Here is a 69,496-nt window from a genome sequence, read left to right as displayed (position 1 = left end):
GATAGTTCCCTTCTGCCTGAGACCAGCTTCTCTCCAAAGGGAGCTGCTAGAATTCCTGGATTATCCTTGTCTGAATTCCTATTCTCGTTTTCCCCTAGGTCAGTAGCAGTGGTAGTGGAGGAGTTATAGAGAAGATAGAAAGGAAAGGAAAAAGGGAGGGGGAGGGCAAGTCCAAACAAGGAAACTCAGAGAGCAAATACAGTAGAGGAGATGTAGAAGGGGGAGGAATGAGGAGTCAGCATTTATTAGCTTTAGACGCCTTCTGTAGGTCAAAGACAATCTTTAATACTTATTTTTTTAAAAGACTATCTGTGCTCTTCCTAGAGGCTTTTAGTTTCCAAGTCAATATATACTTCCCATTCATTCAGTTTAGTTTTAGAGCCAGCATTTTCTAATTTTGCATGCAAAAAATTAATTTAGGTGCCAAAAAAATCCCCAGCATATTGGCCATTTTAAGTGGTATCATTTCTGTTTACATCTTCCCATTTCTGTAAAGCACTTGCAAGTAAAGCCTTCCTATATCTCCAGGAGTATTAATGGGGGCGGGGAGTTTCTGGCCTTGGAACAACTTCCCGTGTTAATTTTAGTTTTATTTTGGGGTCTGTACAGTCAGCACAAATTACTAGGATTTTGTATAATGGGACAAAGTTGAGGCAGGAGACAGCATAGGAAGAACTCAGAGACTGCACTGCTGCTACTGGCCAGCGTCTAGCGTCCTGGCTGCCAGGAAACGCTTTTTAGCACTTAGGTGGAATGAGTAGTAAACCAACCAGGGAGGAGGAGGAAGTCATGTCTCACCCCCTAACTCAGCAGTCCTGAGCCTGGTCCGATAATACTGCCAGGTGTTCCAACATCACAAGAAACACTATGTTAGCAAGGAAGGAGGAAGTCCTTGAAATTCTATGTGGTGTTTCCACTACCTGGGAAAGAAAGCCTGGAAACTGTGCTTTCATCCGAAGGCCTGAAACGCCGGAGAGGGTCCACAGTGCCCAAAGAAGCGGCCCATAAAAAACTTGGGGTAACTGCCCCCACTTTAATTAACTGCCTCCTGTCACGTGCCTGTTTTACAACAAAATGAACAAATGGAGTCTGGAGCAAGATAAGACCCCCACACATACCTCAGTTTGGGTAGTCACATCCCCCCAGGAAAGCTGGCACCACAGTTACCCGTTAGTCAATACGTAGCATTTTTACTCCCATCCACCAGCCATATAGGTCCGCAGAACAGAGGACTTGCTTTCTCGGTGCAGGTTTAGTATGTGGCCCCTTTTTGTCCGTAGCTCCACAAACTCATCCTTTCATCCTAACCCCTACCCTGGCAACCAATAATTTTTTAATTGTCTCCACAGTTTTACCTTTTCCAGAATGTCAAAAAGTTGCAGTCATACAGTATGAAGGCTTTTTGGATTGGTTTTTTTCACTTAGTAATATGCACTTAATTTTCCTCCATGTCTTTTCATGGCTTGATAGCTCATTTATTTCTCTCTTTCTAAAAAATACGGAACACTTCATGAATTACAAATTATCCTTGCGAGGGGGCCATGCTAATCTCTGTATCCTTCCAATTTTAGTTTATATACTATGGAAGCAAGCACACTCTTTTTTTTTAGTGCTGCATCTGGACTCTTTCAGTTAACATTGTCTGAAAGATGAATCCAACATAATGAAAGTAACCAAGTTTGCTCTTTTACTCATATACTGTTCCATTGTATAAACATATCTATAATTATTTACCCTTTGTACTGTTGATGGACCTTTGGATGGTGTCCGTGTTTTTTAAAAACTTTAAAAAAATTTTTATTTATTGACTTTACAGAGAGAGAGGGAGGAAGAGAGAGAGAAAGAGAGAAACATGGATTTGTTGCTCCACTTATTTATGCATTCATTAGTTGTTTCTTTTGTGTGCCGTGACCGGAGATCGAACCCACAACCATGGTGTATCAGGATGATGCTCTAACCAATTGAGCTACCTGGCTAGAACAAGACTCTTTTTTTAAAGAGCATTTTAGGTTCACAATTATTTCTAATTTTTGACTGTAATAAATAATGCTACTATGACCATTCTTTTTATATATAAAGAAAATTTACATATATATAAAGAAAGAAAATATAAAATTTATATTTTTTGCATGCAAAATTAGAAAATGCTGGCTCTAAAACTAAACTGAATGAATGGGAAGTGTATATTGACTTGGAAACTAAAAGCCTCTAGGAGGAGCACAGATAGTCTTTACATATATATGTGTATATATGTGTCCTTTCTTTTTCAGAGAGAGAAAGGGAAAGGTTGAGAGAGAGTGACAGAGAGAGAAACATCAATGTGAGAAGCATCTATAGGTTGCATCCCACACGTGCCCCAATGGGAGATGGATCCTGCAATGTAGATTCATGCCCTGATTAAGAACTGAACCAGCAACCTTGCAGCCCTTATGGGAGGACACCCCAACCAATTGAGCAGTATCAGCCAGGACTAATTGTTGATTTTAGAGAAAGAGAGGTTGGGAAGAAACATTGACCCACCATTCCACTTACCCACGCATTCATCAGTTGATTCTTGTATGTGCCCTGACAGGGGGTCAAACCCACAAACCTAGTGCATAGGGATAAGGCTCCAACCAAGTGAGCTACCCAGACAAGGCCAAAAATTTTTTAATTTTGATGTAATTTCAAACTTACAGAAATGTTGCAAGAGGAGTACAAAGAACTTCTGTATATTCTTTAACCATATTTACTAATTAGCATTTTCTTTCTGTCTCTCTCTACATAAATATAAAACATAATACATAATATATAATATCAAGGGTTAGGGTTATGGTTTTATGTATATGTAGAAATATATATATTTTATATTTGTAAATTATATGTAGTATATATACATTTCTAAAGAATAAGGACATAATCTTAAATAACCAGTATTAATTTTTCAAAATCAGGAAATTTACTGTTATCTAATCTACAGTATATATTCAAATATTTTCAATTTCCAATTGTCCCAGTAATATACATTATAGGAAACATTTCTTTTTTTTGAAGATTCAGTCCAGGAGCATGCATTTATATTTAGTTGTCATGTCTCTTTGGTATTTTTTAATCTAGAAAAATTCTTTAGTCTTAAATCTAAACGACCTTAACATTTTGAACAGGCCAGCAGGATGTTCCTCAATTTGAGTTTGTCTGATTCTTGCCTAAATCATTCTTGCTATGATTTTTGTCAAATGGTGATATTTTTATTGTAGTTTTTAAAAATTATTTTTTACTGTGGTGAAATACATGTAACATAAAAATTGCTGTTTTAAGTATTTTTAAGTGTATAAGTCAGTGTCATTAATTACATTCACAATGCTGTGCAACCATCACCACTATTTCCAAAACTTTAACCACCTCAAATAGAAATTCTATCACTACTAAAAAATAACTCCCCATTTCCACCTCCCTTATTCCCTGGTAACCTCTAATGTACTTTTTGTTTCTATGATTTTGCCTATTCTACATACTTTACATAAGCGGCATTATACAATATTTGTCATTTTGTGTCTGGATTATTTTACTTAGCATATTCCTTTCAAGGTTCATTCATGATGTAATGTATTTTATTTGTATTTCTCTAATTATTAATAATGTTGAGCATGTTATCATGTGCTTATTGACTATTTGTATATTTTCTTTGGAGAAATGTCTCTTGAAATCCTCTGCCCATCTTCTACTTGAGTTTAGTTTTCTGTTTTTTTAAAATTATATTTCATTGATAATGCTATTACAGTTGTCTTGATTTTCCCTCCTCCACCCAGACGACACCCCCAACTCCCTCAGGCAATTCCTCCCACCATTGTTCATGTCCACCCGTCATGCATATGCTACTCCATTTCCTCTGCTGACTTTATATGCCCATGGCTATTCTGTAACTACCTATTTGTATTTATTCATTCCCTCAGCTCTTCACCCATTCCCCTACAAACCCCTCCCATCTGGCAACCATCAAAATGTTCTCTGTATCCATGAGTCTGTCTCTGTTCTTGTTTGCTTGGTTTGTTTTTTAGATTCAGTCGTTGATAGATTTGTATTTTTTTTTTTTTTGCCATTTTATTGTTCATAGTTTTGATTGTCTTCTTTTTCTTAAATAAGACCCTTTAACATTTCATATAATAAGGGTTTGGTCATGATGAACTCCTTTATTTTTTTCTTGTCTGGGAAGCTCTTCATCTGCCCTTCCATTCTAAATGATTGTTTTGCTGGGTAGGGCAATCTTGGCTGTAAGTCCCTGCTTTTTGTGACTTTGAATATTTCTTGCCAATCCCTTCTTGCCTGCAAAATTTCTTTTGAGAAGTCAGCTGATGGTCTTACGGGTACTCCCCTATAGATAACTAACTTCTTTTCTCTTGCTGCTTTTAAGATTTTCTCTTTATCTTTAACTTCTGGCATTTTAATTATGATGTGTCTTGGAGTGGGCATCTTCGCATCCATCTTGTCTGGAGCTCTCTGTGCTTCCTAGACTTGCATGTCTATTTCCTTCACCAAATTTCACCAAAAAACAAAGGGAAGTTTTCTTTCATTTTTTTTTAAAATAGATTTCCAATTTCTTGCTCTTTCTCTTCTCCTCCTGGCACCCCTATGATGCAAATGTTGGACATCTTGAAGTTGTCCCAGAAACCGTTTGCACTGTTCTAATTTCTTTGGATTCTGTTTTTTTCTTGTTGTCCTGATTCGTTACTTTTTTTTACTTCCTTATGTTCCAAATCATTGATTTGATTCTCAGCTTCATCCACTCTTCTCTTGTTTCCCTGTCAATTGTTCTTTTTTTAAAATTTTTATTTATTTATTTTTAGAGAAGGGAAGGGAGGGAGAAAGAGAGGGAGAGAAACATCAATTTGTGGTTGCATCTCGTGTGCCCCCTACTGGGGACCTGGCCTGCAACCCAGGCATGTGCTCTGCACTGGGAATCTAACTGGTGACTCTTCAGTTCGCAGGCCGGTGGTCAATCCACTGAGCCACACCAGCTAGGTCCCCTGTCAATTGTTCTTTATTTCAGTTAGTGTATCCTTCATTTCTGACTGGATCTTTTTATGCTGCTGAGGTCCTCACTTAAGTTCCTTGAGCATCCTTATAACCATTGTTTTGAACTCTGCATCTGAGAGATTGCTTATCTCCTATTTGTTTAGCTCTTTTTCTGGTGTTTTGATCTTTTCTTTCACTTTGGCCATTTTTCTTTGTCTCCTTGTTTTGGCAGCCTCCCTGTGTTTGTTTCTATGTATTATGTAGAGTTCCTTTGACTCTATGTCTTGGTAGCGTGGCCTGCTGTAGTAAGTGTTCTGTAGGGTCAAGTGGCACGGCCTCCCCTTTCACCCAATCTGGATACTCAAGGTGCACTCTTCGTGTGGGCTAAATACACCTTCTTCTTATAGTCGAGTCTTCGTTGCTGTTGGCAGGTCAATGGGAGGGATTTACTCAGGCCAGTCAGCTTCAAGGATTGGCTGTGACCACTTACCTCCAACCTGTACCCTCTGTGGAGGATCAGATGTTCAGGGGCAGTGTGGTGGTGCTCCAATGTGGTCTGTATCTGTCCACTGCGTGTGCTGGCCCTGGGGTTTCCCAGGTGGTACAGGCCTAGGTCAGCTCCCACCTGTGTTTTGCCAAGGGCCACCCTGCCTGAGCTATAACACAATCTGAGGTGGTTGCTACCTGTGCTGGGTTTCAAGATTCCCAGGCAAAGGCAAGCTGTGAATCTAGGCTGGCTGCTACTAGTGCTGGGCCTGAGGCTCAATGAAGCCAGCTGTTGCTTGTTCGAGAGGATTTAGGAAGTTGTGAAGCATGAGCCAAGACCAGCCATTCATGTGGAAAAGTGGCTTGGGTGGACCCATAAGTTGGGTGGTACGGAGTCTCTGGGGGTCGCCAAGGTGGGTTAAACAGTGTTAGCCAGGTTGATGGAGTCTCAGAAACGGCACCTGCTTACTGGCTCTATGCGGGGAGGGTTTAGAAAAGAGACAATGGCTTCTTCTTGCTTTGATGCCAGACACTTCAGTTTCTCCCTGTACACCACTGGTGCCTTTCAAGCAGCTACTCCAGTAGCCAGTCAGAGGGAGTACTGGAGCTCAGAGAGAGTGAGTCTGAGTAGGTGAATCCATGTGTAGGTTCTTTAGGAGGAACTGCTTGGGGTTCCAGAAGTTTCTTCCACTGACTCAGTCCCTGCTGGTTTTTGCAGCTAGAAGTTGTGGGAACTTGTTTTTGAGTTTTAATAGTTCTTTTTGTATTTCAAATATTAAACCCTCATGTGACTTGCAAATATTTTCTTCCATTCTATGGGCGGTATATTAATTTTCTTGATAATGTCATTTCTTGATGTACAAAAGTTTTTAATTTTAATAAAGTCCAGTTTATCTATTTTTTTCTGTTGTTGTTCATGCTTTGTTGTTATAGCTAAGGATTCACTGCCAAATCCAAAGTCATGAAGGCTTACGCCTATATTTTCTTCTAAGAGTTTTATGATTTTATCTCTGATGTTTAGGTTGTTGATCCATTTTGAGGTAGGGGGTCCAGTTTCACACTTTTGCATGTGGAAATCCAGTTGCCTCAGCACCTTTTAAAGAGACTATTCTTTCCACCATTGAGTGAATTAGGTACCCTTGTCAAAAACTGATTGCCATAGATTTATTATTTTATTTCTGGATTCTCAATTCTATTCCTTTGACCTATATGTCTATCTTTGTGCCAGTACAACAATGTTTTTTATTATTGTAGTCAGTTTTGAAATCAGCATGTGAGAGTTCTTAGACTTTGTTCCTTTTCAAGATTATTTTGACTATTCAGAACCCCTTGCAATTTCCATGTGAATTTTTGGATTTCTTTTTATTTCTGCAAAAAAGCTGTTGTAATTTTGATATAGAGTGCATTAAATCTGTAGATTACCTTGGGTAGTACTGACATCTTAACAATATTGTCTTCCTAACCATAAACATTTTTTTCATTTGTTTAGGTCTTCTTTCTTATCTTTTTAAAATTTTTTATTGTTGTTCAGTCACAATTGTTCCCATTTCCCCCCCCATTACCCTCCCCTGTCCTGCCCACTATTTAGGTCTTCTTTAATTCCTTTCAGCATTGTTTGTAGTTTTTAGCGTACAAGTCTGTACTTACATAGATATGGAAAAAACAAATCCATCTCTGTGTCCTGGATTTTCTTTTATCTTTAAGTGTCCATGCTGTGAACTTTGACCAAACTTACTGTCTTTAGGAAGCATTTCAAAGCCTTCTGTTGATGATTATCTGTGTTCCTTAAAATGCAGTCACAGAATTTTTGTTAGTAACAGGAATGGCATGACAATTGAGATAAACATCAAACTGGTGACAGCAAACAATCATCTATCACAAGACTACCAGGAGGTATGGTCCTTGACATGTACTGCACTCCTTGTTCCTTTATCTTGTTAGTCATTGATACCTGAGTTACACTATCCAAAAAGTACTGCAACAGGGGTCTCTTAGTGGAGAGTAGTTTGCACAGAATTGCTAGGTTGTCTGCTCTTTCCAACCCTACATCTTTGTAAGTAAACTACCCGATATTAAATTCTATTATATTCTGTGGATTTGCCTGCACTGTTTTTCAGTCTGAAAATACCTTCTTGTTGTATTGGCAATTATGCCCTTTCCCCAATATCAGACAAAGTCTTTCACCTCCTTGTTTAAATTTATTACCATGTATTTTATTTTTTTAGATAACATTATGAATGAAATTCCCTTCTTAACTTCCTTTTTGGATTGTTCATTGCTGGTATACAGAAACAATTGATTTTGACTGTTGTTCTTGTACTTAGCTGAATTCTTTTACTCATTCTAGGAGCTTTCTTGTTGATTCTTTGGGGTTTTCTATATATGAATAGAATATAGGCTCATGACATTTATGAATAATATTACTTCTTCCTTTACCATTTGAATGCCTTTTACTTCTTTTTCTTTTCTAATTGTTCTGGCTAGAATTTCCAGTATCTCAGTGTAGCTTTAATTAGTACTGCCCTAATGACTGATGATGTTGACAACCTTTTCGTGTTTATTAACCATTTGGATGTCGTCTTTTGTGAAATGCCAGCTTAAACCTTTCATCAATTTTTCAAGTGATTTGTCTATGTTTTATATCTATATTAATCTAGATACCTATGTTAGATATCTGTGTATATAGATATATATTAGATATCTTATATACATATATACTGGTTACAAGTCCTTTGTTAGATATGTGCATTATAAATATTTTCTACCAGTCCATGGCTTGTCTTTTACTCTTTTAAATGGTATCTTTAAATGGATAGTTCTTAATTTTAATGAAGTCCAATTTATCCATCATTCCATTATTATTTATGTATCTATTTAAGAAATCCCACTTCACTAATTTTTAAAAATTAATTTCAGGGACTCATATTTACCTACTGGCTTTGTTTATTTTTTAAATAATTTTTATTTTTCAGTTTCAGTTGACATGCAATATTATATTAATGTCAGGTATACAACATAGTGTTCATTTATATAACTTACTGACATCATGCATAGTTATTACAATATTATTGACTAGCTCTGGCTGCATAGCTCAATTGGTTGGGTGTTGTTACACAAAGCAAAAGGTTGGCAGTTCAATTCCCAACCAGGGCACATGCCTGGGTTGTGGTTTCGGTCCTGGTCGCATAGGAGAGGCAGAAAGGGAACTGATCGATGTTTCTCTCCCACATCAATGTTTCTCTCCCTCTCCATTCCCCTCTCTCTAAAAATAAATAAAATATTTTTTAAAAACACAATATTATTGACTATATTCCCCTATGCTATACTTTATATCCCCACGACTATTTTGTTACTACTAATTTGTATTTCTTAATCCACTCCTCTTTTTCACCCATTACCCCAACCCCTCTCCCATCTGGCAACCATTAAAATGTTTTCTATATCTATGAGTTTGTTTCTGGGGTTTTGGGGGTTTTTTTGGTTCATTTATTTTGATTTTTAGATTCTGCACGTAAGTAGAGTCAGATGGTATTTGTCTTTCTCTATCTTATTTCACTTAGCATAATACCTTCTATGTCCATCCATGTTGTTGCAGATGGCCAGACGATTCAGTTCCTCCCCATATGTCCCTGGTGCCTTTTGAGCTGCTGCCCCAGAAATGGAGCTCAGAGCAACTAAGTCCATGATCAGGCCCTTTAAGAGGAATGCCTGGGACTCCAGAAACCCTCTGTCTCACTCAGCCACAATCTACGCTGGTTTTCAAAGCCAGAAGTTATGGGGACTTTTCTTCTCAGCACTAGAACCCTGGGCTGGAGAGCCTGGTATGGGGCTGGGACACCTTGCTCCTCAGCACGTAACTCCACAATTTTTAACCAGCCTTTTCTGCACCTCTGACCCTTCTAACAGTCTCAAGGTGACTTCTGCTGTGTATCCTTAGCTATAGGATTAGGGAGAATTGGGGGGAATTTAGAAGGTGTCTGAGAGGGTAGTTTAGTAAAATTAGAGAAGTGGCAGGATGTTGAATAGATTGAAAATCCATCATAATCTCTAAGGAGACATGTATTAGGTTACATGACTAAGTGCTTTGAGTTAGAGAAAAGTGTTGTCATTTTTTGAAGTTTGTTAAAATGAAGGCGTTTTTATTTTTCCATGACTCTTCTTTTGTTCTTGAAAATTTTTTTGTTATTTAGAAAGTAGATACATGTACAATGTAGTATGTTTTTTAAAAACCCCCAACAGAATTATGAAGGTTAAAAATTTCCAAATCACCACTCTGTTTTCTACTTTGTATTACCAAAAGGACAGTACAGTGTAACAATAAAGTTTGCTTGAGGCCAGGCTCCCTGAGATCAGATCCTAGCTCTACTAGCCTGCTTGGGCTAGCATAACAAAATACGATATGTTGGGTAGCCTTAATAACAGACACTTCTTTCTCACAGTTCTGCAGGCTGGAAAGTCTAAGATCAAGGTGCTAGCAAGGTAGGTTTCATCCTGAGACCTTTTCTTTTGGTTTGTAGGCCCCCACCATCTTGCTGTGTGCTCATAAGACCTCTTCTTAAACCATCAAGGCACATACAGTAAAATGTAAGTTTATCTCCACCCCATCTCCTACCCAGAGACAACAAATATGACAGGGGTTTGGTATATGTTTCCAGATACAGTCTCTCTGTATTTACAAATATACTTACATATTCCTCCACTTCTCACTTTTAAAAACTCACACACAAATAGAAGCATGAATATATAGTGTTTCTTTTTTCACAATGTATCTTTGTGTTTCCCATGACCTATAGCAATGTTATTGTAATGACATTTAGTTTGTGTTCTTTGTGGCTAATGCAGTACTTTGCACCTGAAAGGAATCCAGAGCATATTCAATAGAACTTTCAGGGGGTGAAGGGTATTTAGAGATTGGCCAGTCCACCTCTTATTTTATAGGTAACATAATTTACAGAAAGCCTAAATGACTTGCCTAAGGTGTTACAGCTAATACACAGTAAAGGAATGAATGAAAGTAAACTTAACAGACTGCCCACAGCATTTCAATAAAAGTGTACGAAGTCTGTGGAGAAAGAGTCCAGCCATTGTTAACATAGCAAGAGCGGTTTGCACGACTTCGATGTGATCTGGCAGCCAAGGAGAGTGGAGAGTGGCACAACTTCACCGTACTAGTCGGTAGGGGCAGTAGATGTCCTTGAGTAAGCACTTGTACTGTGTGGTCATCACATTCAAAATGACTGAGTGACTAGAGCAACGAATCTGCATCAGATTTTGCGCTAAACTTGAGCATTCCTCCACTGAAACTACTCCGATAAGAAGGCTGCAGCTATGGGCAACTGGTGATTAGCGGCTTCCTCATGACAAGGCACCCACAGAGTTCTTTGGCCAAACGTCAAATCATCCAGGTGACTCAGCCCCACTACAGCCTAGATTTGGCGCCTTGAGGCTTCTGGCTTCCCAAAACTAAAGTCACTTTTTTTTAAAAAAGGGATTTCATTTATTTTTAGAAAGAGGAGAAGGGAGGAAGAGGAACATCAATGTGTGGTTGTCTCTCACACACCCCCTACTGGGGACCTGGCCTCCAACCCAAGCACGTGCCCTGACTGGGAATCAAACCAGCAACCCTTTGGTTCGCAGCCCAGCACTCAATCCACTGAGCCACACCAGCCAGGGCTAAAAAATCACCTTTGAAAGAGAAGAAACTTCAGACCTTAGATGAGATTCAGGAAAATACAAGAGGGCAGTTGATGGTGAATTGTGTGAGGTCCCAAGGTGCCTACTTTGAAGGGGACTGAGGCATCGTTGTCCTATGTATCATGTTTCTTGCATGTTCTTCAATAAATGTCTCTATTTCTCATATTACATGGCTGCATATCTTCTGGACAGACCTTGTATATATAGTTAAAATGTTAGGCCATTACAACAAATAAGATCACCCGTAGTGATTACTAATATCTGTGTAACATTTTCCAATTTAAAAAGTGAGTTCAGGCCCTGGCTCGTAGCTCAGCTGATTAGTGTGTTGTCTGGATGCACCAAGGTTTCAGGTTTGATCCTCAGGGCACATACAAGAATCAATAAATACAGAAGTAAGTCGAACAACAAATCAATCTCTCTTTAAAAAAAAAAAAAAAGCTCACGCTCATTCGTTCACATAATCCACTCAAAGACCTTGTCCCCATTTTATAAAGTATAGCAGGACATAAGGATTTTTAAAGAAGTATAGTATTAAAAATAGTGAAATTTGATTTTTGGATAAAGTGCTCCTGAAAAAAATTAAAAGTCCTGTGGAGACGCACAGATGGGGAACCACGAAATAGTACTGGACTCATGCAATCAATGCTACACTGTGGTCACAACGGATAACATTCCTCACTGGGCTGTCGTTGAGGGTACAATGGTTTCAGGGGCATGGGTCAGTCCCAGATACTCAAAAAAATGAAAATGATTTCATCATTTAGTAAAATTTTGCGAGATCTAGTGCTGGCACGACTGTATGATTTGCACAAGTGGCTTCATGCACTTTATTTAGCAACGTCTTGCTAACTGCACTTGGCGTGAGTGCATCTCACTAGCTTGTGAAATACACTTTCAGCTCCCGGAGCTGGCTCTATACCATCTGACGGAATTTAATCTGGAAATGATTAGAATTAGAATTCCGCACTCTCTCACTGAACTGCCAACTCGTAGCTAGGCTTGGGATTTCCCAAAGCAACTACAGACTGGAGCCCGTTACCGTACCCTACCAAACTGCAGATGGAGAAAGTAAGAGGGCGGAGGCTGACGCCACGCTTGCGCGTCACAGCGCGCAGGCGCACCCTCGCTCCTTCCTGGTCACCTTGCACTCCCACCCCACCTCCGGAAATCTGTCCGACCCGCCCTCCAAGACCAAAGAAGGGATACAATTGGGTGCTCTAGTTACCAATCATACCGATCTCTCTTCTCCTCAATACCATTGGTAGCCGGGGAAAAGGAGGCCGGCTGTCGTCTGCCTACTCTTTTGAGACTCAGCGCCACCGCGGAAGCCGCTATTGGTGGAGGCCTGCGACCGCGACTGCTCACTTCCGGCGCGGTCCTCCACGATTCCTACCCTACCCAGCCGTCGCCCTCAGCCTTCCCATCCCCCGCCCTTCCACCATGGCCGCCTCTGTGTGGTGTAGGAAGAAGCTGGCCCTCGGTGCCCTTCTGTAGCGCTTATTGCCTCACCCTCACCCCTGGGGGGCCGGATCCAAAGGAACCTCGCTCTCCAACCTTTGGGGTACCAGCCAAGAAGGTTTCCGACCCCCTACTTCGGTGTAGGACTCCTCTTTCGCCCACCTCCTAAGGCAGAAACTTAGGATTTCCCCTACTTCTCTTAGGGTCAGAAGCCAGAAGGGGCTCACCTTCCACTTCTTCAGGGCCGGAAGCCTCTCCTCCCCTACTCGTAGGGGCGCAAACCCGTACCTCAGCAAACTGAGGAGCTAACGGCTTTTCCTCAGCGCTGCCACTCCAGAGGGCCGTCTGCTTTCGCCTCCCCAGAGCGGCCTTTCGGAGAGGAGGGAGCGGTGGAGAGGATAGGGACCCATTTCTTCCCCTCCCCCACTAGTCCCTCTTGCCCCCAGTCCCTGGCAACCCAGAGTTCCTTATTTTTAGGACTTCCCACCCATCCGCTCTTTGGCCTTTTCCCGTCTCCTGGCTGCAGCCATGGAGTTACAGAAGGGAAAGGGGGCAGCAGCAGCTGCTGCTTCGGGAGCAGCGGGAGGTGCAGGAGGAGCGGGAGCAGGAGCCCCAGGAGGGGGGAGGCTGCTACTTTCAACCAGTTTGGATGCCAAGGATGAGTTAGAGGAGGTACGTGTGGGGGGTGGGGAAGGGAGCTAAGAAATTGGGTTGAGAAGGGATACTGGAGCGGATACGGGGTGGGGGTGGGTGAGGAGGCCTTTAAGTTTTTTTCTAAGGCAACATAAACACTATTCCAGACTTCCTGCTCTTCAAGGAAGAAGTGTGGGCCAACTTCCTGGACAGGTTGTCATAGCAACAGAAGCCACCAGTATGAAAATGGGTGGGGGGTGTTGATGAGGAAGGGATACAGCATCCAGATCTACCGAATTTATTTTTGACATTCCTTTCCACATACAGGCCACAGCTATTCTTAATGTTTACCCTGTTTCAGATTTAGGTCATATGTTGAGAAGAAGAAGTGTGTGTGTGTGTGTGTGTGTGTGTGTGTGTGTGTGTAGGTGCCTAGGGGCTGGAAGGGGAACTTGCAGCAGAAGAAGAAGAGTGTGTGTGTGTGTGTGTGTAGGTGCTTAGGGGCTGGTAGGGGAACTTGCAGCAGAAGAAGTGTGTGTGTGTGTGTGTGTGTGTGTGTGTCTGTGTGTGTGTCTGTGTAGGTGCCTAGGGGCTGGTAGGGGAACTTGCAGCAGAAGAAGTTGTGTGTGTGTGTAGGTGCCTAGGGGCTGGTAGGGGAACTTGCAGCAGAAGTGTGTGTGTGTGTGTGTGTGTGTGTGTGTGTGTGTGTAGGGGCTGGTAGGGGAACTTGCAGCAGAAGTTTGTGTGTGTGTGTGTGTGTGTGTGTGTGTGTGTGTGTAGGTGCCTAGGGGCTGGTAGGGGAACTTGCAGCAGATCTTGGACCTTTCTGTCATAGCAGTATTGACTTCATGTAGACACAGTCAATTGCCGGTGATGTTAACTGGGCTTTTATTTGTTTATGAATTGTTATAATAGTTTATTTGAGCCAAACTAATGACACACCAGGGGGGCAAGAGCTCAAATGCTTTCTCAACTGGGAATTTAGAATGAGTGAAGACTTAAGGAAAAGTGAGTAGTGTTTAGTTAGTACCCACTGCAGCAGTGGGGTGAGGGGGTGAATGGGACTTAGGGGACTCCTGCAGAACCAGATAGCACACACAAAAGAGAGAGCTCATAGATGCTTAGAAAAAGGGTGAAATGACGTGATGGAATGGACCTTAATGGAGATTTTAAACTAGGGCTAGTTGACCCTCTCCTCCCTTCCCGGACTTGTTCCTCTTCCCCTGTCCCTTGACAACCCAGACTTGATCATACATCTCTTTCCACTGCCACGCACCAAGAGACATACTTGAGAATATGAGACCCAGAACTGGGACATGATTGAACTGTTTGTAAGACCTAGTGTATGCAGTTGGTGCTTATGCAGGGACGGGATGAGTAAGTTAGACTGTGGCCCTTCGCTGGCCATTTTCCTGCTTCTGCCTGTCACTGCCCTTGATCAGGAATTGGAGGGAGGTCAGGCAGATAAGTAGAATTTATAATTTATGTTTGAAAAGTTTGTTCAGATATAGATGGTGAAACATATATGCAAAAAATGAACTCTGTGAATAAAGAGGTGGCCGGATAGCAACTTTATCCATCAGCAAATGTCTACTAACAGGCTGGCTTCCTATCATGCTTCTCCCCCATAATTCTTTGTGTTTTTAGGTAAATCAAAGTTTTCTGCTGTTTTTCTCATTTAAGGTAGATACAGTTAGGAACATAAACAGTGCTTCTAAAAATAATATAATCCCAAACAAAATGATTTTAGGATTGCCTGGCAGTTTGAATTGTCCAGTTTTTTAGAAGTGGCCAACTGTCACTGTGAAAGTATTTATTGAGCCCTTTGTTCTACTACAGGAGCTCTAGAATTGTAGAAAGAAAATAGCTGACTGCCTTTGATTCCCAATCTCCGCTTCGTAATCTCCACTATTTAGAGTGGAGAGGAAAAGACCCCAAAGATTGGATGAAAATCTATTTATTTCCCACCCTGATTGCTAAAGAGGTCATCCTGCCTCTGCTCTGATTTGTGCCACAGAGCAGTACAGCATCCTGTTCTTCCGAGCAGTGACGTGTTTGCTAGTAAATGAACTGGTATGGCGGGAGGGGACCACAAAAGAGAGGAAGCATTTCTTGCTTTTTTGGACTGTCCGAGAGTGACCTTTCAACTCTCTGCAGGGAGAAGCGGTGGAGGGAGGGTCTCTTTTTTTCTGAAGTCCTTCGTGGTATGGATGTTTCCCAGCATGTCTTGGGCTCCCCCCATTCTTTCTTTGCACTTTGTCCTTTGCATTTGAATTTTCCAGCAAGACTTGCCACTCTGTTTTAACCCTATGTGTGTGGTTCCCATTAGCCCAGAGTGTCTCTAAGGGCAAGACTTACTGGCTTCTTCCTCTGAGTCTCCCCACAGATCTGCACACACAAGTTACCAAACCTGGTGTTGACTGACTGACCCCTGATTGTTCTGTTTTGGTTATTTTCTAACATAGGCCTACCTGTTGCCCAGGAACACAAACTTAGCTTCCTGACCATATATACTACTATGCGCTGAGTCTGATAGGAAAGTAGGGTGAGGGAGACCCAAGGTCTGCTTTCCAGAGCTTATTATCTAAAGACTGAGTAATTACAGCCATAGGAAGGATAACAAAAAAACAAAAACAGAAAACTGGTTATGGTAGTACCACTGGCATGATGAGGAAAGGCCCTTCAGGGGTCTGGAGTATGAAGCACTGGTGAGGAGCATCCCAGGCAGGGAGTGTGACTCTTCTACCCAGGGGAGCATTTGTTGTATCCTTTCTTCTCCTTGGCCCTGTTCCTGACTTTGAAGAGGGAATTCTTGCCCATCCCCATCCTCATTTGGGGAATGAGATAAAAATAGTGCCAGAGGTTAGAGGCATTTAGAACATGTAGCTCCTAGTCTCATAAGCCTTCTCAGTTCTAGGTCTTTCCTCTGCTGAGAAGGACTCTGTCCACTTGAAAGGCCAAAAGCAGGAGCTGTGGCCCAAACAGGTCAAAACTTCCTCTTAAGCTAGAGACAGGTCTGAGCAGCTTTTGGTTAGAGGAATGCCCCAGGTTTTCTCCAAGGAATAATTCTTACCTTGTTTGTGAGGTATCTTTAAGGAATGGGGTTTGAGTCATCTGTAATTTTTTCCCTTAAATCCTCATTTCACATACAAGTGACTCTTGGTTGTGGAATACTTGGAACCCAGCTTGTTCAGTCACCAGTAATGTGGGTCCTTGGGATTTGCAGGTTGGATCATATGTTCTTTTTGTGAAGATTGTGGAATTTAGTCCTTCAAGGTCACTCACTGTCTTCCATAAGGGGGTAGTATTTAATATACACTTTTTATCAGACTGTATAGTCACCTGGCTGAGAGAGGGGAAACGGAGGTTAGAGGGACCCCTCTGCCTTCAATCACTAGCTTCAAGAATATGTTGGCAAACTGGAAGGCCACGTCCCATCCCTTCCCCCCTTACTCTACCTACTGCTGCTGTCATGGAAACCATGTTCAGGTGCTCTTAGTCCTAGAAAAATTAATTCAGATGTTCCTAGAGATGGTAAATATTTACTCGGCTCTCTGAGGTGCTGTTGTGGAGGGCTTGCTCTGAACAGAGTTGTTCTGCCAGCATTTGAGGCCTCTGGAGACTGGGGAAAGAGGGTACTGCTACTTGATTATAGAGATTGGCCTCCTGCAGCCCACTTTGAGGCATTGTGGTCCTGTCACCCTGAATGATTTGTAATCAGTTCTCCCATATCTGTTTGGATAAGTAATTTTTGTAGTTCAGAAAGCGTAGCCTCTTTTTCACTTGTGTTGCCTGGAAGGACTGGCTCTCACATTTCTCTCCTCATTGCTTTTATACACACATCCAAATTCTGGGCTCTCCCATCTTGTACACCCTTAGCTGGGCCTACCTGTTCCAAGAGGCCCCTTTTCTTCTTACTAGCAGTGACCCATAGAAGTGCCTCAGGCCTCTGAGTGGAGCTTAGAATATGGAGTAGTGCTTAGAATATTGAGAACTAAACTAGGGAAACCTACTTCAGTCCAAGGTCTCTTATATCACAGCCAAGACTTGGCCAGCCCATTGGGCTCTGTGTCTGGCTTTGCACTAGGATCTTGGTGCAAGGTTCATCATTCCGGCTTCCTCCCCTCTCCCTTGCACTTTTCTCTCCTAGAAGGCAAAAGTTTAAAGGGGGTAAGTGAAAGAAGATGCTTTTGAGCCTGGCCAGGGACTTAACCCATGTCCTGTAGTAGCAGGGTTCAGTTTTAAGGAATCTTTAAGGATGAGCCATTACCCATAGTGGCAGGGGGTGTGGGGATCAGACTGGTCCTCATCGATTTAGTTGTGCAGTTGCTGAGCTTCCTCACAAAGAGAACAGAATCTGATTCAGCTGAGGCTATGCACTAGAGGCTTTCACATTGTGTTACCTTGTTTAATCCTCAGCAACCTCATGGTATTGCCTTTGTCTGTATTTTCAGATGAGAAAACCAGGGGTTAGAGAAGCTAAGTAATTCACCCCAGGTTAGCCCAAGGCTAGCAAGTGGTAGAGGGTTTCTCCTTGTCAGTTAGCTCTTTAGCTTGCTATTTGACTCACATCTCTGTCGACTCAGCAGATTTCTCCCTTTGAGGAGGAAGCAATATCTAGCATTCTAAGATGCTGTGCTGTTGCTTGTTCCCCACCTCCCTCCACTCTGATACTGTTTGTTAACCTCGGTTGGGTAAGCAGGTCTTCCAAGAGCTGCCAGCAAAAACAATGTGGACCTAGCTTCGGGAGGCACTGTAGCTGCTGTCATTGATAACTACCTTGGGTGGAGAGGGATAAGATTTAAGAAAAAAAAAATCCATCCTGAGATTTTTCTTTCCTTCCCCTACCATGTAGCGCCTAGACTTGGTAGTGATGTATCTCAGAGCTTGTGGGTAAGGTGGTTTATGAGAGTCACAGCTCAGCTTTCATGTGATCTCACAGCTCCTTGTCACAAGTACGCAGGTGCTGTTGATGAAGGCTGAGCACACTGATGACCTAATTTGAGGGTTAGGCCTGATGCTGACTGGTGAAATCGTAGTATCTTCAATCCTGAGTGACTTTGGAGCTACTTTAGGTTGAAGTTTTGTGGCTATGGGAGTTCCTTGCCTAAACACTTAGTTCTACCCTGTGTCACCCTACCTTTTCAGACAGGGATGATGGTCAAAGGAGAAACATGATTGTCTTTCATTCCTAGACCTCTTTCCCATCGTCCTTATTTGCTAGTTCCTCACAATGCTGCAGTACAACCAGTCTCAGCAAGATGTTTTGTGATGACCTCTAGGTTCAGGGGGAGTAAATTGCCTGCCTTTGTCCTTGTTTTCCCAGAATCATCATTGCTGGGAATTGGGAAGTGATTTTCCTTCGAAAGTTTTCAGGTTAATCCTCAAAATAAAAGACTCAGGAAGTAGTTTAGGTGGTGGTAACAAAGAGGCCCACTGACTTAACATGGATATATTTTGTCATTATTTTCTCAGTATTTGGTATTAAATGCTTCTTTGGAACAGGGACCAGTGACTAAGCTCTCCTTAGAAGGTTGATCATGTCTCATGTTAGAGGGTTGGCCTTTGAAACCAGAGTGGCTCCTTGAATGCCGCTGTCCCCACCTTTGTTTAACTAGAGATTCTGGCAGGTTTTAGTTTGGCCTTTTTTTCCCATTAGTCCTTTTCTTTCTTCACTTGCATTTTGTTAAGTTTGTTTTTAACTTTTTGAGGGGGGCATTTCAAACATGAAAAAGTAAAGAGAATAGTATTTCCATGTAGACCTCTCTCTGCTTCAGTACTTATTAGCACACGGCAATCTCGTTTTCTCTCCCCTAGTCTGTCTGGATTATTTTGAAGCAAATCCAAGATGTCATTTCATCTGTAGGTACTTCATATGCCTGTGAGAGAAAGACTTTAAAAAAAAAATAGCCTCAATACCATACCTAAATTTGAGCGCTGAATATTTTATTATATTAAGGAACCCTCAATTTGAGGAATGCTCAAATTTCTTTCTTTTTATTTTAAAGGCTTTTTATTTTTAGAGAGAGGGGAAGGGAGGGAGAAGGAAGGGAAGAAACATCAGTTGCCTCTTGCAACCCAGGCGTGTGCTCTGACCAGGAGTCCCACTGGTGACCTTCTGCTTTGCGGAATGATGCCCAGCCACTGAGCCACACCGGTCAGGGCTCAAATTTCTCTTGATTGTTCATAAATTCTTTTCAAAATTGGTTTGTTCATATCAATAATCAGACAAGGACAACATGTTGCACTCTCGCAGTATTTTAAAAAAATTTTTTCTTTTAAAAATTGTTTCCCCTTAGGGAGGAGGGAGAAAGGGGGAGTGAGGGAGGGAGGTTCGGGGAGGGGAGCTGGGGAAGAAGCAAAGAGCATCTTTTTAATTTTTATATGACTTTATTTTAAAATAATTTCAAGCTTAGAGAAAAATTCTAATACATAGAATTCATATATTGTTCACGTGGATTCACCAATAATTTAACATTTCCCACATTTGCTTTGTCATTCTCTCTCTATATATATTATCTTAACCTTTTGAGAGTACATTACAACCATGATGCCACTTTAGATTTAAATACTTCAATGGTATTTCCTAAGAACAAGGATCTCCTGTTACAGAACCACTGTCCTACTACTAAGATCGGAATATTTAACGTTGATATGTTACTATTACCTAATTTACAGTACATACTCAGATTTTACCGGTTGTCCCAATAATGTCCAGTACAGCAGTCCATAATCACACAATATATTTTGGTATACTGTCTCTTTTAAGAATTTAATCTGAAACAGATACCTAGTCTATCTTTGTCTTTAATGGCCTTAAGCACTTTGACAGGCCAGTTATTTTGTAGACTGTATTTCAATTTGGATTGTTTGAAGTTTCTTCATGATTAGACTGGGATTATTCATTTTTGGCAAGAAAACCATAGAAATGATGTTATAGGCTTTTCAGTGCATCACATCAGAGGCACGAGTATCAGGGATCAGTTTGTGTCATTATTGGCAATAATGACTTCGGTCACTTGGTTAACGTGGTATTCTCCAGGATTTCCTACAGTTATTTTCCCTTTGTAATTAATAAGTATTTTGAACCTATTAATGTTCTCTAGTGAAAATTTTGTCTCTGCTTTTAGCATCCATTGATGATATTTGCCTGGATTAATTATTACTCCTGTCATTCCTTCTGCATTTATTAGTTAGCTGTACAGAAGAGCTCTCCCTTCTTTATTATGTATGTATCTATCATCATGGACTCATGCGTTCTTATTTTATTCAGTGGGTTATAATTTTAAGTCTCTTTTAATATATGGGTTCCCCTCTCCCTGCCTTTTTTCCTTCCAATGTACGTGTTAAACCAGGTCACCTGTCATGTTTTCCACATTCTGGATTTTGTTGATTACATCTTCATGATGATGGTACTTATAAACTGGTAGTTGGTTCTAGAAACATGATGAGGTTGGATTTTCTGAAACTTTTTAGGGGGCTAGAAATATTTTATTGGTGGGGGTAAGAAACCTTAATTTTTCCTCATTCATTCACAGAGGTTGGAAAGATGTATGAGCATTGTCACATCAATGACTGCTGGTGTCTCCGAGAGAGAAGCCAATGATGCCCTTAATGCCTATGTGAGTATAATGCTATCCCCATATCCAGAAAGCTCTCACAGAAAGATTTAAGTGGCTAGGAACTAGGGAACTGAAGTCAGTGTCTTGGCTCCCCAAACCAAGCTTCCCAACTCCTTTCTCTCACTGTGAGAGTTCACCTTTTTGAGCCTTAGACATCTTTAAATAACAACTTTAAATAATAACTCATAGTTCTAAGGTGGCTTTTTTTCTTTGTAAACCATTCTTACATATGTGACCTTTTACATTCCCTAATCTGTGTGGTTGAAAGGATTTTAAGTAGTACATATAAAGAACTAGAATAATGGCACATAGTGAATGTTCCGTAAGTACTACCTACTTACCTGTTATTTTATTATTATTATTATTATTATTATTTCTTTACTTTACACATGCCAGAAGTTCAATGAGTTGACCAAGATCTTAGTTTGGCAGTTGTGCCTGTTACTTCATGACTGACTGTAGCTCCTCCTTTTGAAGGCTTTTAAGATCTGGTGAAAGAGGTGGAGGAAGGAAGGGGTTTGTTTGTTTGTTTCATTTGAAACACTTTATTTTCTGCCCCTGGTCTGCATCAAGCCTTGGAAAAAGCAGTAAGGTTCCATCCTTTCCCTTTACCTCTCCCTTAGAACAGATACCTCATCACTTTTAGAAGAAGGAAATAATCTGATTTAAGAGTTGACGATTCTCCTTTGCAGATGATTCCCCTTTCAGGAGTCCCAAGTTTTCTGGGAAAAACTACTCGAGAACTTCCTTCTTGAGAGGGACAATTAGTTTTTTCCTTCTTCATATTCCAGGTATGCAAAGGTCCCCCTCAGCATGAGGAAATCTGCCTGGGTCTCTTCACCCTTGTCCTCACTGAACCTGCTCAAGCCCAGAAGGTAAGACCCTCTGCTCTGGATTCATAAACCCTTCTCATATGGGATCTAGGAATATGGTGGAACATAATTATGGCTCATCAGCATACTCTCAGATCCTCTGACTGGGCTGGACCACCTTGTTCTCTATATACAGTTTTTTACTCTTAGTGAATTTTTCATTCTTTAACTGAACTCCTTTTTTTTCTATCTCTACATTCTGAAACTAAAGGCAAGAAAATGCAGTTATGAAAGTGAAAAAGCATTTAAAGACTTTCAGATTTGAGGTTTACCAGTCAAGGCCAGAAGAGTTGGGATGTAATCCAGAAAATAGTAAAGAACAACTGTAACGAAGAGAGTTCCTACCTAGAAGAGTGTGACCTGTAGTTTTCAGGTTCTATACTGGCAGGTGACTAGAAAGCAGGCTTAACATTGCAGCAAGTGGGATTCAAGTCAGACAGCTTAATTCATGCAGAATAAGGTAGTGAGTAAGAGAACACTGGAGTAACTGGAATTAGACTTCCTGAGGAATACTATATGAAAAGTAGTCTGGGGTTTCTCACAAACAGAATTTGTTTTTTGTGGAATGTGAAATGGTTTAAATTAGGTCCTTCCTTGAGGTGAGTGACTGGGAAGGATGATCTCTTTGGTTTCTGTTCTTTCTACAATAAAGTAGCAAAATTCTGTCTTTTTCTTCCCATTTCCCCTTTCTAACAATTTTGTGTCCCTTGAGCCTTGGCATGTTGGTTTAGAAGTGTATGTCTGATATCTGGCATTAACTGTGTGTCAGTAACAGAGAACCTGGTGTGGGGAATTTAACATTCTCACTGGCCCTTTGCTGAGCAAGGGAAGTGTGGAAGGAAACAAATTTGCTCTGTGCCCAGCATTGTGTTAGGCTCTATCCAGTCAGGATCTCATTTAATCCTCTCAGAAAGCCCTGTGAGGTTAGTGGCTTTGTCCCCTCTCCCTGAACTGTCCCCAGTTTTACCTGTAAGATAACTGGAGGTCAGAGACATTGTTGTTTGTTCAAGGAGAATCAAAGAAAAATTATTCCTAGGGACAAGGACAGTGGCAGGATTTATGGATATGGTGCCCGGGTGGGTGTATTTGCGCTCTTCTGATGCCAGCTTGTCTGCTGTATGTGTAGGGTTGGGGGGTGGGCAGGCACCAAGTATTCACAAGTTCTTGGTTTCACAGGCCATTTCTGGGCTGGGACCTTGTGGAGTTAAATTGGCATTTCGTTTTCATATTGAATTGATCATCAAGATCCTTGAAGACAAATGAATGTCTCCGATATGGTGGTGTTAAACAGTGATATGACCCAGTCCAGCCACTCTATTTTAAAGAAGTTGTCGACAAAGATGGAATGAAGGGGTTGGGGTTAAGGTTTAATTTTCTCTTCTGTAGGTTTCATAAACACAATTAAAATATCATTTAGTCATCTTAATGCAAAGGCATCTTGCTTGCTGGTTTTTTAATTTGTTTCTGATGGGATCTGACTCAGCGAGGACAAGTAGGTAAACCTCAGCCAAGGGAGCAGAGTGTTGGGGGTATTTCTAGTTATTTGCCTGACCTGGCAGTGAGAGGCCCCAGGGCTCTGCATTACGAATGCTTATTATGTTGCAAATTTGGCCGTCTAGACACTGCGAGGGACTAGAGTACCTTGTCTTCTTTTTATCCTATGATAGCCCTGTGAGGGTCACCCAGACCCTCAACTTGGGTCTCATTGCTGGTTGATGGCTGCGCCAGGCTTATGTTCACATGCTAAAGATTCCCAAGTAAATCCTCTACCTGGAAGCCTCCTCATTGGACAGGTCCCCAGGTCAGGCCTCTTGGGACAATGGGGATGGAGATGGGAAACAGGAGGGACACAGTTTTAGGCAAGTGGGGAACTATCAGTGATTCATCCAGAGACCTTAAGCCAGGTCAGAGTCTGGTGAAAGAATTAGTGACATCTCCCATCGTGTCTGATCCTTCCCCCTCAGATTATGTTGTGAAGTATTTCTGTCCTGCAGAAGTTTTAGGTGGGAGTTACTGATGAGGACCGATCCTTGGCGTCATCTTAAAACAAGGGGAGTGTTTTCTAAGGGTTTATTTGGGGTTTATTTTATCTCTGGAACAAATCTCAGGATGGATTGGAGATTCAGTTATTCCTGCATCTTCCCAGGGGATAATGGAGAAGGTGATGGTAGAAACAAAGTATTGAACACATGAGAAATTTGCTCTGGGAAAGTGAGGTGAGGGGCCTGTGTCACTGCTGGCAGGCAGGTTCAAGGAGTTAGGGCCGTCTCTCTAACATTTCTCAGTGGGTGGAATTCAGGTGGATTGAACAAGAGAACTCAGTTTAGAAGAAAACAGGTCAGGCATTGGTGCAGAGTGGAATATGGGGTGAATTTTGTTCCAGTTGTACCTTCACTTTTATCTGTCCTCTTGGCACCTCTTAGGAATGTTCATATTCCATTACTTTTGTTTCTTATATGACGTCTGAACTGAATAGCTGGGAGTAGGCCTGGCCAAAGGACTGTGGTGGGAGGAGAAGCTGAGCTGGAGGCCCGAGCTTCTGTGCAGGCTCTGGTAGTCAGTAGATGAAGGGAAGTGTCTTGACATCAATGCCAAGGTCTCCTCAAGGGGTCAGGGACCCAGGCCTTGGCAGTTCTTGGTCCAGATACAGTTCCTTAAGCAGGCAGCTCTAGAAAGTCAGGGGCCATGAGGGCCAAGGCTGGAATATCTACCCTCAACAGAGTCAGGACGGATGTGCTACCACAGCGCCATCCTATCACCTTTTCTTTCTTTGAGACTCTCCTTCTCTTCTCTGTTCTTACTGAGTTTCTCTCCCCCCACCCCCAGTCTATTTATCTTCCAAGCCAGTCAGCAAATAGGCACAGAGATTGGTGAGAAAACTGGCAGCATCAGGAATATGATACTCCTAGTTCCCAGCTGCCATGTGTTACCTGCAGTTGTGGTAAATAAGGTCCCAGATGGAGCATGAAATTAGTCAGACAGTATCTGCTTCCTTCATCTGACTCTGTGTCTTCTGAGAGACTTGTCTTCCTTCCCTGTTCTGGGTCTGTTCTGCATTTTTGGGATTTCTGCTTTCTTTTGAATAGACGGGGCTTTTCTCTGGTTAATAGTGTCACTATCTTTGGTCTGACGCAGATGTGTCCTTCTGGCTCCTTCATTCTCTCTCCCTTCATTCTGTGGCTCTCACCTCTGGGGAAGGCTCCAGGGCTACAATACCATCATTCACTCACTGCAGATTGGCAGTAGTTCACTGGGCTCCCTTATCTCTTTCTTTTTTCCCTTGCTTGTACTTTTGATCTCTCTGTTCTCCCTCCAGATGGAGTCAGAGGATAATCAGATTATCCTTTGGGTATGAAAAGTTTGTGGCACCTGGTGGAATTCCCTCAGTATTGGTATTTTCATCATATTAATTGGTTTGACCTAAGGACTCTAGAGACAGGAAGAAGTGACAGTAGCTAATCTTTGAGGAGTCCCTAGTCACACCAAGGCCAGGGAGCAGCTGGTCTTGAGGAGTACTTCTCTTTTGACTGCTTAGGGTGAAAGCGTTTAGAAATGTAGTAGTCTCAAAGCCACCATAATCTCTTTATTTCCATCCCCAGCAGCCTCTTCTCTCAGTTATTTTTAACAGTGGCATAAAGGTGGTTAAGAGCATGGAACCTAGAATTGATCTATCTGGACTTGAGTCCTGGTTCTTCCTCTTATCTCTTATGTGATATGGGTTGAATTGTTTTAACCTCTCTATGCCTGTTTCCTCACCCATAAACATAGGGATAAGAATAAATAGTACCTATTTCAAAGGGTTGTTATGTAATTCAAATGCAATTATATTTATAATACAAAGTTTGTGTATAATGCCAGTGCATTATAATTACTATTATGGTCGATGCCACTCTTCTGCCAGCCTTTCAAGGTCATGGAATGCTCCCTACCTAATTTTACCCTTTGTGCCAAAACCCTAACAGCATAGAACTCAGCAGGCTAAGAAGGTTGCTAATGAGGTCCCCTAAGGTATTCCTCTAGGAGTCTGGTCTCTAGAGAGAACGAGTGAGAAAAGACCTAGTGGGAAGGGAGCAAGAACTCTCAGAGGAAATTGGAATGCCCTCCCTCACCACCCCCAGGGGTGGGTATGCACAAGGACCCCTCCTTTTTCAATAATTCAGAAGCGAAGGGCAGCCCAGAGAAAAGAAGGAAGACATTTAGTTAAGGAAGTTCAGTTTGGTTCTGCCCTTTCCCTTTCTAGGGCCCAGGTCCCTGGATCCTCTTCCTGTAATATTCCTAGCCCTTCGCTTCATCTGGCTGGGTCAGTACAGGTTTAAAAACTTCTTTGTGATCCTTTCTGGCCTGTTCAACCAAACCCATTCTGCAGTGACCTTTTACTGGCAGATGAAAAGCAGATGGCCTCCACCTGGTTTTGCTCAGCTTGTGGCATCAAACAGTGTGACATTTCCTAAGAAGGGAGGTAGGGGGACAGGGAGCCTTTCTTAGCAGGCTTTTCTGCCTTATTAGAAAATAGCTCCGTCTCCCCCGCCTCACCCCATGTGATGGAGCAAAGAGTTGGCTTGAAATGGAGGAGGCCTGTGGAAGAATAGGTCCAGGGTGGAAGTCTTTTATAGCTACTTGTATTGATGTTGTTTAAACTGAAGAGTTTGGGTGGGGTCAGCTTCCTGGCTGCTCACAAACCTCTCTTCTCAGTGTTATCGGGACTTGGCTCTGGTGAGTCGTGACGGCATGAATATTGTCCTGAATAAAATCAACCAGATACTTATGGAGAAGTACTTGAAGTTGCAGGACACCTGCCGTACTCAGGTAAGGCCAGAAACAAAAGAAATCCAGCTCAATGGTAAGAGTAATGGAAAGAATTGGGGATAACATACTCCTACCTTTGTACTCCTAAATTGTAATGTTATTGGATGAGCCCATTTCTCAAATTTATAGGCCCTTCTCTTTATCTGTTGTTTCCTCTCCTTTAGTTGGTGTGGTTGGTACGGGAACTAGTGAAGAGTGGGGTTCTGGGAGCCGATGGTGTTTGCATGACATTCATGAAGCAGATTGCTGGTGAGTTTGATGGCAAGAGCATAAAGAAGAAAGGAGAGGAGCCCAGAGACTAAATCCAAGCAATGGAGAATGATTGAGTGTCTAAGGAACTTGATTACTGGGTCATTTAGAATCTCCTTCTGATGTAGGCATCTTCTGTCCACATACAATGAGAAAGAAATTAAAATATCATAGGGAGATTTTGAAGCAATAAGTCTTGCTTCATTTTCCTTCCTGCCAAACTCGGGGCTTGACATAGAATAGTTGTGTTTTAGCCAGTCACCTCTGGGGTTTCATGGTTTATTGGATCTGAAAGGAGCCAGAAGGAATAGGAAGAGATAATTTATTTGCATCACATTATGCTTTTCAGAAACGCAGACATCTCCCTGACTCCACCCCCATGTTCTGACTACTTGCTCCCTAATAATTATGACATCTGATTAGGGCCAGCTTGAGGGACGAACTATGTCAAAGAACAGACCCTGACATTTAGGTTTTATTATCTTCTTGGCATTGGTGACATCTCTCTATGCCACTGAATATCCAAGAGGCCTGCCTCTTCTGCTCCCAAGATCGCATGTGTTTGTTTAAAAATGACCCCACCTCTCTTTCACCATTGCCCAGGGGTCTTTGCTTCTTCTTCAGGATTTTCTATAACACCAATGTTCCTGTTTTGATGTGTATAAACCTTAATTTATGTGATGAGTGACTAAGTGAAATTGAATTTTTAAATTAGGACCCGGGGCAAGACATAGCATTGTGCAGGCTATTTTTATCCACTCCCCTGGCATTTTCTTTCCTGTCTAGCACTCCCAGTCCCCATTTCTCATCCTTAGACTTCGGTCTGGTGTTGCTGCATGTTAATTGTGCCCCAAGAAGTTCCTTCACAAGCCCTGAAGACTGATACTTGGAAACAGGAAACCCTTGGCCTGTCATGAGCCTGACTCGGGATTTGGAACATCCACATGCTGGGCTGCAGCTGTTACTAGCCACCTGCACCTCTCAGGCCCTATCTGTTATATCATCCTTTCTTTCCAACCATGGACTTTTCATGTCTCCTTCCCAGACATTCCCTTTCAAAGGTCAAAGTATTCCCACTCCAGCCAAAGTCAATGGAAAAGTTGCAGCTTTAGTTTCTGGAAAAATCCAGTAACTTCCCTTTCCTTCTCTCTGGAGGCAAACGGGGAAACTTTAAAGCCTAACAGAACAAAAGGCAGTTTTTCCAACACTCAGATATCATTGATAGGATAACAGTTAGGGATGGACCAGCAGGATGGCTGAAGAAATGCATTGTATATCTAAGTAGAGCCATTCTGATTCTCTCTTTTCTCCCCCTTTGACCAGGTGGGGATGTTACGGCAAAAAATATCTGGTTGGCAGAAAGTGTTCTGGATATCCTGACGGAGCAGAGGTAGAGTCTGCCATGAAGGGTGGGGCAAGAGCTAGATATGGCCTTGTTGGTTGCAAGTGTGGGAAATGGGGGTAAAAGGATTGTATGAAGACTGTTAGGTAGCCCAAAACACCTTAGGTTAGAGAGACTGAGGCAGGGGAGGGAGAAGCAGTTGTATTGGTGGCGCGTGAAGGAATTAATGCCAGATATGGCCCAAGGAACAAAGGAGTGGGAAAGAAGGTCTTCGCTGAAATATCTCAGAGCCCAGGAAAAGCTAGTTTCATCTGATAAGGGTTTATTTTTGATCCAGACCGCCTTGGAATGTTTATCTTTGTGGGGAGGGAAGGGAGAATGAGCTCAGCAGAACAGGGCCAGCCAAGTACCAAGGCCTGGCAGGTACCCCTTTCCCCCAAGACTTTCCATCCAACCCATACTCTCCTTTTGTTGAAATGGCACGGGAGACGTGGGAGTAAGGAGGCAACCGAGACTGTCTAGAGTTTGCGTGTAGGGTTTGGAGGCTCCGGTGGTAGAGAGGGCATAAGGCAGGGCATATTGGGTTTTCTCACTGATTTTTTTCCCTTTCCCATCAAAGTAAAGGACCAGAAATTTTATGAGGGCTGTTCCATAGCTGAACTTGTTGGGTGGTAAGACCTTCCTCTTGGTCCTGCAGCCTGTCTTTCTATTGCTTGATTTCAGAGCCTGTTTCTGGGTAAGGACACCATAGTAGTCAAGTAATTGAGAGGGCTGATCGTATCCGTATTTCCTACTTTTAGAATAATGGACCTTCTCCCATATTCACGCTTGTGAAAGAAAAGGCTGTGTTCTGTGCTCTGCCCAAGCTTGAGAGCAGTGCCAGGTCTGCTGTGCAGTGCCACCTAGTGCCCTGGACGTGGATGTGCAGCAGCAGCTGCAGCTCCTTACTCTATTAATTATTGGTGCCATCACACAACGCTGGAGAACCTAGCCGTTTCTTACCAGGCCTCTGCTTCTCTTAGGTCTTCATACAGAGAGTCTCCCTTTTTCTCTCTGTCTCTTCATTATCCCATCCCAAGATTCAGATACATTCATTGCCTCTTCTAGGAATCTTCCTCAAAAGTGATTTTTCTTATTTTGTTCCTGATGCTAGGTAACTCCTGTACCCATAGCTTAAAGCTGAATTTCCCTCATTTGGTCAATTAGAATGCATTCTCAATGTATAAGTGTCAAATAACTGGTCATACCTTTCCTCCAAAACACACAGCCTTTGGCGTGAGTCCCTGGAAGTTTAAAACTGTCATCTTCCACACCCATCCACCCCACCCCTCCAAAGTGTGTCTAGGGCTGTGGAATTAAAAGGTAGCAGGTGGGGAGGGGGACCATCCTCAGTGTCTTTGGCTGTTGCTTTCATTCTGTATGAGGAAAAGGCCAGAGTCTTAATTAGGTGGCTCAGGCACTTTTCCGGAGCCAGGATGTTGCCTGGTTGGATTAATTAAACTCCCTGTCTTCCTCTGGTTCCCTTGTTCCAGCAGGGGTGCCAAAGCTGTTACAGACTACTTGCTTGGGGAGAAGAGCTCCCCACTCTTGGCGTTTTGAGACAGCATTGGAGTTTTTGGAATCTCCCCACTGCCTTTCTACCACTTTTAAAAGCAGCAGGCCATACAATTCTTTCATTACTCCCTTTTCCCCAGAGAAATTCTAAAACTCCTGGGAAAATGGGCTTAGCCATCCAAAGTCAAGTTCTTTTCAGATTGTGATTTAGGGCAGGTGACTTATCATTTGGATGTGGTATCAGTGGCTAGAGAGAGCGAGCCAGGGCAAGGTTTGTGGCCTGGCGGGCTGCAGTGGAGCATGATGGAATGGCTCAAACGGTGCGCTCTAAAACCTCCGGGGTCCTCAGAGGGTCTTGGCAATCCTTAGAGGTCCTCAGACTACACTTTAAGAACTGCTGACAAATATATTTTCCAATATCTGAGCCACATAGGAGCTATGGCTTATCTCTGTCCCTAGTAGCTTACACAAGCTTGGCACATGAGAAGCACTCAGTAAAGGTCTGAATGAGTGAGTCAACAAACAAAATTACTTAGTTGGCAGCTAAGTTGTTACGTGGTAAACAGAAACTGCTTTCATCAGCATTTATCTTTATTGGGCATCTGGTAGAATAGTAGGAAGTTGCCCCCATGTTTGCCAGTTGATCGTTCTAGATAATGACAGCATGGGAGAGCAATCAGAACCAAAGGACCTACTCCCAGTGCTAATTGTCAAACATTTCTAAGGTCTAGAGCCAAGTATGGGTGAATTGGGAGGGTGGATAGATGCAGATAGAGTGCAGGTGCCAGTGTCTTCCCTCCCTGCAGGGAGTGGGTGTTGAAGAGTAGCATCCTCATTGCCATGGCCGTTTACACATACCTCCGCCTCATTGTGGACCACCACGGGACCGCCCAGCTTCAGGCCCTGCGGCAGAAGGAGGTGGACTTCTGCATCTCACTGCTTCGGGAACGGGTGAGGACAACACAGTATGGGGAATGAAACCAGGACAGAACACCTGCATGGGTTTTATGCAGTGACGTGGGCCAGAGATGTCATGTTGGAGTGATGGAGGTAGTTCAAATCTGATATTTTTTCATCATTCTAAGACAGATGAGGGTAAGAGGTAGGGGAGTCAGTATGGAATGGCCCTAGTTCTAGAAATGCTGCCCGTTACCCTGGCATCCTAGGGATTTTCCTGGTCAGCTTCATGGACATTCGTACACCACAGAGCTGTTCTTGTGTGCTTGTGTTGTCATCCCTCACACCGACCTAGTAGGTAATTGCCCAGGCAGGTGGACTGTGAATTTTCCAGTATGAAATCTCCCAAGAGTGAATGATTGTAGGGCTATATTCTCTAATGTAGTAGCCTATATCCACATGTGGCAGTTTAAATGAAAATTAGATAAAATTTTAGTTCCCTAGTAGAATTAGCCACATTTCAAGTGTGTATTAGCCTCATGTGGCTAATGGGTGTCCATTAGGACAGCACAGATATAGCTCATTTCCATTACCACAGAATGTTCTGTTGGACTGAGTGAGTTTTGGGGTAAGGTGTTGGGGGGTCAATTTGCCAATCCTATCCTTTTAAAATCTTGTCCCTCTTGACCTGAATTGAAACAATTTTGGGAGGAGCAGGCAAGAGATTTAACATGAAAGCCACCAGGGCTTCAGCAGTTTCCAGTAACCTCTCATCCTTGATATCAGTCCCAACTTCCAGCTCTCTTCCCTGAACAGCAAGAAGCCAGTCCCTTGGTTCCAGCAGAAATCATCTATTCCCTTCGACCCTCTTTCCTTCCCTCCCTAGAACATGTTGTTCCTTGGTCCTCCCTGTAGCAGGTAAACAATCCATGTTTTTATTCTCTTTCCTATATGTCAACCCCCCCCCCCCCCGCCCATCAAGTTCATGGAATGTTTGATGATTGGCCGGGACCTTGTAAGACTACTTCAGAATGTTGCCAGGATACCAGAATTTGAACTACTTTGGAAAGATATTATCCATAACCCTCAGGCCTTGAGTCCTCAGTTCACAGGTAAGTAAGGGCATCCTGTCCCTGAGCAGTAGGATGTCAATATATATGTACTGCTTGAATCAAGAGGGCAGGGTTTGGTGGGTAGGAGGGCCTTTGGCAGTCAGACATAGGAAGCCTGGGCCCAGGCAGGCTCTGCCAACTACAGCTGGATATGGGAATGGCAGAGTTACAGAACAATCCACGTGGTTCCAGATAGCCCCTACTTGGCAGGCTTCAGCTGTCATTACTCCTAAGAAAATGTGAGACAGAGAGCTGGGACCCTTCTCTTCCGCTACTCCCGGCAGCTGTTTGGTTCAGGAGGTGAGCTGACAACCATTTCCAGCTTCACTGAGTCCAGCAGGGGAGTCAGAGGTCAGCTCATGAGACTGAGTCAGCAAGGGGCTGGAATTAGTCCTATAAGAGAAGGCTCTTTCCGGGAGCAATCTTGCCTCTGAATTCTGAGGATCCAGCTTGGTCAGAATCCTCTTTGGGGGAGGGAAAGAGGCTCTGTGTGCCTCCTCTGACAAGGTCCTTTCCATGTCCCTTTCTCCTTCTTGGGTTCCTGCTTATGTTCTGAATTAAACTCTACAGCTTTGCTCCCCACCCCACCTCCAACGTGCATGTGTGTGTGCATATAGTGTGTGTACACACATAATATGAAAGCAATAGGTCAGGATCTGGAAAGTCAAGAGAGAAGAGAAGAAAGTCCTGGTTCTATCTTATGTTGTACAGCTCTTACATTGAACATGTATTGAGTTGTTTTGAGTGCCTAGTGTGTGCTAAGCACATGTATATTAACTCATTTAATCTTGAGAATATCCCTGTAAGATGGATATTTTGCTTTCCATATTGACAGATAAAGAAAATGAGATTCAAGGAGATTAAGCAATTTGCCCAAAGCCACACAGCTAGTGTGCGTCAGATGCAGGATTTGGATCTAGGTCTGTCTGACTCCAGAGCTCATGCTTATGCCACAACACCCCATTGATCCCAAACCCACTGATGGGACCATTGGGAGCAGGAAGAGAGGCTAGGATTTCCCATATTTTCCTCCCAACTTTCCCACATGTTGCTAACTGAAATAATGTGAATGACCAGTAGAAAAGAATTAATGTATCTGGATGCTGGTGATGGTGGTTCATTGCAGCAGAACATACAGATGCTGGTTAGAACCCCCACTTGTTCCTATGCTTGACTTCTCATGGTCTTATCTTACAATTGCTCCATGAGTAAGACCTCTGGCCATCAGTACTTGGCCCAGGTACCCCACCTGCCTTCCATTCTTCCTGGTCCCCAAGCTTCTCTCTTTTCTCATTCGTTCTTCTTTTGGTTCAGGTATCCTGCAGCTTCTTCAGTCAAGGACATCCCGAAAATTCCTAGCATGTCGTCTAACCCCAGACATGGAAACCAAGCTCCTCTTCATGACCTCCCGGGTAAGTTCACCTATTATAACAGAAGTTGCAGGCCCTAGCCGGGCTTCTTCCCTCAGCCTGCCAGTTGGTCACCAGTGCGTTAGTGACTGGTGGAATGCTCGTCAAGTGGGTGCCTCTGATCGACCTGGCATTGCCAAGAACTGGGATACAGTGTCGAATAAGGAAGAGACAATTCCAGCTCTTAATGAAGCTTCCAGCCTATCTAAAGCAGTCATGAAACTAATAACTGTAAACGAATAACGTAATTTACAAGTTTGAACTATGCTATACAAGGGTAGCGTGAGGGTGTTCATTCTGGAAAAACACGCTGTTCCTCTGGGAGAACCATTAGCTCTCAGGAAGGGAGCTCTGGACCTTTGGTTTCCCAAGATGGCTGACTCATGGCAGAATTGCTTGAGGAGCACCTGAAAAATACATTTCCCTGGATCTTACCCTCCCAGAGAATCGGAAGAATCTGCATTTCTAACAGAATTTCTAAGCAACAGCTCCTCTGTAGCCAGTCTGGTGTTGGGCAACAACTGGTCTAGGCAACTTTCCGTTTCCCAAATTACCCAGGAGAACTGACTTGACCTGTGCTGTCCCATGTGGTAGCCACTGGCCATGTGTTGTGATTTAAATAGTTAAAACTGAATAAAATTAAAAATTCAGTACCTCAGTTGCAGTAGCTACATTTAAAGTGTTCAGTAGCCACCATCATTGCAGGAAGTTTTATTGGACAACGTTGGTCTAGATTTTTTGTGTGTGTTTTTAACCCTTCTGCTCTCTGGTTTGGTTGAATTTGGGGAATAGAAGAGGAAAACCAGCTCTTTCTCCTTAATTAGTGTTGCTCTTTGTAACCACATTCAATCTATTTGGGGGTAGGACTTAAGTGCAGGAAGATTTGGAGGTTCCATGTACCTTGGATAATGATCCTATTAGGTCAGTTAGTGTCAGAAAGCTTTGAGTCGTTGCTGAGTGCTGAATAGGCTCAGCTCTTGTTCTCGAGGAACATTGCTTGCTGTTCACAAGTAGCTGTAGAAAATAAAAGATTATGCTTATGACTGTAAGATCAGTGACTAGTATAGGAGTAAGGAGTCAAAAGTGGACTGCAGTTGCAGATAATGCAACATCAGGTCAGTGGCAAGAATGAATGCACCACTGGCATGCAACTTTTAGCATTTATTTAGAAATAAGGAATATTGCCCTGGCTGGTGTGGCGAAGTTGGTTGGAGTGTTGTCCCATACACCAGTAGGTTGTGGTTTTGATCCCTGGCCACGGGGCACATATGGGAGGCAGTCAAACAGTGTTTCTTTCTTTTTCTTTCTCTCTCTCTCATCAATAAACATTTTTTTAAAAATCTTTTAAATAAAAAATATAGCCCAGGCTGGTGTGGCTCAGTGGATTGAGTGCCGGCCTGCAAAACAAAGGGTTGCTGGTTCAATTCCCAGTCAGGGCGCATGTCTGGGTTGCGGGCCAGGTCCCTGGCAGGGGACACTTGAGACACAACCACACATGGATGTTTCTCTCCACCTCTTTCTCCCTCCCTTCCCCTCTCTAAAAATAGATAAATAAAAATGTTTTAAGTAAATAAATAATAAAAATAAAAACGAGGAATATTTAAATCAGGAAGTCTTCCCAAAGGAGGAGAGACTTGAAAGACAGTATTAGATGATGAATAAGTTATGGGAAGAAATTGAGGTCTAGGTCAAGCCTTGAGTTGAATGGTGCTCATTTTCCTTTGCCCAGAGACCCCACCCTCCCTTCCACGTTTTCCTTTCCAACATCCCCTTCCCGCAGGTGCGGTTTGGTCAACAAAAGCGATACCAGGACTGGTTCCAGCGCCAGTACCTCTCAACTCCAGACAGTCAGTCTCTGCGCTGTGACCTCATTCGCTACATCTGTGGGGTGGTTCACCCTTCTAATGAAGTTCTGAGTTCAGATATCTTGCCCCGTTGGGCCATCATTGGTTGGTTGCTGACAACATGCACGGTGAGAGGCTGGACTATGGAGGCTATTGGGTGGCAGAGGGTCCCTTTTTCCTCATGTTCCTCATATTTCCATGCTTCTTTCTGACTCTCTAAGCCCCCAACCCCAGATGGCCCCCTTTCACTCTGCTTCCTGAATGTCTCAGCCTTGCCCCCCACCCCTTCGTGTCTGTAGAAATTTACTTGCACTCATTATTTCCCATCTGGGTTTGGGGTTGAACAGGTTCATCTATGCCTTTACTGCCAGTCCGCAAGCCTGGGTTTCTAAGCATCCCTGCCTCTAGAAATCACATATGGCTAGTCCTTTCTCAGATCCAGAGCTCGTGCTCCTCAGACCCTCACTTCCATGCCTTTTGGGATCGGCTTTGGATCTCTCTTCTCCTAAAGTAGTGAATTCACAGTGGAGCCATCTCCTTCCCAGCATTTTCCTCCTGTGCCCAGGGTGGGACACTATATTCCATGGCATTTAGTTGCCCTCTCACCTCTTTTGACAGGGCTTCTACTCCCCCATCTGATGACTGGGTCCTTGGAATGTGCTGATTCAGATATAACAGCAGGCTGTTCCTACAGGTCACTCCTTTAGGAATGTGCCTGCAGAGTCCAAGGGCTCAGACTACTGCTGTCCCAGCTCAGGGATGACCAGGGTCTCCCAGGCCCAGGTGCCCTCCCTTATGGGATCAGGGTGTGTTCCACTGGTGGTGAGACCCCAGGTGAGCCCCAGCCCCTGGGTTGGTGAGACCACAGGTTACTCACACTCCTGTATGGACTTGCGTGTCCCTCACCCCTGTGGTGGTTCCATCTTGTCTCATAGGAACTGAGTTTCATAGACAGAGCAGTATTGTGGGCCCGGGAATCTGTCTTGGGGTTCTGAAGGGAAGGGAGCTGTTTGATGAAGCTAGCCCTCTTTTTTTCCCCCCTCTCTTCCAGTCAAATGTCGCTGCCTCTAATGCCAAGCTGGCTTTGTTTTACGACTGGCTGTTCTTTAGCCCCGACAAGGATAGCATTATGAACATAGGTATGTGACTGAGACCCGGCAGGGCCACCCTCCCCCCCCCAACCCCTCTCACCCCTGGGTCTTGGTGATAGCTGTCATAAATCACAGGGCAGCCTGGGCTGGAGGCAGCTTATCTGGGAGCAGTTCCGTTGTTCCTCATCAGTGTTCCCTTGACCTAGAAGGAAAGTTGCTTTGATGAGGCCAAGCAGTACTCCACCCTCTTTTCCCTGTAGGCTGATGCTTGGACTTCAGGATGGGGCGGGGGGTTCTCTGCAGAGGAAAAGGCTGTATTGCATCCTGCTACCTCCCTCCTCCAAGCTGAGTACTGGGGACCAGAGGGGAGATGAGGCCTACCAGCTCTTTGAGGGGTTGTCTGCCTTTGAATCTGCTCAGTAGGAGTAGGGGGCAGGGATAGACCCAGCTCCCTGGAGCCATTCATATATATTGATCACTTGGTCTATAGTGCTGAGAACAGACTATCTGATATGGGGGCCCTTTTAATTCCATGTTCTCCAGAGCCAGCCATCCTGGTTATGCATCACTCCATGAAGCCCCATCCAGCCATCACTGCCACACTCCTGGACTTCATGTGTCGCGTAAGTGCTGTTGCTGTCTTCTCATGCCTGGCTGAGCAGAGTTAAGTGTATGTCCCCTCTAACCTTCTAGGTCACTGAATAGGTCTTCCCAATGCCCCTTGTCTGTGGGAGGAGAAGTAGTAGTAGTTCCCATCCCCCCAAGTTAGTGAATGCTTCTCTTATTTCCACCATCTCCAGTTGGGTCTTTCCATGTCTCTGTGAGGTTTCTCAACCTCAGGGATGATGACTTAACGTAGAATCTAGTCTCCTTGAAGAGCAGCCAGGTCCAGTAAGTTTCCCATATTAGCAGCCTGGAATGGTCAGAAACATTCCAGCCCTTTCTGCAGCCATACTGTCGTGTCCCCCCAGCAAAAGGAGAGCAGCTTGTGTTTTCTTTGGCAGCGCATACACTAAAATTGGAACTACACAGAGAAGAGTAACATGTCCCCTGTGTAGGGACGACTCCCAAGCTCATGAAGCATTCCAGTATTTTTAGATCTAGTTCAGCAGGACACTCCAGGTGGAAAGCCCCGTACTCATTCTCTGCACCCCTTCTTCCCTTCTAGATCATCCCCAACTTCTATCCACCACTGGAGGGCCATGTGCGACAGGGTGTTTTTTCTTCCCTCAACCACATTGTGGAGAAACGGGTCTTGGCGTAAGGACTGTTGGAGTCTGTGGGCAGAGGGAAGGGTTGTTGTCCCTTTTTCCCTAGGTCAGGCACATCCAGATACTGCCATACCACCACTGACCCTTTACCTTGAGAGGTATAAAAAGTACTGGCTCTACCTCAAACAGCTAGGCATATGTTCTCTTGACTCTTAGAGCTCTCTCTCCTGCCCTAATACAAAGGATTTCAAATGCCTTCCCTGTCCCCTTACTACCCTTTCCAAGGATCTGAGGGTAGCCCAGTTATACTTGTTGGGCTTAGACCTTTATCTCCATGTTGAGTTAGAAGTGAGGAGCTCTGATGTTGATTTCCATTCATGTTCCCCATTAGGCATCTGGCTCCCCTGTTTGACAACCCTAAATTGGATAAGGAGCTGCGGGCGATGCTGAGAGAGAAATTTCCTGAGTTCTGCAGTTCGCCCAGCCCACCTGTGGAAGGTATGGAACGCTCCCATTTCATCACCTGCGTCAAAAGATGGAGACATTCAGAGCTCTCAGGCTAGAGCCCCTGTTTAGGGATCATCCCTGGGCAGCTGTCAACCTCTGTGACATCCGACATTTGTTTTTCCTTCACCTGTTCTCTTCTTACTCATTTTTATGTTGTCTTCCTGGCTCTCCCTCTCCTTGTGGTCTTATCTGACTTGTGCTAATCTCTTTTGCTCTCTTAACTCTTATTTTTCCTCTATTAACCTGCCTTCGATAGGTAGAGATGTTCATGGAATGTGTTTACCTTACTTGAACCTTGTCCACCTCTTCTCTTCCCAGGCCAGGGCCCTGGCCTTGGGGAAAGATTGTCACGTTGGGTCTCAAGTCTTGCTCCCAATTCCAGACACACACACTTTTTGTTTTGGGGGAGGGGTTAAGCCCAGCAAATACTTCCCAATTTGGTTTTAAATTAAAGAGCACTTGGGACTGTCCTTGGTCTTATCTACACACTGATCCTGAGCTGAGCATAGAGAAGTCATGACCTGTGCTGTTTTATTCCTGGCAGAATCTCCCCACAAGTCCTGGAGGGTTGGGAGGATAAGACCTTTATCCTTCCAGGGTCCGTATTCCATTTAGGTCATGAACTGTTTATTCTCTCACTTGCCCTTCAGTCCTCCTCTCTAAACGTGGGGCATGTTAGAGGACACAGGAGATCATTAAATGTCTTGTTTTTTTTTCCCAAGTCAAAATTGAGGAGCCAGTTTCCATGGAGATGGACAACCATATGTCAGACAAGGATGAGAGTTGCTATGACAACGCAGAGGCAGCTTTCAGTGATGATGAGGAGGATCTCAACAGCAAAGGTGAGGCCAGAAGCAAGAGTAGTTCAGGGTGTGTCAACTTCGGAGGACCCGACTGGCAGGAGCAGCCTCTCTGTGGCTTCTCTATCCCCTTTGCCTCTCTGAGTTTTGTTAACAGGGATACTGGCTGAGACACCAAGGTGCCAAGCCCTGCACTTAGCACTGAAGCAGGAGGGAAAAAGAGTGAAGTGGTCTCTGGCCTTATTTCCTCCTCGGGGCTAGGGCATGCACACCTTCAGGGAAGTGGTTCAGACACTCAGTAGCACTGAGTGCACATGTGAGGAAGGACAGATTGTTCAGGGGGACGGTCTCTGTTGCTGGTGTCTAGGCAAAGTGACACTTTCCCCCACATCACTTCCTTCAGGAAAGAAGAGAGAGTTTCGCTTCCATCCTATCAAGGAGACAGTTGTGGAGGAGCCAGTTGATATCACCCCTTACCTTGACCAGCTGGATGAGTCCCTAAGGGACAAAGTGCTCCAGCTACAGAAGGGCAGGTAGGTGCACCCCCCCCCGCCCCCGTTCTGAGCCCTGGGGCATCCTGCCCCAGCCTCTCTCTCGGGTGCTTAGTGGGGTGGTAGGATAGTGGTGTTGGAAGGGCTATGGTAAGTCTATGGAGAAGTAGTTGGAGCTACATGAAAGGTACCTTCTGCAAATTTATGTACAGGAGTATGGACTTCGCATGGGGCAGCCTCGTTCCTCAGCACCCTGGCCCCCCACTGTATATTCTCACTCTGCATGTTCTGAGCCTCTGAGTTTTGAAGCAGGGCTATAGAGATTTCTCTTCTCTATGGGCCTCTGCCCAGAGAGCAGCAGAATCTGCCCCAAGCCTCCCCACACGAGTCTGGATTTACACAGAGCTCCTTTGTTTTGTCTCCATGTGTGTGAGTGTGCTTGCTGCTCTGGGTGTGTGTCCTGCCCTCTGCTATCATTGACGTCCCTGAGATTTCCTCTCACTTCCGCACTGCAGTGATACAGAGGCCCAGTGTGAGGTCATGCAGGAAATTGTGGACCAGGTCCTGGAGGTAAGAAGGAACCCATCTCTTTAGAAAGGAAGCAGCCCAGCCTGCCCAGCTCTGAGCTTCTCTGGAAACTGACTCTCCCCTTTCTGTCGCCCAGTGGTCCCTTCTGCTGGGCGGAAGGACTGGTCAATCCTGGAGGTGGCCGCGGATGGGTCTGGGTAGTGCGGGCAGTAAGGCTCGGACCTGGTGGTGATAACTCCCTCCCTTGTCTCACTATCCAGGAAGACTTTGACTCGGAGCAGCTGTCCGTGCTTGCGTCCTGCCTACAGGAGCTCTTCAAGGCCCATTTCCGAGGGGAGGTGCTGCCCGAGGAGGTCACAGAGGAGTAAGACTTGTCTTTCTGACCCTCTAGGCCTTTGGGAGCCAGAAGTGTGCCCTAATAGCCTCAGTCCAAGAGGCACCTTGCTGAGGACCTGAGAAAAATAATGTGTTCGATTGATTTTATTCTCACATGTACTTACTCATTTGCACAAGGATTTATTTTTGCCTGCTGAGAGCTAAGTGTACTGGGGCAGTGGACTAGCACCCCATCCTGTGTGCCCCACCCCCGCTCCTGTGCCCGGCAGCCCTTCAGGTGTGATTGGACCCTTTCCTGGATCCTCCCTGAAGGGTGGGAATCTTGCTTTCAGTGACGATGACAACCCAGATGTAGTTTTCTCTGTGACCAAGCCTCTAGAGCAGCAGGGTGTTTACTTTTAGTTAGGAAAGGAGCAGGCTGGCATCTTGCCCCAAGCTGGTCCTCCACAACAGCTGCCTGCAGCCCACCCTCTCCGCTCACCTGGACTCTCATATATCACCTTCCTCTTGTAGGTCCCTGGAGGAATCTGTGGGGAAGCCCCTCTACCTAATATTTAGGTAAGTATCGAACTGTAGGAGGCACTGCTGTGCCATCCATCCATAGCACACATGAGCTTCCTTCCTGGTAATGGGACCCCCTTTCCAGGAAGGAAGGCATATACAGTGGGCACAAATAAACTGTGCCTCCTCAGGCTCCATAGGAGAATCTGCCCTAGATAAAGCTCTGCTCCCTTCCTCCCATCTCCCACCTCCAGGAACCTATGCCAGATGCAGGAAGACAACAGCAGCTTCTCGCTGCTTCTGGACCTTCTCTCCGAGCTATATCAGAAGCAGCCCAAGATTGGCTACCACCTACTTTACTACCTGCGGGCCAGGTGGGTACGGCCCCCACATGGAGGAGGGCCAGGCATTCTGGAGAGCCTCTCTCCGAGCGCACGCTGGTCCCTCCCCCTTGCCTGTCACCGCCAGGGCCTTCCATGTGTTTTCTTTTTTAAAAAACTAACAGCTTTAAAATGTACAATTCAGTGGTTTAGTATATTCACAGAGTTGTACTACCGTCTGATTCCAAACCTTTTTATCACCCTAAAAAGAAACCCGTATCCTTTGGCAGTCATTTCCCATTCTCCCTTTTACCCAGCTCTGTTAACCACTGATTTGCTTTCTGTCTGTAGATTTACTTATTCTGGATATTTCATATAAATGGGATCATACAGTGTGTGATTTTTCATGCCTGGTTTTTTTTCACTTAGCATAATGTTTTCAAGGTTTATCCCATGGCAGCATGAATCAGTGCTTGTTCCTTTTTTATGGCTGAATAATACCCCACTGTATGGATATAGCACATTTTGTGTTACTCATTCATTCAGTGATGGACATTTCAGTCATTTCCACTTTGTTGTTGTGAACAGAGCTGTTGTGAACATTCATGTACAAATTTGTGGGTCGACAATGTTTCCCATTTTCCTGGGTATGTGCCTAGGAATGGAATTGCTGAGTCAAATGATAACTATTTTTAAATTTGTGAGGTACTGTCAAACTATTTTCCAAAGTGACTGCAACGATTTTACGTTCCCACCAGCAGTGTGTGAGTTCTAATTTCTCCACATGCTCCCCAATTCTTATTGTATGGCTTTTTGATTATAGCCATACTAATAGGTGTGAAGTGGTGTCTCATTGTGGTTTTGATTTGCATTTTTCTGATGACTAGTGATGTTGAATATCTTTTCATGTACTTATTGGGCATTTGCATATTTTCTTTGGAGAAATGTCCAAATTCATTCCTATTTTTAAAATTGGGTTATTTGTCCTCTTTTTCATTGATTCTTAAGAGTTCTCTATATATTCTGAATACAAATTCCTTATCAGAAATATGGTTTGCAAATATTTTCTCCCATTCTGTGAGCTATCTTTTCACTGTATGGCATCCTTTGAAACACAAAAGTTTTAAATTTTGATGAAGTCCATTTTATTTTTTCTTTTGTCACTTGTGCTTTTGGTATCATGAAGATTTATGCTTACGGCTCTGGATGGTGTGGCTCAGTGGATTGAGCACTGGCCTGAGAACTGAAAGGTGGCTGGTTCTTTCCAGTCAGGGCACATGTCTGGGTTGAGAGCCAGGTCCCCCATTAGGAGTGAGTGTGAGGCAACCAATTTATCAATGTTTCTCTCCCTCTCTTCCTCCCTCTCTTCTCTCTCTAAAAGTAAATAAATAAAATCTTAAAAAAAGAAAAAGAAAAATACTTGTTTAAAAAAAGGTTTATACTTTTATGTACTCTTCTAAGAAGTATCTAATTTTTTAATTTTTACATGTAGGCCCCTGATCCATTTTCAGTTAAGTTTTATATATGTTGAGAGGTAAGGGTGTCCGTGTGTTAATGTCCTCATTGCTCCGAGCCCAGAAAGCAGGAAAGAACGCTTTCTGTAGCCTGACCTGAGCCCTCTTTCTCCTGTTTTTGACTCTCTCCCCACTGAGTGGCTAACTCACTGTGGTCAGAGCCCTGCCTGGAGCACTGGGGAAGGGTGGGGAGAAAGAAGAGTGTGTCCTGGTTCCCGTAAGTTATCAAGCCCCTGGGGAAGCAGGGAGAGCCATGAAACAGGCCAGCCTGGGCATCTGGCGTAGCAGAGGGATTCTAGTGGGCACCTGCTGGAGGGATGTTTGAGGCTGGGCGCTGGGGCCAGGCTGCTGGCTTAGGCCTAACTGGTCTTGCAGCAAAGCAGCCGCAGGGAAGATGAACCTGTACGAGTCGTTTGCCCAGGCCACCCAGCTGGGCGATCTGCACACCTGCCTAATGATGGATATGAAGGCCTGCCAGGAGGATGACGTGCGGCTGCTGTGCCACCTCACACCCTCCATCTACACGGAGGTCAGTGCCGTCCGTATTCGTGGGGATGGGGCAGTGGTGTGCTCCATCTAAGTGCATACAGCCCTGACCCTCCTTTACCCACCCCACTGGCCTTGGCAGGCCATTTCTTCCCACACCACAGCTGTCCCCTCCTTCTACCTCTCTCTATTAAAGATTTAACAATACCTAAAAGCCCCCAAGTTTCTGTCCTGTGTGTTGCTGTATGAGTTGGGATGTGGGCCTGTATACCTGGCTTTGTGGCTTTGGCTCCATCCTCTGGACCGAGGACAGGTCCCCCAAGCAGACCCACATTCTCAGGTCTCAGCCCGCTTGCCTGCTGATGGCTCACTCTCAGGGTCTTTCTAATGGTTCCCAAAGACCAGGGTCTCTGGTGGAGATTCAGCTTTCATTTCCCCAGCTCACTGTCAGTCTTCTCTAGAAACTGGGACAAGGAGGAGGTATCAGCTCTTCCTCCTCTGGTGAAAATTCTCAGGAACTGGGAAATCATGGCACGAGGTATGGGCATGACAGGAGGAACTGTGATCTCAACTAAAACTGGACGGGGAGGGGTGCCGGTGCCGGTGCCCAGCGGATGGCAGTTTCCTTCCTTGCGCCCTCCCTGGTGAACTGTTTTCTCCAGAAGGCATCCTGCCCACCCCCTGCACCCTGAACACTCACACTCTCTACACCTTCTCTTCTTTGGCTGAGAGTCAGAATTAATTGGATTTCTTTCCTTGCTGCCAGAGATACAAATGCGCATTCTGTCACCAGACAGAAAGGACCATGTCATGTCCAGGCCCTTTCAGCTCCAGCTGTGTCTCTGCGTAGCTCCCTCTCCTTCCCTTACACACACACGCTACCATGGCATGCTCACAGAAACAACATAACCTGGTTCTCAGTGGTTAGGTTCCTAGCTTCATGGGTCCCCGTGGTCTGGCCAACCCAGCCAACCCCTGAGCATTTGTTAAGGCACGGGAATGGGTTCTGAAGTGAGAACCAAGGGGCACACCCTGGACTCCTGCCCCGTTTTCCCTTTTTTTCTCTCCAGTTTCCAGATGAGACCTTGCGGAGTGGAGAGCTGCTGAACATGATTGTGGCTGTTATTGACTCTGCACAGGTGAACATCGAGCTGTCATCCTGAGAGGGGTGGGAGGCAGGACTGGGGAAATCGGGGCTTCTGGCAGAGCCCGTGCCGCGCCAGGCTGCCGCGGTGCGAGCTTGTCCCTGGTCGGACTGGGAAGGCAGGCAGGGCCCTACGGGGCAGGTTGGGCTGGCAGTCCTCCGGGAGTTCCCCTTCTCTGTATTCTTTGGGCACTTCTGTTCCACAGGGAAGGTGAAGGGACTGCTTTTTGATCTCAGGAGGTCTTCCCCTTGACTTAGGATGAAAATGGTCAGACCATTTCTGACCATTTCCGTTTGACCTTTCCACCACGCATAGGTCCCCAAGAGGCTGTAGCTTTGCTTATGTCCATTCTCAGGCCTGAACTAAGGTCTCATTTCTCTTCCTCCTCCCCACTCAGTTGCCCCATCCATAGAGGAGGAAACTGAACACTCAAAAGCCCTTTTCTTTCCCCCAAACCCATAATCCAAAGCTTCGCCTCCCATGGCCCATCCCTCCTCCTCAGGCACCAGCTGGGATGGGTCAGAGGCCCAGACTATAGCAACTAGAGAAGCTGCCATTATCTTGCCTCAGTGTGTGAGGGATGGTTTTTCTTAACTATTTTTGCCTCAGATAGGCCTGTGGTTACCACTCAGAAACCCTAGCATTCATCATATGCCATTTCCTCTTCATCCTTTTAAACTAGGGTTTTCACTTCCTCTGATTTTTTTCCCCATATGACCCCTCCTGCTTCTCCTTCCATACCAGCTTCCCAGCCCCTTTTAGAACCAATGGGTTATGCCTTCTTCCTCCTCCTCCTCAGCTCCAGGAGCTGGTCTGCCATGTGATGATGGGGAACCTGGTCATGTTTCGAAAAGACTCAGTCCTCAACATACTCAGTAAGTGAGCAGACCTTTTAGTAACCACGGGAGAAGACGGGGCGGCAGCCCTTGTGTAGTAACAGGAAAGCTGGCTGGGGCTGAGAATGGGATAGAATGGCACTCTGCCCTCCTGGGGAATCTTGGGCCATGTCTCTCAGGATTTATTTCTTGCTCTGTAAAATGGAAAGATACCCTCCAGCCTCCGGGCTGATGGGACTACAGAAGCTATCTGAAGGCTTTGGAAAAAGGCTTTTTGTGGAAAGGCAGAGAGTATCTGTAGGCTTAGGATTAGGGTGCTGGTTGATAGGGAGAGAGATGGAGAGAGAGAATGAGAACAAATATTAAATGACTCTTCATGTCCTGTCCTGGCCGGGTAGCTCAGCTGGTTAGAGTGCCATCCCCGATATGCCAAGATTGTGGGTTCAGTCCGTGGTCAGGGTACACACAAGAATCAACCAGTGAATGCATAAATAAGTGGAACAATAAGTCAGTGTTTTGTTCCCCCCCCCCCGCCAACCTCCTGTCCCTCTCTAAAATAAAAAAAGATTTTAAAAAATGTCTCTTCACTGTCTCACAGTCCAGAGCCTAGACTGGGAAACTTTTGAGCAGTACTGTGCCTGGCAGCTCTTCCTCGCCCACAACATACCTCTAGAAACCATCATCCCCATCTTGCAGCACCTCAAATACAAGGGTGAGTAGGGTTGTGGGTCGGGAGCATGGTGATGGGACCCTCCCAGTCTGGCTGGAGCAAGGTCGAGGCCTCTACAGACGTCCAGAAGAGCCCAGACCCACTGCTCCCTTTCCTACTGAAGTGTCCTATGGAAGGACAGGCTCCCGTCAGTCACTTGTGCCCTCAGCTGAGTCCTGCAGGCCCATTCTCAGCCAAGCGTGGGGTGGGGCTCAGGTGGCCCGGGGTTTTACAGGAGTAGGGTAGGGGATTGTTTTTTCTGGTTCCTGAAGCTTGTTTTTGCTCCTCGCAGTGGCTGTTGGTTGGGGGATGGGAGAGGTGCCAGGATGTCTTCCTGGAATTATACATTCCTCTGAATGGCCTCTGCCCTTTCCCTGCAGAGCACCCAGAGGCCCTGTCCTGCCTCCTGCTTCAGCTCCGCAGAGAGAAGTGAGTTCTACCCTGGGAGTTAAAGAGCCACCAGTCCAACATACCAACAGATGCTACTGAATCAGGGGCTTTAATCCTGCCCTTTTGGCCATGTTTTTTCCTCTTGTTGACATGGGCTTATTCTGCCCTTCCCGTAGTGATTTACAAATAAGCAGCTCCCCTGGGATCTGGGCTTCCTCTTGACTTTACCCCCCTGCCCACCAGGAGCTGCCCTGGAGGTGGGGACCGGACATCCCTGTTTCCTGCTGCCACAGCAGTTCTAATCCCAGTAGCTTCTGCTTCCCTCCCCCAGGCTCCTGAGGCCACCACAGGGCCAGTCCAAGAGGAGGAAGGGTCAGAGCAGCGGGGTCACACACCACCCCCTTCCTCAACCTGCTGTGCTCCCTGCTGGGTTGGGTAGAGCAGAGAGGGAGAGGAGGCCAAGGCCCCTCCCTCCATCACAGGCTCTGCTGCAACAGTTGCACATAAATGGGGCAACAGATGTGTGTCTTTTCCTTCCTACCTTCTTGTCTTCCTTCCACCTTTTCTCTTCTCTTGCCTGAGAGACCAGAAATGGCGCAGGGTGTCCTAAAAGAAGGAAGGTTGGGGGGCTGTGTGGGGGCTATGGCTTCCCAGCCGTCTCCGTGTGCCTCCCCGGGCTGGGTACCAGGGCGGCCTTCAGATCCAGCGGGCCGGAGTCGGGCGGTGTTCACCTAGCACATGCTGTCCTTTCACCTCCCGGCCCCGTTTCCTGTCTGTTTGGGGCAAAGTGGGGGAGATGGGGGGGGGGCTTCCTTCCACACACGCACGCACCTTCTACTACCACAGAAACTAAAGTCTCACTTCTTGTCTCCTGGCTTCTGCGAAGGATGAAACCAGGCATTCCTTGCCCAGAGAGAAGAGGGAGAGGGATGTGAGAGTAGGAAGCTACAGTGGGACCTGGGTGGGGCAGGGGTGGGGAAGGCTGCGGTTTGGGGAATAAGTATGTGGGAGAGACGTGGCGGTTCCTGAGGTCAGCTTCGTGAGCAGGGTGCCTGTCGCCCCTCTCATGCCCCAGGCCCAGCGAGGAGATGGTAAAGATGGTGCTGAGCCGGCCCTGCCACCCCGATGACCAGTTCACCACCAGTATCCTGCGACACTGGTGCATGAAGCATGACGAGCTGCTGGCCGAGCACATCAAGTCCCTGCTCATCAAGAACAACAGCCTCCCACGAAAGAGGCAGAGGTGAGAGTAGGCCCTGCAGGATCCTCCAGGCCAGGCTGCCACTGTCCACGGGCCATCGCCCGGGCAGTTGTGCTGTCCCTGCCTGGCTTGTGGGTGACATCTGGTGGCCTGAAGCTACATGGCATGCAGGACCATGGTGGCCCCTTCCCCTCTTTTCCTAGTGCTCTGTGCTTGGTCTCTCATAATTCGCCTCCCTGACCCCACCTTTCGCCTCCCAGCCCTCTGGGCTCTCTCCCTGCTTGGGCTGCCTGTGCCTTCAGGAGGGACCCTGGTCAGGGCAAGAGTCTTGCTCTCCTGGAGTCCTCACTTCCAGCTCAGAATCCGGTTCTCCTGACTTCCCTGCAGCCTGAGGAGCTCCAGCAGCAAGCTGGCCCAGCTGACTCTGGAGCAGATCCTGGAGCATTTGGACAACCTGCGTCTCAACCTGACCAACACCAAGCAGAACTGTATGCGTCCCAGCCCTCCTTGAGTCTAGCATGCCTGGTGCTGCCCTGGCTCAGACCGCCCCTAGAGCCGGGTGGGGGCAGGGACAGGAGAAAATCTCCCCTGGGTACCAACTGTTAAGCTCCCAGACATCGACTGTTCTTCCTTCCCTGCTGTCCCCTCTTTCTCCCTCTAGTTTTTAGCCAGACTCCAATTCTCCAGGCTCTGCAGCACGTCCAGGCGAGCTGTGACGAAGCCCACAAGATGAAGTGAGTCTCCTGGGGACGTAGCAGAAGAAGGCCTCAGGGAGGGGGCCAGCTGGGGATACAAACTGTATGACCAATAAGATTGGGGTTGAAGAGAAGTAGAGAGCTGGGCCTCCCCATGGAGCAGAGCAAAAGGTGGGAGGAAGGTCAGAGGGACAGAGCTGACCCTCCTTTCCCTCAGGTTCAGCGACCTCTTCTCCCTGGCCGAGGAATACGAGGACTCTTCCACCAAGCCACCCAAGAGTCGGCGAAAAGCAGCTCTGTCCAGCCCCCGGAGTCGAAAGAATGCGACACAGCCCCCCAATGCTGAGGAAGAGACTGGCTCTAGCAGTGCCTCGGTGAGACCCCCAACCAGGGCACAGGAACGGGAGCGTGGGGTGCAGGTAGAGGCCAGGCAGAGCTGTTAGGCTAATGACCACCGCCCTCCCCCTGCCCATCTCTTCCAGGAGGAAGAAGACACAAAACCGAAACCCACCAAACGGAAACGGAAGGGGTCTTCTGCAGTGGGGTCTGACAGTGACTGAGGCCCCCGCTCCCATCCCGCCCCTAGTCGGACTCGCCTCCCCTCCTTGGTGAATCAGAGGGTTAATAGGGGCTGGGGAGATAGTAGGGGAGACACCTTCTCTCCCCGTCCCAACGCTCACCTGGCGGGAGGCCTGATAAGCTGCCATGCAGCCCCCAGCCCTCCCTCCCCTTCCCGGGGGCCTCCAGCCCCGTCACACCGCTGCTCCCACCAACACTTGGGTTCCCAGTGAGGCCAGAGGTTGTGCAAAACCTGGATGGTGGTGGGAGTCCTCAGGACCCTGCCCCTCCCCCAGCCTCCCAAAGAGCTATTTAAACCAAGAGGAGAAATGGCAAAGGGACAGCTGGCCAGAGAGACACGGAGGAAAGACTCAAGTGTGCAAGTGTCCCTCCTGACGTTCCCCTTCAGATCTTGATCTGTCCTGAGCAGGCATTTCATAGTTGCTCTCCATACACCGGGATAAAAGAGGCGCTTAATCAGTGACAATTTCTTGCTGCCTGTTTCTTCCCATGGGATAAAGTTCAGGAAGGAACCTGAGGCCACCACCCCACCTGGCATGCCCAGGAGCCTTGCATTGGCCTGAAGTTGGCCCCTCAAGCTGGGCCAGAGCCCCAGCGAGGCTCAGAGACGTGTTCCACAGAACTGTCGAATGGTCCCATTTCCTTGGTTGTCGTCTTTGGTTTTTTTCCCCCCAGAGATAATCGTGTTTTAAAAGTTGTTTTTAAATGACAATAAAACAAGCCAGAGCCTCTTTGTGCTGGAGTTGCTGCCCCTGCATGTACAGGTAGTCTGTTTCATTGGCACCCCTCCTTGTGGCTTCACAGTTTCCCCTTTTCCCCTGCCTGTCTCCCTCTCCTGTCTGAAGAGCAGAGGGAGCTTGGCTTTCTCCCCACCCCCCACCCCCGTCATACCGGCTGCCACTGGCCCGAAGGCCAGGCACGGACCTGTCTAGGCAGAAATTGATGCAGCAGTTCCCAGGAGGCTGAGGTCTGTCCTTAACAATCTCTCAAGAACTAGAGACTCCCCAAAGCTAGAATTTGTCATACTCCGTTTAGTAAGGACGAATGCCAACTCTGAGAGGCCAGGCACGCTCCCAACTCGGATCCTGAAGGACACGTGGAGGAAGTCAAGTCACCAGGGAGAAGGCTCCCTCTTTCTTCCTAGTCTGTGTCCCAGCAGAAAGCTCCGCGGCTGTGCTTTTCTGCTGTGCGGGAGGGTGGGTGGCCCCTGAAGAGAGCGAGGTGAGGCTCAGGCCGACTGCAGACAGTGCCCATGCAGCCTGCAAGCTGGTCTCGGAATCCAGCTTCTCCACTCCCTCAAAGCTGCTACTCCATCCTTTGAAAGTCTCAACCGGCAGAGGCCTCTTTTCCTTCCTCCTTCCCCAGTTTCCTTTGCCCCAATTAAAACCAGGATGGAAAGCATTGGCTGGCTGGCCCCAATTACTGCACCCTTGCCTAAAGGGAGGGGCCGGAAATCTAGCGGGCTGAGCCTCCACCTTTCCCCTACTTAACTCGGTCCCCGCCCAGCCCCGCGGGCGTGGGTCTGGCTGCCCTGCCGAGACTTGCCGCGCCGAAAGCGCGAGGGGCCGACTTCTCCAGTCTCTTGGGGGAGAGTAGTGGCACCCTCACGTCACGGGCGCCGGTGAGGTAGAAGAGAGAGCGAGCGACTTTAATCCAAACGCCCTGGTTCTCAGACCTGGGTGCCAAAGTCCAGCCAGAGGCTTAAACCGCCCTTCAAGGGAAGGGACCTCAAAGGAGATGACCTGGGATTGAAGGAAGGTGTGAGCACTGCCCAGGACCGCCTGGGGGCCGGGCGAGCCGCTGGGAGGACGCGCTCCCGGGGCGGAGCTTGGGGGTGGGAGGCCGGGAGTGCTGCGGCCGCCCCCGTCCGCCCCCGCCCGCCCCCGCTCTCCAGGGGGAAGGGGCGTGTGCCAGCGCGCGCGCGCTCCCGTGAAGGAGCGGTTTCAGAGACAGAACGAGAGGCTCGTTTTTCGGAAGCGAGTGTCAGGGCTGGCTGCGAACGGCTGGGGCCAGTCGGCGCCGAGACGAAGAAGCGGGCACCATGGCTACCTTCCTGCTGCTGCTCCTGCTGCTCCTGCTGCCGCTGCTGCTGCACCTCTGGCCTCAGTGGCGCTGGCTGGCAGCAGACTTGGCCTTCACGGTGCGCGCCCTACGCTGCAAACGCGCGCTCCAAGCACGCGCCCTGGCCGCGGCCGCAGCCGACCCGCAAAGTCCCGAAGGGGGCTGCAGCCTGGCCTGGCGCCTCGCGCAACTGGCTCGCCAGCGGCCGGCGCACACCTTCCTCATCTACGGCGCGCGGTGCTTCAGCTACGCTGAGGCCGAGCGCCAGAGCAATCGGGCGGCGCGCGCCTTCCTGCGTGCGCGGGGCTGGGAAGAGGTCAGCGGCGGCGCTTCAGGAGGCGCCCGGGAGGGCGAGGGGGCAGCTGGAAGCGGTGGGGCGCGGGCCGCAAGGGATGGGAATGGTGCGGCCCCTCTGGTACCCGGAGCCACCGTGGCGCTGCTCCTCCCTGCCTGCCCGGAGTTCTTGTGGCTTTGGTTCGGGCTAGCCAAGGCCGGCCTGCGCACGGCCTTTGTGCCCACCGCCCTGCGCCGGAGACCCCTACTGCACTGCCTCCGCAGCTGCGGCGCGAACGCGCTGGTGCTGGCGCCAGGTAAAGCCGGAGTGCCCCGCAGGGCGGGGCCCGCAGGAAAGGGGCGTGTCGCAAGTTAGAAGGGTTGGGCCCCGGAGGGACCGAGGAAGTTACCTTGGGGTTCGCAAAGGGTGGGGATACAACTCTGGATTTGCGAAGGGATGGAGCTGGGGCTTTGGTTCTCCAAGGATTCCCGAAGAGTCAGGCTCCAGGTCTCGGGCCTGTGAGGGGATGTCTATACTCTTCACTCTCACCTGAAAGCGGTGCGGAGCAGGGGGAGGAGGGAGAGTGGCGGCGCAAATAGGCTAGGGGATAGGGGAGGCTTCGGGGTGACCGCAGGTAGAGCCGTGGGAGCTGTGCGCTTTCCTTCCGCATCCAGAGTTCCTGGAGTCACTGGAGCCTGACCTGCCCGCCCTGAGAGCCATGGGACTCCACCTGTGGGCTGCAGGGCCTGAAACCCATTCTGCTGGAATCAGCGACTTGCTGGCTGAGGTCTCGGCTGAATTGGATGGGCCTGTGCCGGGGTACCTATCTGCCCCCCAGAGCATAATGGACACGTGCCTGTACATCTTCACCTCTGGCACTACTGGTGAGGGCTGGACACCATGCTTGCTTCCCAGAAACTATGGCAGAGGAAGGCAAAGGACTGGGAACAGGAACTGGGGCTGAACTCCCAAGCCACCCCTCCAGACGCCCCCAGAGGAGACGCTAATCCCAGCACCCATGTTCTCTCTCGCCAGTTCTCCCACCCCTGATGATTTCCCCCCCTCCCCGGACTCCCCACATTTCCAAGGCAGTCTGGCTTCCCTTCTCAGATTCAGTCTTGCCTCTGCCTCTTTCTGTGGGAAACCCAGCAGGGGCAAAGGAGGGAGGCAGGGCTTGGAGCTGAGCCCCTTCCTCTGGTCCCCCACCCTCAGGCCTCCCCAAGGCTGCTCGGATCAGTCACCTGAAGGTCCTGCAGTGCCAGGGGTTCTACCAGCTGTGCGGCGTCCACCAGGAGGACGTGATCTACCTGGCCCTCCCACTCTACCACATGTCTGGCTCCCTGTTGGGCATTGTGGGCTGCTTGGGCATTGGTCAGTCTCCCCCACCCAACCCCCGCTCAGTCCTCTAGAACACATTTAGTGAGCACCTGCTGTGCTACCAACCTGGGGTGCCCCTGAGTCCTTCAGGCAGAGAGTCCAGGGCAACGAGGAGGCAGGGCCTACTCTCCAGGAGCTCCTAGTACAATGGAGACATGTCCCCCGCACTGAACTGCAGACTGGGCAATTTGGGAGGTCATGGTTCACAGAACTCTAGAGTCCAGGGGCAAGGGGACCCAAGTGTCAGCCCAGAAAGAGGCAAAAGAAGAGGGCTGGGGCTTGGGGCAGGGTACAGAGATGGACTGTTTGGGGATGGGGAGAGGAAGGGGGCATTCACCTCTCTGAGGCACGGGTGGAAGTGAATGAGGGCCCACCTGGCTTTGCCCACCCACAGCGGCAATGCCACGGGGAAGCTGCACTCTAGTGAAGGCTAGTGTTGGGAAGAGGAGGATCAGGGCTCCCACTGCAGCCCTTAACCTCACCTCCTTCCCCCCCCCCCCCCACTTTGGCAGGAGCCACAGTGGTGCTGAAGTCCAAGTTCTCGGCTGGTCAGTTCTGGGAGGATTGCCAGAAACACAGGGTGACGGTGTTCCAGTACATCGGGGAATTATGCCGATATCTTGTCAACCAGCCCCCGGTGCGTGGGCACAGACGCTGGGCTGAACCGCCAAGGCAGGGAGATGGGCAGTGGACAGGAGATACTGCGACAGTTGTCTGAGAGTCGGAGGGAGAGGCAGCAAGAAGAAAATAGCAGGGTAGGGTAGGAGGCCCGGAACAGCAGGACATCTGATGCTTAGGCATCTGAGTGTCACAGTGGAAAGGGTTTTTAGGGAATGGGGGGGACAGGACTTCACTTTGGGGAGCTGGCATGTTGGGCATGTTGGTGTTGAAGCGCCTGCCCCTCTCTGCGCTCCTCACAGAGCCAGGCAGAACGCGGGCATGAGGTCCGGCTGGCGGTGGGCAGCGGGCTGCGCCCAGACACCTGGGAGCGTTTTGTGCGGCGCTTCGGGCCCCTGAAGGTGCTGGAGACTTACGGCCTGACGGAGGGCAACGTGGCCACTTTCAACTACACAGAACAGCGAGGTGCCGTGGGCCGAGCGTCCTGGCTTTACAAGGTGAGGGGTGGGAAGGATAGTGGAGACCCCATGTGACAGCGGGAGTTGGCTGGGAGGGGGCTCGTGCAACTGAAGTGACTCAGTGCCTGGGTCTCCCTTCCTCCAGCATGTCTTCCCCTTCTCTTTGATTCGCTATGATGTCACCACAGGGGAGCCATTTCGGGACACCCGAGGGCACTGTGTGGCCACGTCTTCAGGTTTGTGCTCAGGCAGGGTAGTGACGCTGGCAAAGGGGAATTGGCATCGGAGACTGGGGTGAGAGGCGAGGGGGGCAGCCACCCCTGACGCCTGTGATCCGGCCAGGTGAACCAGGGCTGCTGGTGACACCGGTAAGCCAGCAGTCCCCGTTCCTGGGCTATGCCGGGGACTCAGCCCTGGGCAGGGAGAAGCTGCTCAAGGATGTCTTCCGGCCTGGGGATGTTTTCTTCAACACTGGGGACCTGTTGGTCTGCGATGACCAAGGCTTTCTTCGCTTTCATGATCGTACTGGAGACACCTTCAGGTATCTGTCCCTGACTTCCTGAGTCCGTCCCAGGCATCTGATCTCTGTGACCCAGGCCCCCTGACCCTCGGCACGCCAATCTCCTGCCGCAGCCCAGCCCCTCATCGAACCTCATCACGGACCTAACCCTGCTTCCCCGTGACCGCCTGGCACCCTGACCTCATCCCTGACTCTTTCCCCTCCCAGCTCTTCAGGCCCTGACTCCTGACTCCTCGTTTTGAATCTCTGCTCTCTGGCAGGTGGAAGGGGGAGAACGTGGCCACGACGGAGGTGGCGGAGGCCTTGGAGGCCCTGGATTTTCTCCAGGAGGTGAACGTCTATGGAGTTACTGTGCCAGGTGCCCAAGCATGGGGGGTTTGATGGGGGGTTGGGGGCACCCGGCCCATCGCCCGGAATTGGTGTGACTTGGGCTGAGCCTTTTCCCCACAACCCTCAGGGCACGAAGGCAGGGCTGGAATGGCGGCCCTGGTTCTGCGTCCCCCGCACTTGTTGGACCTCGTGCAGCTCTACGCCCATGTTTCTGAGAACTTGCCACCTTATGCCTGGCCCCGGTTCCTAAGGCTCCAGGTAACCATCCGTTCCTGCTGTGACCTCTCACCCCACACATGCGTAGCAGTCGGTAGCCCCCAAACCCCACAAAGGGGCCCCCACATAATACACTCCAAAGAGAAAGAACAGCTACTTCCCAGACGTGCTCCTCACCCCTTCATTTGTCTAGGCCTGGCTCCTCTTCCCGGTCACCTCCTTCCCCCTAAACCCTGGCCTCATTACCCATTGTCCCCGGACATGCCCGTTAATAAAATTCAGGCACCTCGCTTGAAGAAAGGGGCTGGTAGAGTGCCCCTTTCTTCACCTCCCTTTGGTGCCCTCTCCCCAGGAGTCTCTGGCCACCACCGAGACCTTCAAGCAGCAGAAGGTTCGGATGGCAAAGGAGGGCTTTGACCCGAGCGCCCTGTCCGACTCGCTATACATTCTAGACCAGGCAGGGGGCGCCTACCTGCCCCTCACACCTGCCCGGTACGAAGCCCTTCTAGCTGGGGACCTTCGAATCTGAGAGCCACCCATGCGCAGCTGAGGGAGGGGCTGTGTCGGGTGGGGGCATTGCAGGTTCACTGGGGCTGTCGGGGATCTTTTTTACAGTCGATTTGTAATAGCTGTTTTGTAATAAATGTGGCCAGAGCCAGTTTGGCTCTCTGTTTCATCTCCACTACGTCTTCCCTCGGGTGTTCGCTCCTGGCGCAGCGCCCAGGCCCTCCTGCCCTGACTTCATGTGGGCTTCGGTGTTTTTCCCCTCAGGTGACCCCGGGTGATCCTTGTCCTTAGAGAACCCCGGTGACTGATGTCTGTCTGTGCGTGTGTGTATCTGGCCGCAGTTGCACTCCCTGAGTTCAGGGCCCCACTGCTTTCTCTCGGGAGCTGCAGGTTCCCTTAGGGCTTCCTGCCTTAAAAAAAAATCATTGTAGTTCAATAAGAGGGAATTATGATCCCTGGCTGGAGGTTGGTTAAAAGGCAGAGGTGGTCTGAAACAGTTTCCCAAGCTGTTTTCCCAGACTCAGACCCGGTGGGGCCTGGGAAAGAGTCTGCATCAGGTAAAGCAAAGTCTTGATTTGGGGGAAAAGGGCACTTCAGGTGCCCCTCTCCCCTCACAGCTGTCTCTGATAAGCCAGCCAGGGAGGAGGAAGGGTGGGGCCACGCAGCCTCCCCAACTCAGATGTTCCCAATTTTACCTAATCTTACTCATATGTTCCCTGAAGTAGCAACCCAGGCTAGGGCCCCACCGGTTCTGGGGAGAGAGTGACTGAAGCCTCTCCTGGAAGTAGGACTCAGAGAGCACGTGTGCCTGTGGCAGCAAGAGGGATGGAGGGATCAAAAGGAAAAGGGCCTTTCCTTGCCGTCCCCCCAGATGAGGCATCAAAAAGTTAATCCTTTAAAAGCTCGGAATGATGTAACTCCTGCTTCTAGAACTGAAGTCCCCTTTGTTTTCAGTTGTCGGTCCTTGACATTTTCTGCTACTTTCCCTTGGCTTGTCTTTCCCCTTCCAACCCCTGTCCCCAACATGAGAGGTCAGAGGCAGCACCCTACCATCAACCTGGGGTCCCTATGGCTAACCCTCCTGTTCCAAAACACGCACAGTGATCCCCCCCGCCCCGGCCGCACACCAAACCCTATTCAGTGTCACCGACTAGGTGAGGCGCCCACTGGGGTGTAGGTGACATCTTCCCTGACCAATGAATGAGGAAAGTAACTCATTCTGTTCACCTCTCAAATCTGCCTGGGGCTTCTCTGGGGGTGAGTGGCAGGAGGTGGGTTTGGCAGCTGCTTCACTTGGCCAGCAGGGGGCACCTCCTGCAGCTGCCCCCTTACAGCCTTAGCTCAGGTTTCCCAGGACTCCAAGCTGAGCAGCCATCTCTTCCCTTGTGGAGTCAAAGAAGTTTCCCCCACAATTCCTGTTTTGGTTGGTCTAAATCTGCTCCATCCAGTATGGTAGCTGCTAGCCCCAGGTGACTACAGAGTACTCGAAATGTGGCTAGTCTGCGTGAAATGTGCTCTGAGTGTAAGCTACACACCAGACTTCAGACTTAGTACGAAAAAGGAGAATTAAGAGATTTCTTTAATAATTCTCTTATATTGCTTACATGTTAAAATACTGTTTGGATGCATTGAGTTAAAATGTGTTAAAATGAATTTCACTTGTTTACTTTTACTTCATAAATGTAGCTACTAGAAAATTGAGAATAACACATGAGCCACATTGTATTTCTACTGAATAGCACTGACCTAAATCCTGTCCCTTCATCTCACTCTGAAGACCCACAAATACCAGGTGTAACATGTCAGTTGTGCCTATATGGTGACTGCTCTTGAGCAAGGACAGCTGGGATGAGGGCTGTCTGTTCCAGTGGGCGGAGCCAGGTGTCTGGAGCTGGCATCGTGCCCTCCAGACAGAGCTTCATTTCTTCAAACCAGGTTGTCACAAAGCCTATATAGTTAGAGGTAGAAATTGAGAGCAGCAAGAAGTCACACTTTTGACCTGAAAGAATTAGGATTCCCATTTATACAATTAAAAATAAAAATAAGCCCTGGACAGCGTGGCTCAGATGGTTGGAGCATTATCCTATAAACTGAAAGGTTGTGGATCAGGACACATGCTGGGGCTGTGGGCTTGGTTCTGGTCCAGGCGTATACAAGAGGCAACAAATTGATATTTCTGTCTCACATGGATGTTTCTCTCCCTCTGTCTTTCCCTTCCCCTCTCTCTAGGATCAGTTGGTATGTCCTCTGTTGAGCGTATAAATAAACTAGTTTTTCCTGCCTTAATCAGTGGGTATGTCCTCTGTTAAGCATACAAACAGTTTTTCCTGCCTTAAAAAAAAATCATTGTAGTTAAATAAGAGGGAATTATGAACCCTGGCTGGTATGTCTCAGTGGATTGAGCACCAGCCTGAAAACCATAAACTGCTGTTTCCATTTCCAGTCAGGGCGCATGCCTGGGTTGTGGGCCAGGTCCCCAGTTGGGGGCGTGCGAGAGGCAACCAGTCTGATGGATCTCTTGCATGCACCCACATCCTTGTTTCTCTCCCCATCTTACCCCTCACCCTGCAAAGTAAATAAATAAGCCCTGGCAGAGTAGCTCAGTGGATTAGAGCATGGTCCAGATGTGCCAAGGTTGCAGGTTTGATCCTGGTCGGGGCACATACAAGACTCAACCAATGAACACATGAGTAAGTGCAGCTACAAATGGATGTCTCTCCCTCTTTCCCTTCCCCTCTCTAAAATCAATTAAAAAATAAATAAAACTTTTTTTTTTTAAGGGGAATTATGTGACAGTTCACAAAGATGAAATAGGTTGGTCCTCAGTTGGTTAGTTCCCTTTCTCAGGAGGCTGATGAACCACTTTGGGATGCTGGAACAGGGAGTGATGGAACCAGAGAACTTGTCTCCTTGTCTGCGGTCCTCGAATCATGGCAACGTCCTCTCAGCTTGCTGCCTGCAGAGGAGCCAAAAGAGGGACAGTGGGGTCAGAAAAACACTACCTGTTTTTTTTTTTTTTCAGCCACGAGGCTAAGAATATTTTTACATGGTTAAGTAAATCAAAAGAATATTTCACGACGTATAAAAATAATGAGATTCAGATTTCAGGTTTCTAAGTAGTTTTATTGGGACAGGCCACATTCATTCCTTCATATATTGTCTGTGGCTGCTTCTCTGTTACAAAAGCAGAGATGAGTAGTGACGGAGACTATAGGGCCCGCAAAACAGTAAATATTTACTTTGTGGTCCTTGACAGAAACACTCTGCCGGCCCCTTGCAGGGCTGCAGTTTCCCGCACACTGGGCCGTAGGCCCGCGCCGGCCCAGACGTGGTGGCTGCACCGCGTGGGGCCCGGCAGGAAGCTCCCAGCCTCGGGCCTCGCTTGAGCCCGCTCCGTGGGAAAGGAACTAACCCGTCGGCAGCCCGGCTCCTTTCCGAGGGCCCACCGTCTGGCCGGCCCCCCTCAGTGGCCACGTCCCCGCCTGAAGGAGGCGGGGCGGGCGCGGGGTGGGGAGGAGTCACTCACGTGGGCGGGACCAGCCCCGCGCGCCCGCGACCCAGAAGGGCGCCTGCGCAGTTGGGCGCTGCCCTTCCCTCGCCCGCTGAAACTAAAAGCAAAATGGAGGGGCGGGGCCGAAGTACCGGAGTTTTCCTCGTAGGGCTCCAGGGGGCAACTGCGGAGAGCAATGATTTTTCTGTTTGAGATATAATTCCTATACCATGAAATTCACGCTTTTAAAATGTAAAGTTGGGATTTTAATGTATTCATAAATTTGTGTAACCATAGCCACTATCTAACTTAGAACATTTTCATCACCTCAAGAAGAAACCCTTACCCATTAGCAGTCACTCCATTTCCCCTCCTCCCAAGTCCCTTGCAACCACCAGTCTCCATTGTGTCTCAATGGATTTATCTATTTTGGATATTTCATATTAATGGAATCATACAATATGTGAGATTTTGTGTATGGTGACTTCCACTTACCATCATGTTTTCGAGGTTCATCGCTGTTGCGGCGTGTAGCAGCACTTCATTCTTTTTATGGCCAAATAATATTCTGTTGGATGTACATACCACAATTTGTTTATCCATTGATGGAATTGGGGCTATTTCCAATTTTTGGCTATTTGAATGATACTGCTATAAACGTTAGTGTACAAGTTTTGTGTGGACATATATCTTCAGTTCTCTTGGGGATATAGCTAGGAATGGAATTGCTGGGTCTTACAGAAACTCATTTAACTGCGTGAGGAACCGCCAACCTATTGCCCGCAGTGACCGCACCCCTTACATTCCGACCAGCAATGTGTGAGAGTTCCAATCGCTCTGCCTCCTCACTGACACTTACTGTTTGTCTCTTAACTACAGCAGTCCTAGTGGGCGTGAGGGACGGGGTATCTCACTGCGGTTTGGGTTTGCATTTCCCTAATGGCTACTGATGTGGAACATCTTTTCCTGTGCCTACTGGCCATTTATATATTTTCCTTGGGGAAATGTCTATTCAAATTCTTTCCTTGTTTTTACAATCGGGTTATTTGCCTTTTTACTGTTGAGTTGTGAGAGAGTTTTGTTTTTGTTTTTTTAAACATATTCTGGATTCAAGGTTCCTATCAGATAGGTAGTTTGCAAATATTTTCTCTCAATTCTGTGGGTTGTTTTTTCACTTCCTCGATAATGTCCTTTGAAAGACAAAGATTTCAATTTGATGAAGTACAGTTTATCTATTTTTTGTACAGGGAGAATATTGCAAGTTAGTTTTTCCCTAAGGACAAATAAAGATGTTACATTTCATTGGGGAGTGCACTTGTTAGTAGCATTAGTGTTATTATTTGAAACTATTTTATGGCATATTGTGTATATTAACACACATATTAAGAGTCTCTGTTTCCAGAGCAAGAGAAAAAAAGATATAAGTATAGAATAAAAATGGTGAAGTTGAAAGTTTGTTTCTCATGACCTGACTGGTGTGGCTCAGAGGGTTGGGCATCATCCCAGAAACCGAAGGGTCACTTGTTCGATTCCTGGTGGGGGCACATGCCCGTGTTGCAGGCCAGGTCCCTGCGTGGGGGCGTGCGAGAGGTGATGGATGTTTCTCTCAGACACTGATGTTTCTCTCCCTCTTCTTCTCCTTCCTTTCACCTCTCTCTAAAAGTAAATAGATAAAATCTTTTTCAAAATTTTTAAAATAAATATGTAAAATCTTTAACAAAAATTTTCTTTGTATTTCACCGAGGAAGCCTAGAAGCAGTGAACAATCCAAGAGCAATGAGATCTCCTGGTGCCCAGCTCCTTGGAGGAAGGGTTGATTCCAGGTCTAGGACAGGAAACACTCGGGATGAGGTTGAGGCGTCTTGTGCCAGAAAGCAAAAGTATCAAAGAATGGGGCAACAGCAAAAGGACACAGAGCTCCCGCTACCTAAAATAGGGCAGTCTGAATTTCAGAAAGATTAATGAATGCACTTGAAACATTGAATATGCAACATGTAGCTGTTCAGAGTGATACTAAAGGGGGCATGAAGATAAAGGGAGACAGAGGGAGAGAAACCACTTGGATAAGGCACCAACAACTTATTCTGAAAACTAGCAGTTAAAGGAAGGACTTAAGCATTTGTCCCTGTGTGAATTGTATTTCAGCATCACCTAACTGTCCTAGTTGATGAGGAAAAGTTCTTTACAAAAGACTTCCAGTTAATAAATGAGAAAAGAATGATAGAATTTTAATAATCACCATTTTTGCAACCCCTAATGAAATAATTGAGTCAGGCAATTATGATCAATGAATAAAACAAAATGATCAGTGAAAGTTGAATGATGAGGGAAATTTTACAATGGAGGGATCAGGCTGTCATCACCCAAAGCCCCCACTCTATCCTAGAGGGGCTAACGTGGGACTGACCTCCAGATACTATCTCCCGGAGAGATGCCGCATGCAGCGCACCCCACCCGCTGCATGCTCTGCTCCCTGAAAGTGGAGCCATCATCCCCCCACGCCTCCAAGGCCAACATCCATTTATAGCGGAACATATTCAATGACACCAGAGAAGTCAAACAGACCCAGAACATGGGATAGTGTCTCCATTCTCTTCAACAATTCAATGATATGTAAGGGGGTGCTCTCAATTAGATCCTTAAGAGACATAACCAATTGTGGTGTATGGACCTTGTTCCTGATTTAAAAAAATAATAAGAGTAAAAGACATTTTGGAGACAATCAGGGAAATTTGAATATGGACTAGGTATTAAATGATATTAAGAAATAATTGACCCTAGCTGGTGTGGCTCAGTGAATTGAGTCCCAGCTTGCAAAATGAAAGGTCACAGGTTTGATTCCCTGTCAGGGCACATGGCTGGGTTGCAGTCCAGGTCCCCAGCTGGGGCATGCAAGGGGCAACCGATGCATGTTTCTCTCACATGTCGATGTTTCTCTCCCTCTTTTTCTCTCCTCCTTCCCCCTCTCTAAAAATAAATAAATAAAAATTAAAAGAAATAATTGTTACTTTTATTAGGTGTGGTAATGACATTGTTATGAAAAAATTTTTGTGTTCTCTAAAAGATACACATAAGTATATAGGCATGGAATGAGATGATGTCTGGGATTTATTTGAAAATAGTTCAGCAAAGAGAGAAGGAAGGCTGAGGAAAGATACCCCCGGAGAGGGAACAGCACACGCTGGGCTCCAGTGACTGGCAGGGGCTAACTAAGGCAAACGGGGGGCAGGTGGGAGCGACAGGGCTGTCGGGAACTAGGTCTGCAGAGCGTGCAGGGAACGTCCGGACCTGGAATGTTACCCTGCAAGCGTGGGGCACCTAACACAGAGGGACCACGAGTCAAGGTGTGCTCAGGACCATGAGTTGTGGACACAGGTTCAGGCAGCAGTAGGGTGGATGTGAGGGGACGGCCCTGGGGCCAGAGACTGGCAGGAAGGCTGTGGCTTTGGCTCTGCACTAGGGTGGCTGCACAGGGATTCAGAAAAAGGACGTGGTTCTGGGCACGGGTTTGCAAGGTGGTTGGCTCTCCTTCCATCTTCCCTTTAACAAATGTTGACCGAGAGCCTGGCCTGTGCTCCGGACTTTGGACACACAGCCAGGAACATGCAAAGGATCTGCCCTCACAGAAGTTACACCCCAGTGGTACAGACACACAACCCAAACAAAGAGATGTGAAATGAAACATCGTGTAGTAACAGTGTCGAAGACAGGATAGACAGAAATTGTGTAGAATTTTCTATTTGCAGCTGTAACCAATTACCACAAGTGTAAGGGCTTCAAACAACACAAATTTATTGTCTCATAGCAAGCTCTCCAGGTTGGCCTTCAGACACAGGTTTCTGGGTTAACTCAAGGTATGGGCAGGCCTGAGGTCCCTTGTGGAGGCTCCAGGGGAGAATCCATTCTTTGCCTTTCCCGGGTTGTAGAGGTCAGCCTCATCCTTAGTGCTCTGTGTCCTTCATTTTCAGTCTGCACCATCAGGTTGGGTCCTTCTCGTACCACATCACTCTGACCTTTCTGACTTCTGCCAGCTCCCTCCGCTTGTAAGGACCCTTGAGCTTCATTGGACCTACCTGGCTAAACCAGATAATCTCCTTATTTTAAGGTGAACTGATTAGTCTCCTTCATTCCCTCTGCAGCCTTAACCCTCTTTGCTAGGTAAGGTAACAGTCATAGGTCCCAGGGATCAGGACAGGGCTCTCTCCAGGGGCCATCATTCCGCCTGTCACAGATGGGAGACAGATGGAGGCAGAGAAAGATGCAGGCAGAAAACAGGGTTTGGAGAGAGATCTTGATCCTGGTTGAGAAAGAAGAGATGTGGAGAGAGACAAAGGAGACGCTGTCCCAGGTGAGCTGGGAGGGTTTTCATCTTCAGGGGAGACCTTGCAGGGAACTTGTTCCAGAAGAGCCCGGGGCTGTTCAGGGTTAGGCCAATAGTTAATTGTTGGGGAGGTTGGGAAAAAGGGGCAGGTGGCAGCAAATCAATCCTGCTGTCATTTCCTAAGCTTCAAAGCTACTGGGGACTCCCAACTCTTGGGCAGCTTTTCCCTACCTGGAGTTGAGGAGGCATGAGCTCCTCATGGGCTCTGAGCACCTCTTCTTGGCGGGGGTTGGAGGATGCTTTCAGCAAATTCTCAAAGGGGCCTGGGAACAATCAAAAGTTAACTCCTACCTCGAGGGTTATTAAAAGAAAGGCATAGAATATAAAATGCTGCAGCCACTTTGGAAAACAACTTGTCAGTTCCTAGGAACGCAGTTACCACATGACCCAGCAATTCTATTCCTAAGTACAACATACACTTGTGAGAACTGAAAGCATATCATTTTCTCTCTCTCTCTCTCTCTCACACACACACACAGAGTGCACAAATGTTCAGAGCAGCACTATTCATAATAGTAAAAAAGTGGGCAACAACCCAAGCGTCCATCATCTGATGAATGGATAAATACATGTGGTACAGCCATACAATGAAATAGTATTCAACCACAAAAAGGAATGAGGTACTGGTGCACGCCACCGTGCAAACGAACCTTAAAAACATTGTGCTAAGTGAAAGAAGCCAGACAAGAAAAGGCTACATGAAGTACAATTCCATTTATATGAGATGTCAAGAATAGGCAAAGACAGGAAGTAGATTAGTGGTTTTGGGGCAGGAAGCAGCGGCAAGTGAATGTTAATGGGTCCAGTGTTTCTTTTGGGGGTGATGAAAATGTTCTAAAATAGATTATGGTGATGGTTGTGCAACTTTGTAAATATAATAAAACCATTGAATTGTACAGCTTAAACAGGTGAACTTGTGGTATATGAACTATAACTCAATCTAATTATTCATAAAAAGGAGGAGGAGGAGGAGGAGGAGGAGACGTAGTGCTTGGCCCTTACAGTGCAATGCCTTTCACTTGATCCTCAAATCCTGAAAGACAGGTCTTGCCTTCTTCCCGGATTACAGATGGGAAATCTCAGAGGTAAGGGATACTAGGCAAGACGGCTGTTTAGTGACAGAACTTGGGCTTGAACCCAGGTCTCCTGTACTGGTTGTTCTCTATGCTGTGGGCCACGCTGGAGTATGAATTCGGAGGTGACAAAGTTAAGTGCTGCAGGTAAGGAGGCCTCAGTAGTTATTGGCAAGGGGCCAGTTCGGACAGCATCAGGCAAAACCAGAGAGGGAAAAAGGGCGGGATCAGCTTCTGTCCTTAGCCCGTATGCAATGTCATCCTCCCACTCATGGGGAGGAATTGTTCCTATCGCACATCCACACCCATTTTATAGATGAAGCAGACTCAGAGAGGTAAACTGGCCTATAAAGGACACATGGCTCGTAAGTGACTTGGGCCACATCTTCCTGACCACAGGGCCTGTGATCGCTTTCCTTCCCAGGATGCTCTGACTCAGGAGGCTGCTCCACGGAAGGAGTGGGAGACCAGAGAGAGAGGCAGGGCTGGGTGAGGACAGGCCGGCGGGGAGGATACAAGGTCTCTTCTCACAAAGACACTCGCCTTGAGGGGTGGCCCAGGCCTGGGAGACACACCCCAGGACTGCTGGTCTGCGTGGAGAAGGCTGAGCATGTTGGGGTGAAGACCGAGGATGGGGCTTGTGCTGGAGAGGCAGGGGCACCACCTCAGCTGTGCAGAGTAAAGCCAGACACAAGAAGCTGAGGGGACAGAGTGAGGGGAAGAGGATCCAGGGGAGTGAGGGTCACAAGTCCGGCTGGCTGGGCCTCTGGGGGCAGAAGCCTGGATGCTTGTGGCCTCGGTGTCCTGTCCCAACCGGATCCCTCAATCCTGCTGTTTCCTTTGTCCTCTCTCACAGACCGCCCCCCATACTTCCTCTCTCATTTTTCCATAAGCTCTGCTTTTTGGGGAGGTGGTCCTACAAAAATAGTGAGTCTCAAAGTCAGTGCTTTTTCGGGTCCCAGGCTCCTTTGGCAAAAGCGTTGTCCTCCTTTTCCCATGTTTTAGATGGTCAACAGGGTAAGGGGAGGGGTCTGGGCCTCTTTCTTCCCTGTAGGATGGGGGCAGTGGAGGCTGGGTTCCCACCTCCCCTCCGCTGGCCACCGCTGGGCCCTGATGGCCCCAACCCATTGTCCCAACAAGAATAGAGAGGACAGCTTTGGAAAGGGACACTGGGAATGGTAAAGGGGCTGCCAGGGCCGTGACCAAATTAATGGCATGAGCTCCCCATACCGGGCTCTGGCTCAGCACCTGGAACAGCGACCCTGCTAGAAGGTTGGGGGCTCTGTGCTCCTCCCTGGGACCCTCAAATCGGATTCCAAGCCACCCCTGTCTAGGCCTTGAATCTCTAGACATGAGCTTAGGGGAGCAGATGCCTTAGAACGTCACTCTTATTCAATCAAAGTATGGGAGAGAGTGAGGGGCGGGTCTAATGGCCTGGGAGAAGATTCGGGAGGCTGGGAAAGGAGTGGGCTTGATCCCCCAACTTTGCTCTGCTCTCATTGGCCCCCCACCCCTCCCCTCGCCCCGCCCCAATTGTCTCAGCGTCCGGGTCCTGGGAGGAGAGGACAGCGGGGATGGGGGTGGGGAGGAGGCTCAGGCTTAAAGCAGAAAGAGACTCAGCTCCAGGGAGGATGGAGCAAAGGACAGCAGCCCCAGCCTCAACCCCAGGCCTTGGCTTCCCCAGATCTTGGGCTCCCCAAAACAAGGCCAGAGCCTCCACACTGTGTATCCCTGAGGGTGGGGGGGGGGATGCCACAACCCAGGGGCCCCAGGCTGAAGGCAGACGGCCAGGGCTGTGTGGGAAGTCGGCCTGCGGGGACATGGGGCTGGGGCTGCTGATGCTGCTTCTGCTCCAAGAGTCGGGTAGGGAACGGGCCGCAGGGTGATGGGGGAGAAGGCAGATGAGGAAAATGGGGGAGGAGTTGGAGGGGACCAGGTGGGAGAGGTAGATGGAAGAATAAGGGGACATAGGGGAGGGAGAATTGGGGGCAAAATGGGGGAAGGAGAGGTGGAAGGACAGGAGTGCAGGAGCAGAGGCGCAGAAACCCTACAGGACAGAGGGAGGGGGCGGAAGTGTGTGTGTGTGCGCGTGTGTGTAAAAGAGCCACGTGGAGGGACAGCCTGTGGGGAGCCAAGACTCAGGCTGCAAGTGCTGAGACCGTGCTGGCTGGAAAGGGAGCAGGGTCATGCTCTGAGTACTTAGGAGGGGCTGTCAGGCACACAGTCTTGGAAAGGCAGGGCCCAAGAGGTCTCCCCAGATATCCCCGAGACACTGAGGCTGCATGAGTCCTGGGCTGGTGGGCTCTGGCCCCTCAAAGGCCACTCACTGTCTGCCCATCCACCTACCCTCACCTGCTGGGCGGGTCCTGGCTCAGCTTTACAGGATGAGTTATCAGACATGCTGTGCATGGCTGGCTGGCCTGCCTGTGGGTGTCCCAGCTCTGCTCAGGCATTTCTGGCCCTGTGACGTCTGTGTCTGTTGCTCTGTTTGTGTATTTGTGATTTTGAGCCTTAGGGACATCAGTGTGTGACCTGCGTTTGTGTCCTCTGTCGAGTGTGTGTCTAGGATGCAACTGTCTGTGTCTAGAATGTGGGATGATCTGTGAGGTTGGGATTTTGAGTGAAACTGTGTGTTTCTGTGAATGAGTGTGTAAGAATGTCCCTTCCCTATTCAGAGGCTGGGGGCCTGGTGGCGGGGGAGGGTGTCGGGGAGAGCCAGGAGCCCTGGGAAGCTTGACCCTGCAGGCAGACAGGGAGATGGGCTAGCAGAGGAGGGAGGGGGCCACTCTGTTGTCCCCCGGAGAGCACAGTGTCCATGCCCGGGCCCCTGACCTCGCCATTGTGCCTGCCCCACCCCCTCCCTGTTCCCAGGGCCTGGCTGAAAAAGACCATCAATCATGATGGCCCACCAGGCCTGGCCTTTGCTGCCAGCCCAGCCGGACAGTGGCCACCTGGGCTGCTCCTCAGATGGCCAGCTCTGCTCCTTCCTTGCTGCCCCAAGGTCTTCCCAAAGAAAAGTCTTGCCTCTCCCTCCTCACCCAGGCTGGAAGGGGGCCAAAACTGAGGGGAGGCAGTGGGCCACAGGTAACTGCCATGCCCAGGCCTCGCTGGCTGTCCCCACAGGCTGTGCTACAAGCTCTGAGCTGGCTTCCGTGCAGGAGCCGGGAGACGTGGTGGCTGTGCGGGAGCACCGACTGGTGCTGCCCTGTCGGGTGGAGGGTGAGCCGCCTGTGTCCATTTCCTGGCAGCGGGATGGACTGGCCCTGGCCAATGACAGTGGTGCCACCCTGATGCGTGGTGGCTCCCTGCATCTGGCTGCCCTGCCCGCCCGCTGGAGCCTCCCTTCTCATGCCCATGAGTACCACTGCGTGGCCCAGAACCACTACAGGAGTCTGGTGAGCTGGAGGGCCCGGGTACAGCTGGCAAGTAAGTGGCCAGCCTGTTCCTTGGGGCGGGGGACAAGAGTACACAGGGGCCCCCACAGAGGATGCCCATGGGGCACAGAGTTGCCCTCCTGGGCAGTGCCAACTTAGCCATTAAATACAGTATGCATAGGGCCTAGGGCCCAGAGTACTTTCAGGGACCCTCGAAAATGGCTTAATTCTCCTTTCTTTAATACCAGAAGAAAAAAGAGACTACAGTAATGAATACATAATAGTGAGCCCAGCCTTGATTTTATTAGTCTTTTACAATGCAAATGTAAAATGTAATTTTTAATGTCTTTTTAATGGAGTAAGGCAAAGAGCTCATGGCCTACAAAAGTCACAGAAACCAGATTACAGGCTCACGTAGTGAAGCAGGCAGCAGGGAGTGACGGGCTTGGGCACAGTGGTGGGAGCCAGGGCTCGGGGACGCAGTTGCTGGGAGCAAAGCCCAGGCCGGTTCTGTGGTGCATCAGGTGGCACCCTGTGCCCGGGGCCTGCCCCTCTTCCACCGACATCCAGAGTCCATCGAGGTGGAGTAGGGCGGGGACGCCCGTTTCCAATGCCCAAGCCTTCCATTTCCTGGGAGCGCAACGGCACAGCCCCGAGTACTGCCAGCCACTGGTGAGGACCAGCTGCGGGTGTGTAGGAGTGGCAGGCTGGGAGCCAGGGCACAGCCATGGACCCCTCACTTCTGCATCCTCAGAGTCACACACACTGCTGCCTGGTGGCATCCTCCACATCACCAGCGTAAGCCAGGCTGACGTGGGCACCTACCGCTGCATGGCACGCAATGTGGCCAATAGCCAGCACAGCCAGGATGCCCAGCTGACCGTGAGTGTTAAGCAACAACTGGGGGAATCAGAGTGGGTGCCGGGCAGAGAGGAGGGCGTGGGAGTTGGCACCAGTGGGAGTAGGTGTGGCCAATGTTGTTGTAGGTGGCACAGATGCTTTGTAAGACAGGCATTTGGAGCCCCTACTATCTGTGAGGCACTGCTGGGTGTGGGGTGCAGCAATAAGCAGATGGAACACCCTAGTATGGCTGGGGGCGCTGTGGGGACCCAGGGCTAGGGCCTCTCGCCCAGCCTTGGGCTATAGGCTGGAGACGGCTGGGTGTTGAAGTGGCAGCAGAGGGGCAGCCCAGGTTAGGAAGGTGGAGAGGGTGGTGTTCCTGACATTTTCTTGTGCAAAAAGTACAGGGTAAGAATAGAGCGGGTCGAATCCATGGCCAAGAGTCGATGTGGGCCAGGAGCTGGAGACCAAGGCCCACCGTGAAAAGGGGTTGGGACTTGATCTGGAGGGAACTGGGAACCCTTGATGATTTTAGAGGGGGTGCTCAGAGCCAGCCTGTGTCTTGGCTGGGAGCAGATGCCTGGGTGAAGTTCTGTGTGTATATACATGTCCGGGTGTGCCTGTGTTTGGATGTGTGTGCTTGTACGTTACCCCCTTGGGGTGAGGAGAAAAATAGCTTCGTACCTGGGATGAAACGCCCAGGATGACTCCAAATACAGGCCTAGTGGGGTGGAAGAGTTTTGTGCCCAAAGTGAGCGTCGCAGCAGAGCCTGTGAGGAGCTGGTACCTAGCAAGGAGACAGGAGTGAGACGGACCCCTCAGCCTGAAGCCGGGAAGCCGCAGGTGTCTGAGGGGGAGGTGCACCCGAACCGTCCACTAGGGGGCTCCATAGTAGAAATAACAAGTGGACCTTGGAAAAGTGTCAGGGCGCCTCGCATAGACTTCCAAAAACATTTCTGACAACATTTTACCACAGGATGTATAACTTTTAAATTGAAGACTGCAAGGGGAAGGGAGGGAGCTGTTGTGTCTCTGATCTGGAACCAACTTAGAAACTGAAAGCAGAGAGGGGCTCAGGGACTTCTCCCTGGGAGCAGAGGGGAGTCCAGGTGGGGTTCCTCGGGCCTCTCTGTTCCGGTTCCCATAAACCACCTGGGGCAGGAGGGCGGAGCACGATGCCGTGCTTCCACGATGCTCCATGCCCCTGAGCAAATGCCGGGGTATGGAGCAGGCATGGCCCTCCAGCCTGCTGCCCACGGAGGCAGGGAAATGAATGGCCAGAGGGTCAGGTCAGGAGGAGGGGCAGGCTCTGCTGGGGACAGAGGACCAACCAGTAACGGAGGGTTTCCGGGTTTCCTAAATGTCAAGAAGGAACTGGGGTCAGTGCAGACTCTTTCCCAGGGACAGGAGCTGGGGACCAAGGCCCTGAACCATTCACTCCTCAGCATTCCCCTGGGGGGGCCTCACCCTGGGGAGGCACCAGGGAGACAGCATTTCCGACTCTCAGGGTGCTCATTGTGGCAGGATGGGTATGCTGTCAGCTGGCCAGGGCTTCCAAGGCCCAGGTTTTAGTCCCATTTCTGCCAGTCCTACTGACATTGGACAAGTTATTAAATCTCTCTAACGCATGGTTTTCTCAACTGTAAACTGGAGAAATTAAAGCA

At 47.9% G+C, this 69,496-nt stretch overlaps 2 protein-coding genes and 2 non-coding genes across 5 annotated transcripts; 3 read left to right on the top strand and 1 right to left on the bottom strand.

The window, feature by feature from the left end:
* Window positions 1-1,492: 1,492 nt before the first annotated feature.
* LOC129062481 (U6 spliceosomal RNA) lies at window positions 1,493-1,595 on the bottom strand. The gene has a single exon (XR_008528276.1). It is a non-coding gene; the product is annotated as a U6 spliceosomal RNA (small nuclear RNA).
* Window positions 1,596-12,573: 10,978 nt separating this feature from the next.
* Window positions 12,574-49,185, top strand: INTS3 (integrator complex subunit 3). Of its 2 annotated transcripts, none has more exons than XM_054563318.1 (31): window positions 12,574-12,751; window positions 13,111-13,305; window positions 20,805-20,888; window positions 21,680-21,763; window positions 26,453-26,566; window positions 26,731-26,815; window positions 28,139-28,205; window positions 30,518-30,662; window positions 31,591-31,720; window positions 33,035-33,132; window positions 34,910-35,101; window positions 36,025-36,112; window positions 36,608-36,687; window positions 37,233-37,324; window positions 37,667-37,773; window positions 38,505-38,624; window positions 38,986-39,115; window positions 39,589-39,643; window positions 39,862-39,965; window positions 40,451-40,495; window positions 40,693-40,812; window positions 42,648-42,801; window positions 43,829-43,897; window positions 44,703-44,778; window positions 45,338-45,451; window positions 45,829-45,877; window positions 46,914-47,081; window positions 47,427-47,527; window positions 47,701-47,773; window positions 47,952-48,108; window positions 48,217-49,185. In XM_054563318.1, the coding sequence occupies exons 2-31, from the start codon at window positions 13,162-13,164 to the stop codon at window positions 48,292-48,294; spliced, it is 3,123 nt and encodes a 1,040-aa protein (XP_054419293.1). In that variant the 5' UTR covers window positions 12,574-12,751; window positions 13,111-13,161; the 3' UTR covers window positions 48,295-49,185. The 2 variants fall into 2 exon arrangements, with proteins under 2 accessions (XP_054419293.1, XP_054419292.1); XM_054563317.1 differs by having other exon boundaries at window positions 12,625-12,736.
* LOC129062480 (U6 spliceosomal RNA) lies at window positions 37,053-37,159 on the top strand. Its single transcript, XR_008528275.1, has one exon. It is a non-coding gene; the product is annotated as a U6 spliceosomal RNA (small nuclear RNA).
* A 1,011-nt stretch (window positions 49,186-50,196) lies between the features above and the next one.
* On the top strand, window positions 50,197-54,799 carry SLC27A3 (solute carrier family 27 member 3). Its single transcript, XM_054563410.1, has 10 exons — window positions 50,197-50,964; window positions 51,323-51,532; window positions 51,861-52,019; window positions 52,538-52,662; window positions 52,946-53,140; window positions 53,247-53,337; window positions 53,444-53,642; window positions 53,882-53,979; window positions 54,079-54,209; window positions 54,520-54,799. Exons 1-10 carry the CDS (start codon window positions 50,355-50,357, stop codon window positions 54,694-54,696), a joined length of 1,995 nt encoding a protein of 664 aa, XP_054419385.1. The 5' UTR covers window positions 50,197-50,354; the 3' UTR covers window positions 54,697-54,799.
* The last annotated feature ends 14,697 nt before the right edge of the window (window positions 54,800-69,496 follow it).

This window comes from Pteronotus mesoamericanus, unplaced genomic scaffold (assembly GCF_021234165.1).
Source record: "Pteronotus mesoamericanus isolate MK-2021 breed Mesoamerican mustached bat unplaced genomic scaffold, CSHL_Meso_final scaffold_705, whole genome shotgun sequence".
NCBI lineage: Eukaryota > Metazoa > Chordata > Mammalia > Chiroptera > Mormoopidae > Pteronotus > Pteronotus mesoamericanus.
Note: the sequence above shows the minus strand (reverse complement) of the source record. Positions and strands in the feature narration are given on the sequence as shown.

Coding starts and splice junctions, on each gene's coding strand:
- INTS3 (XM_054563318.1), top strand. CDS start 13,162: ATGGAGTTACAGAAGGGAAAGGGGGCAGCAGCAGCTGCTGCTTCGGGA. Junction 21,764..26,452: donor AACCTGCTCAAGCCCAGAAG/GTAAGACCCTCT, acceptor CTCTCTTCTCAG/TGTTATCGGGACTTGGCTCT. Junction 37,774..38,504: donor GCCCAGCCCACCTGTGGAAG/GTATGGAACGCT, acceptor TTTTTTCCCAAG/TCAAAATTGAGGAGCCAGTT.
- SLC27A3 (XM_054563410.1), top strand. CDS start 50,355: ATGGCTACCTTCCTGCTGCTGCTCCTGCTGCTCCTGCTGCCGCTGCTG. Junction 53,643..53,881: donor CGTACTGGAGACACCTTCAG/GTATCTGTCCCT, acceptor GCTCTCTGGCAG/GTGGAAGGGGGAGAACGTGG. Junction 53,980..54,078: donor CTATGGAGTTACTGTGCCAG/GTGCCCAAGCAT, acceptor CACAACCCTCAG/GGCACGAAGGCAGGGCTGGA.